At 44.8% G+C, this 67500-nt stretch overlaps 2 long non-coding RNA genes across 2 annotated transcripts; both read left to right on the top strand.

Moving 5' to 3' along the window:
* Positions 1-183: 183 nt before the first annotated feature.
* LOC120042393 lies at positions 184-14606 on the top strand. Its single transcript, XR_005476095.1, has 3 exons — positions 184-230; positions 11692-11808; positions 14558-14606. It is a non-coding gene; the product is annotated as an uncharacterized LOC120042393 (long non-coding RNA).
* Positions 14607-36799: 22193 nt separating this feature from the next.
* Positions 36800-38099, top strand: LOC120042390. Its single transcript, XR_005476092.1, has 3 exons — positions 36800-36928; positions 37488-37650; positions 37979-38099. It is a non-coding gene; the product is annotated as an uncharacterized LOC120042390 (long non-coding RNA).
* Positions 38100-67500: the final 29401 nt, after the last annotated feature.

Genomic DNA, 67500 nt, shown 5'->3' on the forward strand with positions numbered 1-67500 from the left:
CACTGTGTTAACCACAACCAACATGCTGGATCTCTGTTTAGTTGTCACTGTGTTAACCACAACCAACATGTTGGGTTTCTGTTTAGTTGTCACTGTGTTAACCACAACCAACATGCTGGATCTCTGTTTAGGGGTCAGTGCTCTAAAATGAGTCTCTCTGGGGAGAGAGAGGAGGGGGGACCTGCCTCTAAAATGAGTCTCTCTGGGGGACATGACACCAAAGCTAAGAGGTAAGATGACAATTTCATGAAGAATTTATTAAGTTTCTTTCCAAAATAAATATCTATCTTAAGATGAATGCACTTCCTGTAAATCTCTCTGGATAAGAGCATCTGCTAAATCAGGGGTTCTCAATCCTGGGTCTGTGGAGGTACTGCAGGGGTTCTCAATCCGGGGTCTGTGGAGGTACTGCAGGGGTTCTCAATCCGGGGTCTGTGGAGGTACTGCAGGGGTTCTCAATCTGGGGTCTGTGGAGGTACTGCAGGGGTTCCACGGCACCCTGACTGTACTCGTTGCAATGTGAGACATTTGATAGAATTTTCACATGACACGACCACTTTGCCTACTCTTAATTATTGCCTAATTTAAATGAATGCATATTTTTTAAATCAATTGTGATTGTTGTTACAAGCAGAATTTTGACAATATTACCGTTATATCAACACACTCTTCACACCCGTTTAACAACTCTAAATAGCTTTGGCATAGTAGCATCAAGTCCCTTGCCAATAATGTTGCCTACAACGTTGCAACAATGTTCATTTTCATCGAACACATATTACGCCCCAGATGCCTTCAATCTCCCAATTTATAGCCACGCCCAATTTAGGATTATTATTTAACAACGTGATGTTGCGCTCCAAAGGGACAACTTGAAATAACATGATGTAGATAATTAAATAATCAAAAGAAAAACGTGTTTATTATACACTCTTAGAAAAGAAGGTTCCTTATAGAACCAAAAAGGCTTCTATCACCTCCTTAATATATGGAACCACTAAAAGTTATATATATTTTTGGGTTCAGTGAAGAAGAACCTCTAGAGTTCTGATCAACAAAAGGTTAATGTTTTGAGGATGTGAACCCAGCAGCCATCCAGTGGTCAGAACAAGTCCACCCATTTTTTCCAGCGCCCGGCCCAGGATTTGAACCTGCCACCTTTCAGCCACAGCTCCAACTCCTTAGCCGCTCGGCGAAAACCTGAGTTAATCTTCAGAAATAAGCATGAGTTAATCTGCCAAAATGAAGACAAAATGCTATGCAGACATACATGGTATCGCTTGTTATACATAATTATTATACATAAATCATTGCCAAAAGCACAAGATATACTGTTGCATGTAGGTCTATATTATTAATGGATTGATTATATAGAAATATCAAAACATAATTTTTAACTACTACAAAGCAATTACATGTGGCGCAGGAACCACTGACTCGCTGCATTATTCTATAGTATTATCAAGACACCTGCTGTTAACTCTTAACTACTTAGGACAGCTCACGAGGTGTCCTAAATATCTGCCGACTAGGTGGGACTAGAGACTTCATGCATAGCTTTAATTTATACCCATAAGTGTAAAATGTCTTAATTCTCAGCACTCTTACGACCAATTTTCTACTCTGACACGCTTTGTGGATACGGTGCCAGATCTTAAAAAATTGTTGTAAAAAAACGTAGAATGTTTGTTTAACATAATAATAAAAAATGTATATTACTAATGTAACCCACTGTAAAGACTGGGTTTAGTTGATTGTGTTGCATTGCTCATGTCCGCGTTCTGGAACTTCCCGCGTCCCCGAACAGAACTGTCCGCGTCCCCGTACAGAACTGTCCGGGTCCCCGTACAGAGCTGCCTGTGTCCCCGGACAGAACTGTCCGCGTCCCCGTACAGAACTGTCCACGTCCCCGTACAGAACTGCCTGTGTCCCCGTACAGAACTGTCCGCGTCCCCGTACAGAACTGTCCGCGTCCCCGTACAGAACTGTCCGCGTCCCCGTACAGAACTGTCCGCGTCCCCGTACAGAACTGTCCGCGTCCCCGTACAGAACTGTCCGCGTCCACGTACAGAACTGTCCGCGTCCCCGTACAGAACTGTCCGCGTCCCCGTACAGAACTGTCCGCGTCCACGTACAGAACTGTCCGCGTCCCCGTACAGAACTGTCCGCGTCCCCGTACAGAACTGTCCGCGTCCACGTACAGAACTGTCCGCGTCCCCGTTCGGTGTGGCGCCAAGCATATTGTCCGGTTACGCGCAGAGTTGGCTGAGGTGATCTTGGGGAATAATGACGGAGTTCACTACAGTGTTGAGACGCTTTTTTCTTTTCGGTCAGGGCTTTTTTCTTTTCGGTCAGGGACAGTATGAGTGTAGACAGATGCTTTTCACTCTCTATCCTTGTTTCATTTTGTGGTTCACCGGATTCATCATCGAGACGAAAGACAGACGAATGACCTACTAGCTAGCCAAGCTAGTCAGTACAGCTCGGTAAACTAGCTAGCCACTATACCAGCAGCATCCCAGTTAACTTAGCTAACAATACATCATTCTCTCGTTGACGGATGCTGCTAGTCAGTACAGCTAGGTAAACTAGTGATAACGGTTGCGTCAATTCAATTGGTATCAGGACAAAATGTGATTCAGAATCACCGAATATACTTTAAATATTTTTATTTAACACAAGTGATAAATGGTAAATGCAATTTTCGTATATACGGGTTCACTGTATCACCACGCAGGGTAAAGCAGAGAACTGGCAGGATGTAAGTAAACAGCTGTTCTTATACGGTGATAGACGTAGTTCCAACCCGTCTGTTGGCCTATCACAGTAGAGGCTGAGCGTGGTTTAGCTCAGGCTGGTCCCAGCCTCTTGGCGCTCCTTGGTGTCCGGCGCTGTTGCTGTGTAGATTACGCTCCCACACCCTAGAGACTGGGGTCAGACAGTTCTGTAACATTGTCTGAGTCTGTTGCTGTGTAGATTACGCTCCCTCACCCTGGAGACTGAGGTCAGACAGTTCTGTAACATTGTCTGAGTCTGTTGCTGTGTAGATTACGCTCCCACACCCCAGAGACTGAGGTCAGACAGCTCTGTAACATTGTCTGAGTCTGTTGCTGTGTAGATTACGCTCCCTCACCCTGGAGACTGAGGTCAGACAGTTCTGTAACATTGTCTGAGTCTGTTGCTGTGTAGATTACGCTCCCACACCCCAGAGACTGAGGTCAGACAGTTCTGCAACATTGTCTGAGTCTGTTGCTGTGTAGATTACACTCCCACACCTAGAGACTGAGGTCAGAAAGTTCTGCAACATTGTCTGAGTCTGTTGCTGTGTAGATTACACTCCCACACCCTAGAGACTGAGGTCAGAAAGTTCTGCAACATTGTCTGAGTCTGTTGCTGTGTAGATTACACTCCCACACCCTAGAGACTGAGGTCAGAAAGTTCTGCAACATTGTCTGAGTCTGTTGCTGTGTAGATTACGCTCCCACACCCTAGAGACTGGGGTCAGACAGTTCTGTAACATTGTCTGAGTCTGTTGCTGTGTAGATTACGCTCCCTCACCCCAGAGACTGAGGTCAGACAGCTCTGCAACATTGTCTGAGTCTGTTGCTGTGTAGATTACACTCCCACACCCTAGAGACTGAGGTCAGACAGTTCTGCAACATTGTCTGAGTCTGTTGCTGTGTAGATTACACTCCCACACCCTAGAGACTGAGGTCAGACAGTTCTGCAACATTGTCTGAGTCTGAGTCTGTTGCTGTGTAGATTACACTCCCACACCCCAGAGACTGAGGTCAGACAGTTCTGCAACATTGTCTGAGTCTGTTGCTGTGTAGATTACGCTCCCACACCCTAGAGACTGAGGTCAGACAGCTATGTAACATTGTCTGAGTCTGTTGCTGTGTAGATTACGCTCCCTCACCCTGGAGACTGAGGTCAGACAGTTCTGCAACATTGTCTTAGTCTGTTGCTGTGTAGATTACGCTCCCTCACCCTGGAGACTGAGGTCAGACAGTTCTGCAACATTGTCTTAGTCTGTTGCTGTGTAGATTACGCTCCCTCACCCTGGAGACAGAGGTCAGACAGTTCTGTAACATTGTCTGAGTCTGTTGCTGTGTAGATTACGCTCCCTCACCCCAGAGACTGAGGTCAGACAGCTATGTAACATTGTCTGAGTCTGTTGCTGTGTAGATTACACTCCCACACCCCAGAGACTGAGGTCAGACAGCTATGCAACATTGTCTTAGTCTGTTGCTGTGTAGATTACACTCCCACACCCTAGAGACTGAGGTCAGACAGTTCTGCAACATTGTCTTAGTCTGTTGCTGTGTAGATTACACTCCCACACCCTAGAGACTGAGGTCAGACAGCTATGTAACATTGTCTGAGTCTGTTGCTGTGTAGATTACGCTCCCTCACCCCAGAGACTGAGGTCAGACAGCTATGTAACATTGTCTGAGTCTGTTGCTGTGTAGATTACGCTCCCACACCCTAGAGACTGAGGTCAGACAGCTATGTAACATTGTCTGAGTCTGTTGCTGTGTAGATTACGCTCCCACACCCTAGAGACTGAGGTCAGACAGTTCTGTAACATTGTCTGAGTCTGTTGCTGTGTAGATTACACTCCCACACCCTAGAGACTGAGGTCAGACAGTTCTGCAACATTGTCTGAGTCTGTTGCTGTGTAGATTACACTCCCACACCCTAGAGACTGAGGTCAGACAGTTCTGCAACATTGTCTGAGTCTGAGTCTGTTGCTGTGTAGATTACACTCCCACACCCTGGAGACTGAGGTCAGACAGTTCTGTAACATTGTCTGAGTCTGAGTCTGTTGCTGTGTAGATTACACTCCCACACCCCAGAGACTGAGGTCAGACAGTTCTGCAACATTGTCTGAGTCTGTTGCTGTGTAGATTACGCTCCCTCACCCCAGAGACTGAGGTCAGACAGTTCTGTAACATTGTCTGAGTCTGTTGCTGTGTAGATTACGCTCCCACACCCCAGAGACTGAGGTCAGACAGTTCTGCAACATTGTCTTAGTCTGTTGCTGTGTAGATTACGCTCCCTCACCCTGGAGACAGAGGTCAGACAGTTCTGTAACATTGTCTGAGTCTGTTGCTGTGTAGATTACGCTCCCTCACCCCAGAGACTGAGGTCAGACAGCTATGTAACATTGTCTGAGTCTGTTGCTGTGTAGATTACGCTCCCACACCCTAGAGACTGAGGTCAGACAGCTATGTAACATTGTCTGAGTCTGTTGCTGTGTAGATTACGCTCCCACACCCTAGAGACTGAGGTCAGACAGCTATGTAACATTGTCTGAGTCTGTTGCTGTGTAGATTACGCTCCCACACCCTAGAGACTGAGGTCAGACAGTTCTGCAACATTGTCTGAGTCTGTTGCTGTGTAGATTACGCTCCCACACCCTGGAGACTGAGGTCAGACAGTTCTGCAACATTGTCTGAGTCTGTTGCTGTGTAGATTACGCTCCCACACCCTAGAGACTGAGGTCAGACAGTTCTGCAACATTGTCTGAGTCTGTTGCTGTGTAGATTACACTCCCACACCCTAGAGACTGAGGTCAGACAGTTCTGTAACATTGTCTGAGTCTGTTGCTGTGTAGATTACGCTCCCACACCCCAGAGACTGAGGTCAGACAGTTCTGCAACATTGTCTGAGTCTGTTGCTGTGTAGATTACGCTCCCACACCCTAGAGACTGAGGTCAGACAGTTCTGCAACATTGTCTGAGTCTGTTGCTGTGTAGATTACGCTCCCACACCCTGGAGACTGAGGTCAGACAGTTCTGCAACATTGTCTGAGTCTGTTGCTGTGTAGATTACACTCCCACACCCTAGAGACTGAGGTCAGACAGTTCTGTAACATTGTCTGAGTCTGTTGCTGTGTAGATTACACTCCCACACCCTAGAGACTGAGGTCAGACAGTTCTGCAACATTGTCTGAGTCTGTTGCTGTGTAGATTACACTCCCACACCCTAGAGACTGAGGTCAGACAGTTCTGTAACATTGTCTGAGTCTGTTGCTGTGTAGATTACACTCCCACACCCCAGAGACTGAGGTCAGACAGTTCTGTAACATTGTCTGAGTCTGTTGCTGTGTAGATTACACTCCCACACCCTGGAGACTGAGGTCAGACAGTTCTGTAACATTGTCTGAGTCTGTTGCTGTGTAGATTACACTCCCACACCCTAGAGACTGAGGTCAGACAGTTCTGTAACATTGTTTGAGCAATTTGCACCTGCATAGAAAGTATACTGTTCTCGCTCAAGGTTAAGGTTAACCACAGATCTGGGGCAAAATGTTACTTCCAGCACACAGGAACCTAGACCAACAGTTGCTAATATTCAATTATAGCGCAATAAACACAGATCCTCACACTAGCTAGCTACTCTACCAGGGCCATCCTAGTTATCCTAGCTAGTCAGTACAGCTAGGTAAACTAGCTTGCTACTCTACCAGGGCCATCCTAGTTATCCTAGCTAGTCAGTACAGCTAGGTAATCTAGCTAGCTACTATACCAGCAGCATCCTAGTTATCCTAGCTAGACGGTACAGCTAGGCAAGCTAGCTAGCTACTATACCAGCAGCATCCTAGTTAACTTAGCTAACAATACATAATTCTCTCGTTGACGGATGCTGGCTACCTCTGTCCAATTCTCCTCTCTTTACTAGATGGACGGTAACTTTAGTGTTTAACCCCTCTGTGTCCAAGGACCAATCTTTTGAATATTATTTTCAGGGTGCCTCAATAGCAGGTATTGAACACCGGGTAAATAATCACTAGTCAGAGCCTCAACCTCAGTATACATTCATTATAAAAAACATCTTAATATCTGATATTGCGAGTAAACAACCTCGGAATAGAAAAGACAAGAGTGCGTCTTCCAGCCCACCAATAAATTACATAATTCAACCCTCCCGGTTAGTAAATGTACCTCAACATGCCCCCGGAGAAGGCAGAGTAACGACACCAGCCTTTTAGCGGGACTGACTACAACGCTCGCGTCGCTAAATTAATTTCGTTATTGTCACGATTGTCTTGCTGAGAGAGAGTGGACCAAGGCGCAGCGTGTGCAAAATACATTCTCTTTTATTTTAGAGAAAGGAAAAACACGCAACGAACACTTTAACAAACTGAAACAAAACAACAAACGATCGTGAAGCTATAGACGTAAGTGCACACACAAGCTACAAACGTACAACATAGACAATTACCCACATTAACCTAGTGCCTATGGCTGTCTTAAATATGGCTCCCAATCAGAGACAATTAATGACATCTGTCTCTGATTGAGAACCATTCAGGCAACCATAGACACAGCTAGACACCTACACTAAACACAAACCCATCTACTCTACTAAACCCCCTAAACCATACAACCACCCTAGACAATACAAAAACACATACATTCCCCATGTCACACCCTGACCTAACTAAAATAATAAAGGAAACAAAGAATACTAAGGCCAGGGCGTGACAGTACCCCCCCCCCCCAAAGGTGCGGACTCCGGCCGCAGAACCTGAAACAGAAGGGGAGGGTCCGGGGTGGCCCCCATCATGGCGGCGGCTCGGGACGAGGCCCCCACTCCACCATTGTCAATACCCGCTTTGGTGGCGCCTCTGGAGCGGCGACCCTTGTAGCAAGTCCCGGACTGAAGACCATCCCAGAGGGCGCCACCGGACGGATGGGTAGCTCCGGACTGAGGGGTAGCTCCGGACTGAGGGGTAGCTCCGGACTGAGGGGTAGCTCCGGACTGAGGGGTAGCTCCGGACTGAGGGGTAGCTCCGGACTGGAGGGCAGCTCATGACTGGAGGGCAGCTCATGACTGGAGGGCAGCTCATGACTGGAAGGCAGCTCATGACTGGAAGGCAGCTCCGGACTGAGGGACGGCAGCTCCGGACTGAGGGACGGCAGCTCCGGACTGAGGGACGGCACCTCCGGACTGAGGGACGGCAGCTCCGGACTGAGGGACGGCAGCTCCGGACTGAGGGACGGCAGCTCCGGACTGAGGGACGGCAGCTCCGGACTGAGTGACTGCAGCTCCGGACTGAGGGACTGCAGCTCCGGACTGAGAGACGGCAGCTCCGGACTGAGAGACGGCAGCTCATGGCTGGCTGACGGATCTGGCTGCTCATGGCTGGCTGACGGATCTGGCTGCTCATGGCTGGCTGACGGATCTGGCTGCTCATGGCTGGCTGACGGATCTGGCTGCTCATGGCTGGCTGACGGATCTGGCTGCTCCTGGCTGGCTGACGGATCTGGCTGCTCCTGGCTGGCTGGCGGCTCTGGCAGATCCTGGCTGGTTGGCGGCTCTGGCAGATCCTGGCTGGTTGGCGGCTCTGGCAGATCCTGGCTGGCTGACGGATCTGGCTGCTCATGGCTGGCTGACGGATCTGGCTGCTCATGGCTGGCTGACGGATCTGGCTGCTCATGGCTGGCTGACGGATCTGGCTGCTCCTGGCTGGCTGACGGATCTGGCAGATCCTGGCTGACTGGCGGCTCTGGCAGATCCTGGCTGACTGGCGGCTCTGGCAGATCCTGGCTGACTGGCGGCTCTGGCAGATCCTGGCTGACTGGCGGCTCTGGCAGATCCTGGCTGACTGGCGGCTCTGGCAGATCCTGGCTGACTGGCGGCTCTGGCAGATCCTGGCTGGTTGGCGGCTCTGGCAGATCCTGGCTGGTTGGCGGCTCTGGCAGATACTGGCTGGTTGGCAGCTCTGGAAGATCCTGGCTGGTTGGCGGCTCTGGAAGATCCTGGCTGGTTGGCGGCTCTGGAAGATCCTGGCTGGTTGGCGGCTCTGGCAGATCCTGGCTGACTGGCGGCTCTAGCGGCTCCTGACTGACGAACGGCTCTGACCAGACGGACGGCTCTAATGGCTCGGGATAGACGGATGGCTCAGATGGCGCTGGGCAGACGGATGGCTCAGATGGCGCTGGGCAGACGGATGGCTCAGATGGCGCTGGGCAGACGGATGGCTCAGATGGCGCTGGGCAGACGGATGGCTCAGATGGCGCTGGGCAGACGGATGGCTCAGATGGCGCTGGGCAGACGGATGGCTCAGATGGCGCTGGGCAGACGGATGGCTCAGATGGCGCTGGGCAGACGGCAGACTCTGGCCGGCTGAGGCGCACTGTAGGCCTGGTGCGTGGTACCGGAACCGGAGGTACCGGGCTAAGGATACGCACCTTCAGGCTAGTGCGGGTAGAAGGAACAGGGCATACTGGACCCTGGATACGCACATTAGGCCTAGTGCGTGGTGCCGGCACTGGTGGTACCGGGCTGGGGACACGCATCTCAGGGCTAGTGCGGGGAGCAGCAACAGGACGCACAGGACTCTGGGGACACACAGGAGGCTTGGTGCGTGGTGTAGACACTGGTGGTAATGGGCTGGAGACACGCACCACAGGGCTAGTGCATGGAGGAGGAACAGGGCTCTGGAGACGCACAGGAAGCCTGGTGCGTGGTGTAGGCACTGGTGGTACTGGGTTGGGGCGGGAGGTGGCGCCGGAAATACCGGACCGTGCAGGCGTACTGGCTCCCTTGAGCACTGAGCCTGCCCAACCCTACCTGGTTGTATGCTCCCCGTCGCCCGACCAGTGCGGGGAGGGGGAATAACCCGCACCGGGCTATGTAGGCGAACCGGGGACACCATGCGTAAGGCTGGTGCCATGTAAGCCGGCCGAGGAGACGCACTGGTGACCAAATGCGTTGGGCCGGCTTCATGACATCCGGCTCAATCCTCAATCTAGCCCTGCCAGTGCGGGGAGGTGGAATAACCCGCACCGGGCTATGAACACGTACAGGAGACACCATGCGCTCTACTGCGTAACACGGTGTCTGCCCGTACTCTCGCTCTCCACGGTAAGTACAGGGAGTATGCGCAGGTCTCCTAACGGACTTCGCCACACTCCCTTTCAGCCCCCCCCCCCAATAATTTTTTGGGGCTGACTCACAGGCTTCCTACCTCGTAGTCGTGCTGCCTCCATTCGCCGGTATCCCTCCTCGCACTGCGCCAGAGAATCCCAGGCGGGCTCCGGCATTCGCCCTGGGTCGATCGCCCACCTGTCGATCTCCTCCCACGTAGTGTAGCCCAGATCCTGCTCCCATTGCCATAACTCCTGTGTAGGTGGGTCCTGTTGCTGTTTCACACGCTGCTTGGTCCTTTGGTGGGTAATTCTGTCACGATCGTCTTGCTGAGAGAGAGTGGACCAAGGCGCAGCGTGTGCAAAATACATTCTCTTTTATTTTAGAGAAAGGAAAAACACGCAACGAACACTTTAACAAACTGAAACAAAATAACAAACGATCGTGAAGCTATAGACGTAAGTGCACACACAAGCTACAAACGTACAACATAGACAATTACCCACATTAACCTAGTGCCTATGGCTGTCTTAAATATGGCTCCCAATCAGAGACAATTAATGACATCTGTCTCTGATTGAGAACCATACAGGCAACCATAGACACAGCTAGACACCTACACTAAACACAAACCCATCTACTCTACTAAACCCCCTAAACCATACAACCACCCTAGACAATACAAAAACACATACATTCCCCATGTCACACCCTGACCTAACTAAAATAATAAAGGAAACAAAGAATACTAAGGCCAGGGCGTGACAGTTATTAAAAATGACACACTGCTCGCGCGCGCCAACGAGCGTCTAGAAGTCAGTTCTATTTGTGACGCAGTTCGCGCTTCATCTCCTCATTGGTTTATAGAAGCAGGTACCCACGTGCCATCTCCTCATTGGTTTATAGAAGCAGGTACCCACGTGCCATCTCCTCATTGGTTTTTAGAAACAGGTACCCACGTGCCATCTCCTCATTGGTTTATAGAAGCAGGTACCCACGTGCCATCTCCTCATTGTTTTATAGAAGCAGGTACCCACGTGCCATCTCCTCATTGGTTTATAGAAGCAGGTACCCACGTGCCATCTCCTCATTGGTTTATAGAAGCAGGTACCCACGTGCCATCTCCTCATTGGTTTATAGAAGCAGGTACCCACGTGCCATCTCCTCATTGGTTTATAGAAGCAGGTGCCCACGTGCCATCTCCTCATTGGTTTATAGAAGCAGGTACCCACGTGCCATCTCCTCATTGGTTTTTAGAAACAGGTACCCACGTGCCATCTCCTCATTGGTTTATAGAAGCAGGTACCCACGTGCCATCTCCTCATTGTTTTATAGAAGCAGGTACCCACGTGCCATCTCCTCATTGGTTTATAGAAGCAGGTACCCACGTGCCATCTCCTCATTGGTTTATAGAAGCAGGTACCCACGTGCCATCTCCTCATTGGTTTATAGAAGCAGGTACCCACGTGCCATCTCCTCATTGGTTTATAGAAGCAGGTGCCCACGTGCCATCTCCTCATTGGTTTATAGAAGCAGGTACCCACGTGCCATCTCCTCATTGGTTTATAGAAGCAGGTACCCACGTGCCATCTCCTCATTGGTTTATAGAAGCAGGTACCCACGTGCCATCTTCTCATTTAGCAAAAAAACAAACTTAACAATAACATAACTTCTTTAAACAATAAAAGCTAATTTACGAACATTTCTGAAAAGTGATATATAGCTTTTTGGAATGAAACTCTTCTTATGTTTCCCCATCAGAGCTCAGAGTAGATGAGAGATGTAATGTTTGTCTCTGTTGTGTTGAAGCCCAATCAAGCAGGAGAGACCAGCCTCCCCTGTACCCAGCTGTGTGTCCATGAAGAGTGACCTGTCTATGGAACTACCTATACTGTTTAGAGAGGGAGACTTTTCTACTGAACAAAGGTAAGAAGAACTCATGGGTCATGGTCAGTGAGTTAAACAACACTGTCTCTAGTCATTTCTCCTCTCCCATTTTCCCATTTCTTTTTGTTGTTTTCATAATCCATAGGCTAATCCTTATGTACATTTTCATAGTCCTAAAACAATATTAAACAAACACAACATGCCCTCCCTGTGTGTGTGTGTGTGTGTGTGTGTGTGTGTGTGTGTGTGTGTGTACATATTACCTCAATTATAGTCTCATTATTACCTCATCTACCTGGTACCCTGCACATTGACTCAGTACTGGTTCTCCTTATAGTCTCATTATTACTTCAACTACCTGGTACCCCTGCACATTGACTCAGTACTGGTACTCCTTATAGTCTCATTATAACCTCAACTACCTGGTACCCCTGCACATTGACTCAGTACTGGTACTCCTTATAGTCTCATTATTACCTCAACTACCTGGTACCCTGCACATTGACTCAGTACTGGTACTCCTTATAGTCTCATTATTACCTCAACTACCTGGTACCCTGCACATTGACTCAGTACTGGTGTTCCTTATAGTCTCATTATTACCTCAACTACCTGGTACCCATGCACATTGACTCAGTACTGGTACTCCTTATAGTCTCATTATTACCTCAACTACCTGGTACCCTGCACATTGACTCAGTACTGGTTCTCCTTATAGTCTCATTATTACCTCAACGACCTGGTACCCTGCACATTGACTCAGTACTGGTTCTCCTTATAGTCTCATTATTACCTCAACTACCTGGTACCCATGCACATTGACTCAGTACTGGTACTCCTTATAGTCTCATTATTACCTCAACTACCTGGTACCCTGCACATTGACTCAGTACTGGTACTCCTTATTGTCTCATTATTACCTCAACTACCTGGTACCCCTGCACATTGACTCAGTACTGGTACTCCTTATAGTCTCATTATTACCTCAACTACCTGGTACCCCTGCACATTGACTCAGTACTGGTACTCCTTATAGTCTCATTATTACCTCAACTACCTGGTCCCCCTGCACATTGACTCAGTACTGGTACTCCTTATAGTCTCATTATAACCACAACTCCCTGGTACCCCTGCACATTGACTCAGTACTGGTACTCCTTATAGTCTCATTATTACCTCAACTATCTGGTACCCTGCACATTGACTCAGTACTGGTACTCCTTATAGTCTCATTATTACCTCAACTACCTGGTACCCTGCACATTGACTCAGTACTGGTACTCCTTATAGTCTCATTATTACCTCAACTACCTGGTACCCCTGCACATTGACTCAGTACTGGTACTCCTTATAGTCTCATTATTACCTCAACTACCTGGTACCCTGCACATTGACTCAGTACTGGTACTCCTTATAGTCTCATTATTACCTGAACTACCTGGTACCCTGCACATTGACTCAGTACTGGTACTCCTTATAGTCTCATTATTACCTGAACTACCTGGTACCCTGCACATTGACTCAGTACTGGTACTCCTTATAGTCTCATTATTACCTCAACTACCTGGTACCCCTGCACATTGACTCAGTACTGGTACTCCTTATAGTCTCATTGTTACCTCAACTACCTGGTACCCCTGCACATTGACTCAGTACTGGTACTCCTTATAGTCTCATTGTTACCTCAACTACCTGGTACCCCTGCACATTGACTCATTACTGGTACTCCTTATAGTCTCATTATTACCTCAACTACCTGGTACCCTGCACATTGACTCAGTACTGGTACTCCTTATAGTCTCATTGTTACCTCAACTACCTGGTACCCTGCACATTGACTCAGTACTGGTACTCCTTATAGTCTCATTGTTACCTCAACTACCTGGTACCCTGCACATTGACTCAGTACTGGTACTCCTTATAGTCTCATTATTACCTGAACTACCTGGTACCCTGCACATTGTCTCAGTACTGGTACTCCTTATAGTCTCATTGCTCAGTCAGACCAGCAGAAACTGGATCAGCAGCACAACAAGGTATCACGTCCGGTGGACGATGGTTGTATCAATACTGATAGGATGGATAGAAGGGGAGCGCTGCTCTCAGATCAGTTTTCTCCATTCAAATCTTTCCTCAACATTATAATTATTTCACAATACTGACCATGGATCAGCACCAAGAAAAATATTATCACCTATGGCTGCAAATATTGCTGGGTCTTATTCTAATGCTTACCCAATAAAAATGCACTATATCCCAGATTTGACACATCATTGTGTTCATGTTAGGATACACATCATGAAATATACTGAGACAAATTACAGACAGTAGTCTACAAGTAGCAGAATATAACTCTATATATTGAACATGGAATATATTTCAAGATGATTGAAATAGTCCTAAAGCCTACTGTTTATAATTTTATGCTCATCTTGGTTTTCATATAAAGAAAATGTGTTTACGTCCCTTGTTTGAACCAAATGCAAAGACATCTGCAACTTTGTATTTGTAGTCAACTTTGTTCTGAATTTATCGGTGGTCACAGAGAGATGGATTAACCATGTGATTTTATGTTTAGCAGAGATCTTCTGACAAAGTCACGTGGAAACTCTGTGTTGTATTACGTTCACTACGGTCCCTCTGTGTGTGTGTGTGTGTGTGTGTGTGTGTGTGTGTGTGTGTGTGTGTGTGTGTGTGTGTGTGTGTGTGTGTGTGTGTGTGTGTGTGTGTGTGTGTGTGTGTGTGCACTCCCTGGATGAGGAGATGTAATCTCATGTTTTGTCCACAGAAACCAACAGGAGAGATCAGAGTCAGAGATTCTCAGTGGTCAGTCTTCCCAGAGTCATCAAACAGACCTGGCCTCCATATTCAGTGTATGTTGTCCTGTTATGTACATTTGTTTTTGTTTACCTCAAGTAAAGTTGATCTGTCAATCGTTTTTTATTATGTTAATGAGAAAGCATTTTGTCTCTTGCTTATTTACTTAATTTATTCCAGATGCTTGAAGAGAAAATTATGACATTTGTGAAGAACGAGCTGAAGATTTTCAAGAGGATTCTTAGTCCAGAACTCCCAGAAGGCTTTGAGAGTCAGAAGCAGGATAAGGAAGTGGTGGATGCTGAAGATGAGAAGCAGGAGAGCAGTGCCAGAGAGGGGGCTCTGAAGATCACACTGCACGTCCTGAGGAAAATGAACCAGAAGGAGCTTGCTGACACACTGGAGAAATGTAAGATCTGTCTGCCTCATGTTGAATGCTGTTTTATAACATTTAAAAGCTGTAGCTAAAGTACAGCTAAAGTAGCTGTGTAACTCAATGATATTGTAGCAACACATACAGAGAGAATAATATTTAAATAAATAAAAAATAATAATAAAATAATACATTTAGAGAGAGAGAGAACATTAATAATACCATCAATAATATCAATAATAATATAATCAGTCACACCAGTCTGTAATGCATTATGAAAATATTTACACATTTACATTAAGAGAATAAATTATTATAATGTAAAACTTTATAACAGTCCTACAATACTGTAGGCATTAAAACAGACGTAATATTAATATCCTCTGTGTTATTTCTAGATTCAGATGAGCTTGCTGTGATTTGCCAACGTGAACTCAAATCTAATCTAAAGAAGAAGTTTCAATGTGTATTTGAGGGGATCGCTAAACAAGGAAACCCAACACTTCTCAATAAGATCTACACAGAGCTCTACATCACAGAGGGTGGAACAGGAGAGGTCAATAATGAACATGAGCTGAGACAGATTGAGACAACAACCAGGAAACAAGCAAGACCAGAGACTCCAATCAAATGTAACGACATCTTCAAACCCTTAACTGGACAAGACAAACTTATCAGAACTGTGCTGACAAAGGGAGTCGCTGGCATTGGAAAAACAGTCTCTGTGCAGAAGTTCATTCTGGACTGGGCTGAAGGAAAAGCAAATCAGGATGTCCAATTTGTATTTTCATTCCCTTTTCGGGAGCTGAATTTGATGAAAGGAGACAAACACACTTTCATTGAACTTCTCAATCACTTCTCAATGGAAACCAAACAATCAGGATTCTCCATCTACAACAAGTACAAAGTTCTGTTCATCTTTGATGGTCTGGATGAGTGCCGACTGCCCCTAGACTTCCAGAAGAACAAGATCTGTTGTGACGTCACAGAGTCAACCTCAGTGGATGTTCTGCTGACAAATCTCATCAAGGGAAATCTGCTTCCCTCTGCTCTCCTCTGGATAACTACCCGACCTGCAGCAGCCAATAAGATCCCTTCAGGGTGTGTTGACCAGGTGACAGAGGTACGAGGGTTCAATGACCCACAGAAGGAGGAGTACTTCAGGAAGAGATTCAGTGATGAGGACCTGGCCAGCAGAATCATCTCACACATAAAGACATCAAGGAGCCTCCACATCATGTGCCACATTCCAGTCTTCTGTTGGATTTCTGCAACAGTCCTTGAACACATGTTGAAACATAAGAGAGAAGAGATGCCCAAGACTCTGACTGAGATGTACACACACCTTGTGGTGTTTCATACCAAACAGAAGAATGAAAAGTATCTTGGGAAAGAAGAGACAGGTCCACACTGGAATAAAGAGAGCATTCTGTCACTGGGAAAACTGGCTTTTCAACAGCTTGTGAATGGCAATCTGATTTTCTATGAAGAAGACCTGAAAGAGGCTGGCATTGATGTCAGTGAAGCCTCAGTGTACTCAGGATTGTGCACACAGCTCTTTAAAGAGGAATTTGGGCTGTACCAGGTCAAGGTGTACTGCTTTGTTCATCTGAGCATTCAGGAGTTTCTGGCTGCTGTATATGTGTTCCTCTCATTCATCAACAACAATGAGAATCTAATGGACAAACTGCAAACAAACGACGAGCCTGAAGTTACTTTCTACAAGAGTGCTGTGGATAAAGCCTTACAAAGTGAGACAGGAAACCTGGACCTTTTCCTCCGCTTCCTTCTGGGCCTCTCACTGGAGTCCAATCAGAAGCACTTACGAGGTCTGCTGACACAGACAAGAAGCAGCTCACAGAGCCATGAAGAAACAGTCAAGTACATCAAGGAGAAGATCAGGGAGAATCCCTCTCCAGAGAGGTGCATCAATCTGTTCCACTGTCTGAATGAACTGAATCACCATTCTCTAGTGGAGGAGATCCAAAGCTACCTGAGATCAGGAAGTCTCTCAAAACCCAACCTGTCACCTGCACAGTGGTCAGCTCTGGTCTTTGTGTTGCTGACTTCAGAAAAGGAGCTGGATGTGTTTGACCTGAAGAAATACTCCAGATCAGAGGAAGGTCTTCTGAGGCTGCTGCCAGTGGTCAAAGCCTCCAGAGATGTTCTGTGAGTAAATAAAATGACATATAAGAACTAATCATCAGGAAGCAATATTCAGTTTAGAGAAAAATATGTATTATAATATGTATATAATATTATATTGAATAACATATTGAATAAATGCATTGATGTTTACATTAGTATAACATTATGACCATACAATTCTAGGAGACGGAAGATGAATCTATATGTTGTTTGAGAGAATAAACCAAATCCATCTGCCATTGTCCTTCTACACTACTGGTGTTAAATCAACAGTGTGTTTGTGAAGTCATGATGATCTCTTTGTCAGGCTGTCAGGCTGTGGAGTCACAGAGGAAGGCTGTGCTTCTCTGGTCTCAGCTCTGAGGTCAAACCCCTCACACCTGAGAGAGCTGGACCTGAGTAACAATGACCTGAAGGATTCAGGAGTGAAGCTGCTCTCTGCTGGACTGGGGAATCCCCACTGTAAACTGGAGACTCTGAGGTCAGTATTCCTGTAGTTGGTCAACAAGTGATAACTGTTCACCAGATCCACATGTGTTTACCAGGCACACATAGTCCACACCATATGTGTTTGGACAGTGAAGCTTACAGTTTTATATTTGGTGCTCTGCTCCAGCATTTTGGATATGAGATATAATGTTTCGTATTAGGTGATAGTACAGAATGGTAACTTCTATTTGAGGATAATGGTGAGAGGTTAGCATGTTTTGTTGTAGCCTCTGTTATTGGTAGTGGTGAGAGGTTAGCATGTTTTGTTGTAGCCTCTGTTATTGGTAATGGTGAGAGGTTAGCATGTTATGTTGTAGTCTCTGTTATTGGTAATGGTGAGAGGTTAACATGTTTTGTTGTAGTCTCTGTTATTGGTAATGGTGAGAGGTTAGTATGTTTTGTTGTTGCCTCTGTTATTGGTAATGGTGAGAGGTTAGCATGTTTTGTTATAGTCTCTGGTATTGGTAATGGTGAGAGGTTAGTATGTTTTGTTGTAGTCTCTGTTATTGGTAATGGTGAGAGGTTAGCATGTTTTGTTGTAGTCTCTGGTATTGGTAATGGTGAGAGGTTAGCATGTTTTGTTGTAGCCTCTGTTATTGGTAATGGTGAGAGGTTAGTATGTTTTGTTGTAGCCTCTGTTATTGGTAATGGTGAGAGGTTAGCATGTTTTGTTGTAGAGTCTGTTATTGGTAACCAGGGAAACACAGGGATATATACACCAGGGAAACACAGGGATATATACACCAGGGAAACACAGGGATATATACACCAGGGATATATACACCAGGGAAACACAGGGATATATACACCAGGGAAACACGGGGATATATACACCAGGGAAACACAGGGACATATACACCAGGGAAACACAGGGATATATACACCAGGGAAACACAGGGATATATACACCAGGGAAACACAGGGATATATACACCAGGGAAACACAGGGATATATACACCAGGGAAACACAGGGATATATACACCAGGGAAACACAGGGATATATACACCAGGGAAACACAGGGATATATACACCAGGGAAACACAGGGATATATACACCAGGGAAACACAGGGATATATACACAAGGGAAACACGGGGATATATACACCAGGGATATATACACCAAGGAAACCAAGGGATATATACACCAGGGAAACACGGGGATATATACACCAGGGAAACACAGGGATATATACACCAGGGAAACACAGGGATATATACACCAGGGAAACCAAGGGATATATACACCAGGGAAACACGGGGATATACACCAGGGAAACACAGGATTATATACACCAGGGAAACACAGGGATATATACACCAGGGAAACACAGGGATAAATACACCAGGGAAACACAGGGATAAATACACCAGGGAAACACAGGGATATATACACCAGGGAAACACAGGGATATATACACCAGGGAAACACAGGGATATATACACCAGGGAAACACAGGGATATATACACCAGGGAAACACAGGGATATATACACCAGGGAATCACAGGGATATATACACCAGGGATATATACACCAGGGAATCACAGGGATATATACACCAGGGAAACACAGGGATATATACACCAGGGAATCACAGGGATATATACACCAGGGAAACACAGGGATATATACACCAGGGATATATACACCAGGGAATCACAGGGATATATACACCAGGGAAACACAGGGATATATACACCAGGGAATCACAGGGATATATACACCAGGGAAACACAGGGATAAATACACCAGGGAAACACAGGGATATATACACCAGGGAAACACAGGGATATATACACCAGGGAAACACAGGGATAAATACACCAGGGAAACACAGGGATATGTACACCAGGGAAACACAGGGATATATACACCAGGGAAACACAGGGATAAATACACCAGGGAAACACAGGGATATATACACCAGGGAAACACAGGGATATATACACCAGGGAAACACAGGGCTATATACACCAGGGAAACACAGGGGTATATACACCAGGGAAACACAGGGATATATACACCAGGGAAACACAGGGATATATACACCAGGGAAACACAGGGATATATACACCAGGGAAACACGGGGATATATACACCAGGGATATATACACCAGGGATATATGGAGAAAAATATACTGCCACTATTTTCACCACCAAAGAATATCAGTGTGATTTTAATATGATTTGACTCTTTGCAGGCTGTCAGGCTGTCTAGTCACAGAGGAAGGCTGTGCTTCTCTGGTCTCAGCTCTGAGGTCAAACCCCTCACACCTGAGAGAGCTGGACCTGAGCTACAATCACCCAGGAGACTCAGGAGTCAGACTGCTCTCTGTTGGACTGGAGGATCCACACTGCAGACTGGAGAAACTCAAGTATGTAGAGGGTTTATGTCAATGTTCATATCAGACATGTTTGACTTATCAGGCTAGTTAAGACAAACATTCTTACCACCACTTGGACAAAGTTATATGCTGACTGTGTGTGTCCAGTATGTGTGTGTCCTTTGTGTGTGTCCTTTGTGTGTGTGTGTGTCCAGTGTGTGTGTGTGTGTGTGTGTGTGTGTGTGTGTGTGTGTGTGTGTGTGTGTGTGTGTGTGTGTGTGTGTGTGTGTGTGTGAGTTCAGGTGTATCCCTCAATGACTGTCTGTTCTTCTGCTTACCGCTACAGTGTGGAACATGGTGGAGAGAACAGAATGAAACCTGGGCTTAGAAAATGTGAGTGTTGACTGCTGTGAAGAATATGACTAAGAATAAGTCTTAATTCAAGTTAAGTCAAAGTCAAAGACCACCATCATTACTTACTTGGTCATATTAAATATCAGCTGTAGTTCTACAGAAGCAGAAATCAGGGACACCAACGTTTACAAAGAGTTGCTTTGACAATGTGTGTGTGTGTGTGTGTGTGTGTGTGTGTGTGTGTGTGTGTGTGTGTGTGTGTGTGTGTGTGTGTGTGTGTGTGTGTGTGTGTGTGTGTGTGTGTGTGTGTGTGTGTGTGTGTGTGTGTGTGTAATTAATGAGAATAAGTGTGTTTTATATTACCATACAGTATAACATATGATCATTCAACAAGTCTCAAGTTACCTTAACTTCTCCTTTTGATACCTAGAAACATCTACATTAAATGAATTAGTGAAAAGTGAGTTAACATTCTAATGTGAATGATGATGATTTCTAATATTGTGTCTGGTTTCATCCATCAGATGTCTGTGATCTCACACTGGACCCAAACACAGTAAACAGACTCCTCTCTCTGTCTGAGGAGAACAGACAGGTGACAGGGAGGAGAGAGGAGCAGCCGTATCCTGATCACCCAGAGAGATTTGAGGACTGGGAACAGGTGCTGTGTAGAGAGGGTCTGACTGGGCGCTGTTACTGGGAGGTAGAGAGGAGTGGGGGAGAGGCTGTTATAGGAGTGACATATAAAGGAATCAGCAGGAGAGGAGGGGTTAATGACTGTTGTCTTGGATACAATGACAAGTCCTGGTGTCTGATCTGCTCTGACAACCGTTACACTGCCTGGCACAATAATAATCGGACTACCATAGACGTCCGCTCCTCCAGCTCCCACAGAGTAGGAGTGTATCTGGACTGGCCAGCCGGCACTCTGTCCTTCTATAGAGCCTCCTCTGACACACTGACCCACCTGATCACATTCACCTCCACATTCACTGAGCCCCTCTATCCAGGGTTTGGGCTTTATTATGACTCCTCAGTGTCCCTGAAATAATAACCTGACACACACACACACACACACACACACACACACACACACACACACACACACACACACACACACACACACACACACACACACACACACTGAACACACACACTGGACAAACACACACATACACTGGACACACACACTGGACACACACTGGACACACACACACACATACACTGGACACACACTGGACACACACAAACACACACACACTGGACACACACACACACACAGGACAAACACTGAACACAAACACACACTGGACAGACACACACACACACTGGACACACACACACACAGGACACACACTGAACACACACACACACTGGACACACACACACTGGACACACACACACGCTCACACACACTGGACACACACTCACACACACAATGGACACTCACACACACAATGGACACTCACACACACAATGGACACACACACACACACACACACACACACACACTGGACACACACACACATACACACTGGACACACACACACACACACACACACTGGACACACACACACACAGGACACACACTGAACACACACTCACACTAGACAGATACACATCCGGGACACACACACACACACACACACTGGACACACACACACACACACACACTTGAAACACACACACACACTGGACAAACACACACTCGACACACACACACTCAACAAACACACACTGGACACACAGGACACACACACACTGGACAAACAAACAAACACACACACACACAGACACTGGACAAACACACACTGGACAGACACACACACACTTGACAAAACACACACACACTCACACACACTGGACACACAGGACACACACACACACACACTGGACAAACAAACAAACACACACACACTCACAGATACTGGACACACACACACAGGACACAAACACACACAGGACACACACACACACAGGACACACACACACACAAGACACACACACACACAGGACACACACACACACAGGACACGCACACACAGGACACACACACACAGGACACACACACACACAGGACACGCACACAGGACACACACACACATGCGTGTCTTCCCATAATTGTGACAATAACACTGTTAAAATACCAATGTGATCATTTGCTGTCTTTTATGTTGAATAACAAATTGTATAATTATACATGGACATACGCTCCATAGTTGTACAAGTATACAAGGATATATTGTACTTTTCATAATAAAACATACTTGAAACAAGAAAAGCATGTTAATTGTGAAAACAGTTTGGTTATTGATGTTACGTTTCCTCTGTCAGGTTGACGTTAACCTGCGACTGGTTGAAACATGAAACTAATATGAAATGAAATACAAAACAATTAAATATGTGGAATAGAATTAAACAAATTGTACAACAGAGTGTTGTGATGCAGGGTCACTATAGCAACAGAGTTCTGTAATGCAGGGTCACTATAGCAACAGAGTGGTGTGATGCAGGGTCACTATAGCAACAGAGTGTTGTGATGCAGGGTCACTATAGCAAGAGAGTGTTGTGATGCAGGGTCACTATAGCAACATAGTGTTGTAATGCAGGGTCACTATAGCAACAGAGTGTTGTGATGCAGGGTCACTATAGCAACAGAGTGTTGTAATGCAGGGTCACTATAGCAACAGAGTGTTGTAATGCAGGGTCACTATAGCAACAGAGTGTTGTAATGCAGGGTCACTATAGCAAGAGAGTGTTGTGATGCAGGGTTACTATAGCAACAGAGTGTTGTAATGCAGGGTTACTATAGCAACATAGTGTTGTGATGCAGGGTCACTATAGCAAGAGAGTGTTGTGATGCAGGGTCACTATAGCAACAGAGTGTTGTGATGCAGGGTCACTGTAGCAACAGAGTGTTGTGATGCAGGGTCACTATAGCAACATAGTGTTGTGATGCAGGGTCACTATAGCAACAGAGTGTTGTGATGCAGGGTCACTATAGCAAGAGAGTGTTGTGATGCAGGGTCACTATAGCAACAGAGTGTTGTGATGCAGGGTCACTATAGCAACATAGTGTTGTGATGCAGGGTCACTATAGCAACAGAGTGTTGTAATGCAGGGTCAATATAGCAACAGAGTGTTGTGATGCAGGGTCACTATAGCAACAGAGTGTTGTAATGCAGGGTCACTATAGCAACAGAGTGTTGTAATGCAGGGTCACTATAGCAAGAGAGTGTTGTGATGCAGGGTCACTATAGCAACATAGTGTTGTAATGCAGGGTCACTATAGCAACAGAGTGTTGTGATGCAGGGTCACTATAGCAACAGAGTGTTGTAATGCAGGGTCACTATAGCAACAGAGTGTTGTAATGCAGGGTCACTATAGCAAGAGAGTGTTGTGATGCAGGGTTACTATAGCAACAGAGTGTTGTAATGCAGGGTTACTATAGCAACATAGTGTTGTGATGCAGGGTCACTATAGCAACAGAGTGTTGTGATGCAGGGTCACTATAGCAAGAGAGTGTTGTGATGCAGGGTCACTATAGCAACAGAGTGTTGTGATGCAGGGTCACTGTAGCAACAGAGTGTTGTGATGCAGGGTCACTATAGCAACAGAGTGTTGTAATGCAGGGTCACTATAGCAACAGAGTGTTGTGATGCAGGGTTACTAGAGCAACAGAGTGTTGTGATGCAGGGTCACTATAGCAACATAGTGTTGTGATGCAGGGTCACTATAGCAACAGAGTGTTGTGATGCAGGGTCACTATAGCAACATAGTGTTGTGATGCAGGGTCACTATAGCAACATAGTGTTGTGATGCAGGGTCACTATAGCAACAGAGTGTTGTGATGCAGGGTCACTATAGCAAGAGAGTGTTGTGATGCAGGGTCACTATAGCAAGAGAGTGTTGTGATGCAGGGTCACTATAGTAACAGAGTGTTGTGATGCAGGGTCACTATAGCAACAGAGTGTTGTGATGCAGGGTCACTGTAGCAAGTAATAATGCGGCCCGGTGGAATCTCTCCAGGACTATGATGTGATGTCATCAGAGAGGGAGATTCTACTCTCTCAGCTCTCTGCTCTCTCTCTCTCTCTCCACTCTCTCTCACTGCTCTCTGCTCTCTCTCTGCTCTCTCTCTCTCTCTCCACTCTCTCTCACTGCTCTCTGCTCTCTCACTGCTCTCTGCTCTCTCTCTCTCACTGCTCTCTGCTCTGCTCTCTCTCTCTCTCTGCTCTCTCTCTGCTCTTTCTCTCTCTGCTCTCTCTCTCTCTGCTCTCTCTCTCTCTGCTCTCTCTGCTCTCTCTCTCACTGCTCTCTGCTCTGCTCTCTCTCTGCTCTCTCACTGCTCTCTCTCTGCTCTGCTCTCTCTCTCTCTCTCTGCTCTCTCTCTCTCTGCTCTCTCCCTCTGCTCTGCTCTCTCTCTCTCTGCTCTCTCTCTGCTCTCTCTGCTCTCTCCCTCTGCTCTGCTCTCTCTCTCACTGCTCTCTCTCTGCTCTCACTCTATGCTCTCTCACTCTCTCTTTGCTTTCTCAGCCTGCTCTCTGCTCTCTCTGTTCTCTGCTCTATCTCTCCCTCTGCTCTCTGCCCTCTCTCTTCTCTCTCTCTCTTTCACTCTGCTCTCTTTGCTCTCTCTCTGCACTCTCTCTGCTCTCGGCCCTCTCTTCTCTCTCTCTCTCACTCTCTGCTCTCTCAGCCTGCTTTCTGCTCACTCTCTCTGCCCTCTCTGCTCTCTCTGTTCTCTCTCCCTCTCTGTTCTCTCTCCCTCTCTGCTCTCTCTCTTTCTGCTATTGTTCTCTGCTCTCTCTCTCTCTGCTCTTGTTCTCTGCTCTCTATTCGCTCTGTTCTCTGCTCTCTCACTCCCTCTGCTCTCTCTGTTATCTGCTCTCTCTCTTCTCTGCTCTCTCACTCCCTCTGGTCTCTCTGCTCTCTCTTCTCTCTGTTCTCTCTCTTCTCTCTCTCTGCTCTGCTCTCTCTGCTCTCTCTCTCTCTGTTCTCTGCTCTCTCTCTGCTCTCTCTCTCTGCTCTCTCTTTTCTCTGCTCTATCTCTCTGCTCTATCTCTCTGCTCTCTCTTTCTGCTCCCATTATCTGCTCTCTCTGCCCTCTCTGCTCTCTCTCTCTGCTCTCTCTTCTCTGTTATCTGCTCTCTCTGGCTCTGTCCTCTCTCTTCTCTCTCTCTCTCTCTCTCCCTCTGCTCTCTCTGCTCTGCTGCTCTCTCTTTTCTCTCTGTTCTCTGCTCTCTCTCTTCTCTCTCTCTGCTCTCTCTGCTCTGCTGCTCTGCTGCTCTCTCCCTGCTCTCTTCTCTCTCTCTCTCTCTCTCTCTCTCTCTCTTTATATCTTAACAGGGATGTAGTTTGGGTGCAGTTTGGACAATCACCACTTGATGGCAGTGTTAAACCAGAAGTGATGAAAACAACATCACTGCAGAGAGAGAGAGAGTCTAATATACTGATATACAGGGCATTCAGAAAGTATTCAGACCCCTTGACTTTTTACACATTTTGTCACGTTACAGCCTTATTATAATATGTATTAAATTGTTTTTTTCCCCCCTCATCAATCTACACACAATAACCCAGAATTACAAAGCAAAAACTGTTTATTTTATGTGTGCAAATGTATATTTAAAAAAAACTTAGATATCACATTTACATAAGTATTCAGACCCTTTACTCAGTACTTTGTTGAAGCACCTTTGGCAGCGATTACAACCTTGAGTCTTCTTGGGTTTGACGCTACAAGCCTGGCACACCTGTATTTGGGAAGTTTCTCCCATTCTTCTCTGCAGATCCTCTCAAGCTCTGTCAGATTGGATGGGGAGTGTTGCTGCACAGCTATTTTCAGGTCTCCAGAGATGTTCGATCAGGTTCAAGTCCGGGCTTAGGATCATTGTCCTGTTGTCCAGTCTGTGTATACTATACTGGGTGGGTAGAAAGTCAGAACAGATAGAGGATCTGGAGCCCTGAGGGGGAGAGAGAGAGAGAGAGAGAGAGAGAGGGATGGTAGAGAGTCAGAACAGAGAGAGAGAGAGCGAGAGATAGGGAGGGTAGAGAGTCAGAACAAAGGGAAAGAGAGAGAGAGGGATGGTAGAGAGTCAGAACAGATGGAAAGAGAGAAAGGGAGGGTAGAGAGTCAGAACAGAGAGAAAGAGAGCGAGAGATAGGGAGGGTAGAGAGTCAGAACAAAGGGAAAGAGAGAGAGAGGGATGGTAGAGAGTCAGAACAGATGGAAAGAGAGAAAGGGAGGGTAGAGAGTCAGAACAGAGGGAAAGAGAGAGAGAGATAGGGAGGGTAGAGAGTCAGAACAGAGGGAAAGAGAGAGAGGGAGGGTAGAGAGTTGGAACAGAGAGAAAGAGAGAGAGGAATGGTAGAGAGTCAGAACAGATGGAAAGAGAGAGAGGGAGGGTAGAGAGTCAGAACAGAGGGAAAGAGAGAGATAGGGAGGGGAGAGTCAGAACAGAGGTAAAGAGAGAGAGAGGGAGGGTAGAGAGTCAGAACAGAGGGAAAGAGAGCGAGAGGGAGGGTAGAGAGTCAGAACAGAGAGAGAGAGAGGGAGGGGGGGTAGAGAGTCAGAACAGAGGGAAAGAGAGACAGAGGGAGGGTAGAGAGTCAGAACAGAGGGAAAGAGAGAGAGGGAGGGTAGAGAGTCAGAACAGAGGGAAAGAGAGAGAGAGGGAGGGTAGAGAGTCAGAACAGAGGGAAAGAGAGAGAGAGGGAGGGTAGAGAGTCAGAACAGAGGGAAAGAGAGAGAGGGAGGGTAGAGAGTCAGAACAGAGGGAAAGAGAGAGAGAGAGGGAGGGTAGAGAGTCAGAACAGAGGGAAAGAGAGAGAGAGAGGGAGGGTAGAGAGTCAGAACAGAGGGAAAGAGAGCAAGAGGGAGGGTAGAGAGTCAGAACAGAGGGAAAGAGAGAGAGGGAGGGTAGAGAGTCAGAACAGAGGGAAAGAGAGCAAGAGGGATGGTAGAGAGTCAGAACAGAGGGAAAGAGAGAGATGGAGGGTAGAGAGTCAGAACAGAGGGAAAGAGAGAGTGGAGACAGAGGATGTGTGGAAGTTGCTTTATATTTGGTAATTGGGGGCCTTTGAGCCCTGATGGGCTGGGTGACATCAGTGACTCTCTGAGAGATATGAGTTGCTGTGGAGGGAGAGCAAGAGAGAGAGAGAGAGAGAGGGAGAGATTAGTCAGCAAAAATTATACAGGACGACGTTCGTCTTTAAATGTACTTCTTTTTTCTCTCTTTCCCCACTGTGGAAGATAAAGGACACACACACAAACACACACACACACACACACACACAGAGAGAGAGAGACACACACACACACACACACACACACACACACACAGAGACACAGACACACACACACACACACAAACACGAGGGGTAGGTAATCAGGAATTCCTCCCATGGTGTGTGCATTGATTTTTTCCCCTTCTCATTAACTAGCTGCTGACAGTGACCAGAGATGGCTAGATTGAGCTAGAGGTGTGTGTGTGTGTGTGTGTGTGTGTGTGTGTGTGTGTGTGTGTGTGTGTGTGTGTGTGTGTGTGTGTGTGTGTGTGTGTGTGTGTGTGTGTGTGTGTGTGCGTGCAAGCGTTTTTACGTGTGTGTTTTTGTGAGAGAGTTAACGGGACTTTCGATAAGAATGACACACACAACCCTGATTCCATTTTCTGCTTTGTTTTTCAATGAGGTCTTAGTGGAATAGAGACATGTGATTCATGAACCATTACTGCTGTTGGAAAACGACAGAAAGAGAGAAAGAAGGAAAGGAAGCAGTCCGTTCTGAACTGCTTCAAGGTCAGAAGTTGGTCATGATGTTTCTCTGAAACACAGAACACTAAAGTTGGTCATGATGTTTCTCTGAAACACAGAACACTAAAGTTGGTCATGATGTTTCTCTAAAACATCTAAGACTAAAGTTGGTCATGATGTTTCTCTGAAACACAGAACACTAAAGTTGGTCATGATGTTTCTCTAAAACAGTAGTGTTGGGTGGCACGGCAACAGGTCCAAAGTCAATCAGCTACTAACAGCTCCCACCTTAGACTCCCAAACAGAAAAGCTTGTTATTCTGTAGTTGACATAGCTAATAGAATGACCGATCTGGTGTGGATGTTTGCTCACCATGGAGATAGCAGTAGCTGGGTGAATCATTCACACTTGGACAGTCTGAGCTTCATTGACATAACAGCTGAAACCCCCCCGGCGTTGGATGTTCCGAGCCCCAATATACATAACAGTGGTTGGACGATCTACCTTGGTGTTGGAGCCCCATATACATAACAGTGGTTGGACGATCTACCAGGGTGTTGGAGCCCCATATACATAACAGTGGTTGGACGATCTACCTTGGTGTTGGAGCCCCATATACATAACAGTGGTTGGACGATCTACCTTGGTGTTGGAGCCCCATATACATAACAGTGGTTGGACGATCTACTTTGGTGTTGGAGCCCCATATACATAACAGTGGTTGGACGATCTACCTGGGTGTTGGAGCCCCATATACATAACAGTGGTTGGACGATCTATCTGGGTGTTGGAGCCCCATTATACATAACAGTGGTTGGACGATCTACTTTGGTGTTGGAGCCCCATATACATAACAGTGGTTGGACGATCTACCTGGGTGTTGGAGCCCCATATACATAACAGTGGTTGGACGATCTACCTGGGTGTTGGAGCCCCATTATACATAACAGTGGTTGGACGATCTACCTTGGTGTTGGAGCCCCATATACATAACAGTGGTTGGACGATCTACCTGGGTGTTGGAGCCCCATATACATAACAGTGGTTGGACGATCTACCTTGGTGTTGGAGCCCCATATACATAACAGTGGTTGGACGATCTACCTTGGTGTTGGAGCCCCATATACATAACAGTGGTTGGACGATCTACCTTGGTGTTGGAGCCCCATATACATAACAGTGGTTGGACGATCTACCTTGCTCTGGGTGTTGGAGCCTCATATACATAACAGTGGTTGGACGATCTACCTTGGTGTTGGAGCCCCATATACATAACAGTGGTTGGACGATCTACCTTGCTCTGGGTGTTGGAGCCCCATATACATAACAGTGGTTGGACGAGCTACCTTGGTGTTGGAGCCCCATATACATAACAGTGGTTGGACGATCTACCTTGGTGTTGGAGCCCCATATACATAACAGTGGTTGGACGATCTACCTTGGTGTTGGAGCCCCATATACATAACAGTGGTTGGACGATCTACCTTGCTCTGGGTGTTGGAGCCCCATATACATAACAGTGGTTGGACGATCTACCTTGGTGTTGGAGCCCCATATACATAACAGTGGTTGGACGATCTACCTTGGTGTTGGAGCCCCATATACATAACAGTGGTTGGACGATCTACCTTGGTGTTGGAGCCCCATATACATAACAGTGGTTGGACGATCTACCTTGGTGTTGGAGCCCCATATACATAACAGTGGTTGGACGATCTACCTTGGTGTTGGAGCCCCATATACATAACAGTGGTTGGACGATCTACCTTGGTGTTGGAGCCCCATATACATAACAGTGGTTGGACGATCTACCTTGCTCTGGGTGTTGGAGCCCCATATACATAACAGTGGTTGGACGATCTACCTTGCTCTGGGTGTTGGAGCCCCATGGAGATAACATTAGTTGGGTGAGTCATCTGTACTTGGAAAGTGTGAGTTTCATCTGCATAACAGCGGTTGGGAGACCCAGCTGCGGCCGGAGGTGTCAGCTCTGTTTGGATTGTATGAGCAATGTTAGATGAACAGCGGTTGGGAGACCCAGCTGCGGCCGGAGGTGTCAGCTCTGTTTGGATTGTATGAGCAATGTTAGATGAACAGCGGTTGGGCGACTCAGGAGTTATTGGACGATTCGAGGTTATGTGCATAACATCGGAATGGACAATTCAGCAGTGGTTGGACGAATCGGAAGCCCGTAGAAACAGCAGTGGTTGGATACACAACCCACAGCGAGACATTGAAACTAGGTCACCTCAGGTTGACACCTAAGCAGTGAAACAGGAAAGATACATATAGTCTACCTGATGACACATTGTGGTGAATATTCAAACGGCCTTGAAGCTTTTAGGAGGAGCCTCAGCTACATATATAAGATTAGTTACACAGACAGTGGAAAATTCAGTGTATATTTGCAGCTGAACCATGAACATGGTGTGAAGAACTTTACAAAACAACAAGAATTAGAAACAAAAGATAGAATGTCACATGACGTTTCTTCAACATACAATAACAGAGGCGAATGGTACTACCAGCATCCCAATATGGGCCTAAGAGTTGAGGAATATACACAGTTGAGGGAATCTACACCCTCTCCCTTGTGCAACATACAGCAGAGAAGGTGGCATGAAAGAGCCTCTAAAGACAGGCTGTATGACACAGAGGACCACAACACATATCAACACGACCTTCTGGTTCCACACAATGTACCTGTGTACCCTAGACACCCCCAACCCTTTGACTTAAGACGTAGGTCTGACAAAAACAGATTACAACAAGTTAGTCATGACATAGGACTGTCACCGAAGACCAAGGGTTACGATGGACCGCCAACTCGGTACAACAAACGGCTACAAAACGTTTGTCATGTTCCTACTACAGCAAAGGTGCAACGCCGTATACCTCTGGAATGGATCCCTGTGAAGGACAACCTGCCAAAACACAACGCAAGACTGGTGAGAGACAATGTCAGCAGCCGGCCCCAGCCCACCAGGGGCAGCAGTCGGTCCCACCCCCCAAGGGACAGCGTCGGGGCCCAGTCTCCCAGGGACCACAGCCGAGCTCACACCACCAGCGGCAGCAGAGACATGACCCATAGTTCTGTCAACCGTAGGCGAAGCAAAGAACCCAATACAGGCCTTAATGCTCAAAGGTTGTGTCCCCAAGTCTCCTGTAGCAGCGGCCGCAATGGTGGTCTTGGTAGCAGCGTCACATCAGCAAAGATTGGCAGATATGAAAACAGGTTTGCTTCACAAAGCCACAGCATGCCTAGATTACATAGACCGTCCACTGGCCCACATCAGAAACCTGTGACTGTGGACAATATTAAGAAGAGATCTGTCGACATGTCCTACAATCAGCCTGGTTCTCAGTCGAGCGTTAAAAGTGGTTGCAGAAAGAGGGCCTGGATGTTCAACAGGAGACCGAACAACAGTGAAGAAGTAGACAATAGCACATCAGCGGTTCTACACCATGTCACGGCTACCAATGAGGAGGCTAACCTACCTAGAGAACCCGGTGCAGATGATAGCGGAGATGATAGCGGAGATGAAAGCGATGACTCCAGCAGTGGAATCAGGGCTAAAGTACCTACAGAACCTGGTACAGATGATAACGGAGATGAAAGCAACACAAGTTCCTCCAGTGACTCTGTTCACACTAGCGATGATGACAAGGAGGACTGTCACAATTCTGTACCCAAACATGTCGCGGAAAGGGTATCCTCTCCAGTCAAACATAGTGTACCTATCAAACAAAAAAGTGCCAGAGTGGCTGGAGTCCAACAAGACCCTGATACTGAACCATGTGTATCTGCTGAGCCAGAGTATCAGTATACAGAGGATGCTGCCTGTTCTGGGACGGTATGCACTGTGCCTAATTCCCCCACCACAGATGACACAGAGCCTGTGTCGGCCCCAGCCGGGGCTACCTCTGCTGAGACGCAGACCCAGGAGCCAGACTCTGATGAGACTCAGGCCAATGATGTAGTGTCTGCTGAGACTGTGTCTGCAGAGACTCAGACCCCAGACTCTGATGAGACTCAGACCAAGGAGCTAGACTCTGATGAGACTCAGACCAAGGAGCTAGACTCTGATGAGACTCAGACCAAGGAGCCAGACTCTGATGAGACTCAGACCAAGGAGCCAGACTCTGATGAGACTCCGACCAAGGAGCTAGACTCTGATGAGACTCAGTCCAAGGAGCTAGACTCTGATGAGACTCAGACCAAGGAGCCAGACTCTGATGAGACTCAGACCAAGGAGCCAGACTCTGATGTGACTCAGACCAAGGAGCCAGACTGATGAGACTCAGACCAAGGAGGTAGTGTCTGCTGTACCCAAGCCCCAGTCTACAACTGAACCATCGTTCCAACAACCTATTGGTGAAACATGTGAAATGTCTCACAATGTGCCTGAATGTAGAGTTGACCATGCAATTGTATTAGCTGCGCCTGGGTATCAAGATAGGGCTGATGAAGTTGTCTCTGCGACAGAGCACGTAAACAGGGCCGGATGTGCTACCTCAAAGGAGCTTCAGACTGCCTTGGATAGCATGTTGGGTAACTTGTTTCCGCCTTGTGTTACAGGGGTACCGAGGTACCATCTGTAACAACTACTTGATTCTGCTGAACAGGCCCGTGCAATGTGCTTGCGGCTGTGTATTGTGCAGACTGTGTTACAGTGAACAAAGTGGTTGTCGCCTACACAATATATCGTCCACAAGGAGAGAGAGAGAGACAGAGAGAGAGTGAGAGAGAGAGAGAGAGAGAGAGAGAGAGAGAGAGAGAGAGAGAGAGAGAGAGAGATAAATAGAGAGAGAGATACCACTCTAAGCACCACACCCTTGCCAATTTTCCCTGCTCTGGAGAATGTAGGAGACTGGGATCTGGAACTCAACATAGATGATAAGTTCAAGACTGACAAGGAGGTCAACGTCCATGTGCAGCTGATTATGAATGAGGAGCAATCCTCTGGAGATGACACCCTGCGAAGAGGTATGTATATTTCCATGTATAGATATATCTGTCTATGTCTATGTTATACTACAATGACGAGCCCTGATCATGTAGCTGGACTGACAGTGTTCTCTTCCCGCGCAGCGTTCAACCATCTCATCACAGTGAATGACACCATGTCCTTCAGGTACTGGGTAAGCAAAGCAATGCCAGAAGAGGTGGCCTACAGATATGTCTGCATCCCTCATGTACCTGGGTTCTGGGATCACGTTGTGGTGGGAACCCGTCCCCTTCCCAGAACGGAGAAGCTGATCGGACCTGATGACTCCTTACCGAGATTGTTCAATGTGTCACTTGGGTCCTACAGGTTTCATTGGTGCTGTTTTGTCTTGAAGAAACAGATCATTTTGACTATGTGGTGCACTTTGTTGCCCAGGAGAGGGCAGTCTAAGGTCGTCACAGTTGTTGACAACAAACTGAGAAACCTCACCTCGAGCATAGAGTTTAGAAGAATGGTATTCCAACTTTGTAGGTGGTTTACAGCTCAGTACGTGTCACCACAAGACAGGCGGCTTAACCTTGTGTTAGATTGTAAACCCAGTGAAGGTGCTACTTTGGTCCATGTCATAGCTTTGTTGGCTTCCAGGATTGGGATGGAAACAGTAACACCTCACCTGGCCCAGCAACGGGTCAAAGATGATAGCAATTACTGTTTCAATGGCAGGAATGCCAACAGCATGTTCACATGCCCCTCAGACGGTAATTCAGGAGGTAATTACATCGATATTGTTGAGGAGTTTAGCTCCTACCACAACAGTGGCGATGATGTTATTGGTCTCACTCACATGTCCACAACCACAGAGTGTTACAGCTTCCTTTAAAGTAGAGCAATGATGTTTGTATAGTGTTACCTCAGTCTACAAGAGTCTACATGTGGGACCGTGTGGTGACATGATGCCTAAAGGTTATTTTAGGTCTTGTTTGACAATGGGCCCTGACTGATAAAAATGTATATGGTGATGTTCTCAATGTCACATGTTTACGATTTTATACCTTACTTTAATTGACCATATTACACCTGGGTAATGTGTATACCCTTTTGTATCAGCCAACCTTATATATCTATTGCCTTGAAATAAAATATGTCTTGCATATACATATATCTTGGTTGTGTTTATTTGAAAGATGACAGCGACACCACATTTTGAAAGACAATTGATGTGACAGTAATTGAGAATGAGCTGCCTATGATCGGGTGCACATCTATGTGGATTACTCAGTAGACACTGGTTCTGTGTTGCATTCCCAGCCTTAGTTCTACGCGGCCAGGGTCCGTTATCACCGCCAGAGGAATCAGAAGCTATTTCATTCAGCACAGGGATCTATCTGTGTACTGTCTATTTAGAACTTACAAAGGAAGGTGCTACTCGCCTCCCTATGTCAGTGAATCTGCTGGTCTTTCCATGTGATAGGGTAGTGGGGTATATGGTATCACTGTCGTCGTCGCTGTCCTCATCGTCGCTGTCGTCCTGGTAGTAGTGGTAATAACCACCACCTCGGTTTAGGTTGCTCAGGGTCTGCCTGTTGCTACACAGACAACATAAGGCTCTGAACAGCATCCAGACCATGCTGGAGGCTCGGCTCATAAGCTGCGCACTTTGTAAGTATACGGGAAAGCACGTTGGTATCGTGAACCAGACATCAAACGCTTGATAGTACAGACACCTTGGGCTATCGGATAGGACCGTGCAGGGAGATGACGAGAGCTACTACGAGCGGGTCCAGAGAGCATCTTTTCCGTTGCGAGAAGGAGCTTGCCGAAGCCGCTCTGGAAGACAGAGGGAGCTCCTACGTATTAGACATCTTCAGAAAACGTGAGCTTAGTCATCGTGAAAGGGCTCAGTGTGACAATGTCGACTACGAGCATTACGGGTTGATCCCTATCCATCGGGACGTCAACTCCTAGGCTTACGTAAGTAAGGGTTTGTAAGTAAGCATTTCAAGGTAATGCCTACACCTGTTGTGTTTGATGCAGTTGACAAATACAATTTGATTTCATTTCATTTTAACTATGCGTTTAATACACTTTATGTTGGTGTTTCTTTTATTTTGGCAGATACAGTACATGTACTGTATGTCTTTTTGATAGTTATTTTTGTAGAAACTATTGATCCTCTTTGGCTAAATTATGCTCTGTTGTATTTTAAACATTGAGAGCGGGCTCCTGTTGTTGGATTAAAAAATAATAATAATTGTAAAAAGTATTTATTTTGTATTTGTTTTGCCCCTTGGGCCCCCTACGGGCTTGGTCCCAGCTCCTGAATCACACATTTTACTAGTCACATTTATTTATTATGCAGTTTATATATTTTTATTAATCAATTAATTAAACAAGTGTCCCCTCTACCTCCTCTCCTCCCCATCTGACAAATAACAAAGTGTCCGCAGCAGCAGGCCTCTACACTCATTAAGAGTGGGCTCCTGAATCCCCCTGTGGTTGGCGGTTGCAGTAAAACATAAATATATACTACATACTGTATATTGTTTTATTTCTCCGGGGCCCAGGGGCAATAGCCCAGGTAAGCCAGCCCTTCCTATGTCAGAAAATAGCCAAGGCCTATTCACCTTATTCCTATGTGTTTCTGGATCAATCAATACAATTTCTGAATCCTTAAAATGTACATTTTGGTGTCTTGAAGTTTCCTATGACCTATAGGCCGAGGGAAATGCATTCATTTTGCAATGTATTAGCCTATTTCTTAGGTCTATAGAATATTTACTCCACAACTGAAATATCAACATCAGTCATGTCGATTGTATAGGATTCCAGCGCCTTGACAGATGCACACACACCACTGTGGTGACACGTCCCCTATATGACTATCTCTGTCCCCACGTTGTGATTGCCCCTCCCCCACTCCACTTTACCGCGCAGAGCCAGAGAGGGAAAATCACTTTCATCTGGAGAAGCTCGTCCGGTAACACGGGGCGGCCCATCTGCAGGTCCCCGCTGTTCCTAAAAGAAAGGTGAGCAATATCATATTTTCAACAATTGAAATGATATGGAAAGTTATTTTCATGCTGTAGTACAATTCCACCACCATAAATCGTTGTATTGGTTTATGAACTATGTTAGCCTAGTTAGCTTGTTTGTTGCTAGTGCTAATGTCCGCTCACTATCTAGCTAATGCACTAGTGAGCCAATTTTGTTGACATTTGGGCGGGTAGCTTGATTAGTTAACATAACTGTTGATAAAGAGACTGATATTTTATGGCTATTTCAGTCAATTCTATCAGTGTGGTTATAAGTAACATGCATAGACAGCTAAATGGGACACGTGATCCCCATAGATGAACTTGAGTAGGTAGCAGTTTGATAACATTAGATGGTGTTAGTTTAGCGAGCTAAAGTTGGCTGGCTGGAAACCAGGTGTTGTGCACCCCACCTTGCATCTCATAGCAGAGTGGAAGAGGGAAAGTCACAGATGGAATTTTTTACTGCTTCTAACGTGCTTGTTTTGTAGTCATCTAACAAACATACATTATGTCTCTTATAAATTGTAGGTTAAGCCATGAATGTTGATTGTCTGACAGCCTTGGTATAGTTAAGCAGTAAAGCACAAGGAAAGGCTGAGGACTGTTCTTACGTAAGAGGCAACGCGGAGTGCCTGCCTGGTTACAGCCCTTAACCTTGGTATATTGGCCATATACCACAAACCCCCGAGGTGCCTTATTTCTTAAATATACCACAGTTTCAGCCAATCAACATCCAGGACCCAAACTACCCAGTTTATAATGTCTGCTTTATTCCACAGATTAAGGATAGATTTGAGTTGGCCTGACGGAGAGATCTTCCAGGCGACTCCGGCCCATGGAGGATGCAGAGCATCACATCAGATCAAACATTGATAAACCAGTACTTTACCAGCGTTTTATCAATATCTTTAAAGGTAAGGTGAAGATTGAATATATTTCTGACAGTCCTAAATATGACAGCTATGAATTAGATGAATCAGATGTACATTTTAGAGGTTAGTGGGGAACAGTGAATTGGGATATATGGGCACAGTCACCCAGGAAAAAAGGTTTAAAGGAATAGTTTGCCGTGTTATGGTCATAGGATTCTTAAAGGTCCACTACAGTCACACGATGCTCCATCTGAAATCTCCTTCCACCTCAAAAGGCCCACCTTGAAAACCAATCATTGGTGTAGAAGACAAAGTAAGAGTGACAACTGAATCTAGCCTCTTGAAAGACAGAGCAGCGCATCCCCCTCCCTAAACCCCCTGCTGCACACCTGAACCTCATTTTGATTGGCAGTGATATGTGTGAGATCACTTTTAGACCGTGTGAGGTCATTTTATGAGAACAGTTGTTTTTGGAGAAGCTTGGCAAGTTGAATGGGGTGATCATGTGACCGGAGTGGACCTCCAGACAGTGATTATTCTCTGTAATAATTGACAAGCACAATGCAATATCTCCTAATGTTTGTATTTTGTGTCTGCTAAGGACGGGGAGTTTTTGCCACTGAATTCATATCCAAAGGAGACTTTGTTGTGGAGTACCGAGGTGAACTGCTTACACAACAGGAGGGCGAGGTCCGAGCTGATCAGTACAATGATTCTGCAAAGGTGTTTCTTTTCGATTTCCAATGGAAAGGAAGAACATGGTGGTAAGTAGGATTGATGAGAACAAAATAAACATATTTCTGCCTTTTGAGATCTAAAAAAAGCAACAACATTCAAATGGAGACAGACATTTAAATGGTTGGTGGCACAATATGCACTGTAGGCCTATCTCAGGCCCAGATACTAATTTGACCTTGTCCCTGACCTAAACAGTAAGGAACAATATTAGTCTTCAAACCAACTGGTTCGCTATCAGAGCATCTGCACTCCTTTTTTAAACAACAGTTAGGGACTTTTCTGCCCCTTTTCTGGAATAGAAACCCTGTGCTGCAATATCTTCATTAAACTGTGACATGTTATGTTTCTATGCAGCATTGATGCATCTGAAGAAGACTCCTCCCTTGGGAGACTCGTTAATGATGATCACTAAAGACTCAATCTCAAAATGAAGGCCATACAAGCAAACGATGAGCCACACTTGTACCTCTTCGCGACTCGAGATATTGCAGCTGGCGAAGAGTTGACTTATAGTTACGGTGATTCAGACTGGCCATGGAGAACACAGGTGAGGAACTTTTTAAGATGCTAGATGAAATTACCACCCATCTTGGAAGAGCCGGGAGGATGAGCAATTCACTACCCTGTCATGCAATATGTTGTGATGCAGACAGTGTCTCTTAACTACCAAGATGTAATTGATGTCTGATTGTTGTCTTGGTTCACTTAATTCAGGTCATCAAAACTGAATTGTCGTCCAGCCCAAAACCTGGTAAGAACTTTACTAAAGTCATAGATCAATATGAGTTTATTTTTTTCTATTATCACATTTACTATTTCACTTTCACAAATACACATTTATAGTCTAACATCAATTGCACTCGAATGCAGTGCACTTGTTACATACATCAAAAGTTAATATACAAATATACAATACATTCAAATATATGAAATAAAAACATTATCAATAAGAACTCAGTAGTTAGGCTCTTGTGGGCTCATTTAGTAGCCCAACTAATGAGGGATTTGCTCTTCTCCTGAAAAGTTCAGTCCTGCATCTGACCAGAATAGGATGTTCAAAACTAAACGCTACACCAGGCATTTCCTGTGTGCTTTCTTATACAGTAGGTCCCCAGATGTATACAATGCATTAGATCACGTTTTTTGATTTGAGGGGATTTTTCAGTGTTTTAAAAATGTTGATTATGTTTCAGCATCCAGGGGTTTGTCAGTTTCTACAAAAACAGTCTCTTAGTGCAGAGATGTCTGACTATTTTGCCTGTTGGTCACAGGCTGGGAGCAGAACAGGGGCTGTGGCAGAGCAGAGCACTTAGGGGTGAAGTCCCTTGCTCAAAGGCAAAACAGCAGTAGGTAGTACACAGGGATACACCGGTAACCCACCGGGCTTCAATATCCCCGTATACTACCTCCTGCCGTTGTGCCCATCAGCAAGGCACTTTACAACACACACATCACAGGCTGATAGCAGGACAGGGTCTCCAAAAAATTATTGTTCTACGTAATAATTGACTAGCACAATACAATAACTCCTAATGTTTGTATTTTTGTGTCTGCTAAGGACGACAAGTTGATTTACGGGGAGAGGTCGGGTAATGTAATTATGTGCCCGAGCACAAAACAACATATATGTAATTTTTGTCCTGTCTAAATCTGCCATGTCAGTCATCTTTAATTCCAACCAGAATAACCTCATGTTTTTTGGTCACCTGAAAGTACTAGTCCCGTGCGAATCAACATCAAGTTTTATTTGTCACATGCGCCGAATAAAACAGGTGCTTACTTACAAGCCCTTAACCAACAATGCAGTTCAAGAAATAGAGTTAAGAAAATATATACTAAATAAAATAAGTCAGCTTTTGCAGACACGTCTCCCCCCGCATCAGTATAGAAAGGGTCCCTAGCAAACTGCATCAGTATAGAAAGGGTCCCTAGCAAACTGCATCAGTATAGAAAGGGTCCCTAGCAAACTGCATCAGTATAGAAAGGGTCCCTAACAAACTGCATCAGTATAGAAAGGGTCCCTAACAAACTGCATCAGTATAGAAAGGGTCCCTAGCAAACTGCATCAGTATAGAAAGGGTCCCTAACAAACTGCATCAGTATAGAAAGGGTCCCTAACAAACTGCATCAGTATAGAAAGGGTCCCTAACAAACTGCATCAGTATAGAAAGGGTCCCTAACAAACTGCATCAGTATAGAAAGGGTCCCTAGCAAACTGCATCAGTATAGAAAGGGTCCCTAACAAACTGCATCAGTATAGAAAGGGTCCCTAGCAAACTGCATCAGTATAGAAAGGGTCCCTAACAAACTGCATCAGTATAGAAAGGGTCCCTAGCAAACTGCATCAGTATAGAAAGGGTCCCTAGCAAACTGCATCAGTATAGAAAGGGTCCCTAACAAACTGCATCAGTATAGAAAGGGTCCCTAGCAAACTGCATCAGTATAGAAAGGGTCCCTAACAAACTGCATCAGTATAGAAAGGGTCCCTAGCAAACTGCATCAGTATAGAAAGGGTCCCTAACAAACTGCATCAGTATAGAAAGGGTCCCTAACAAACTGCATCAGTATAGAAAGGGTCCCTAGCAAACTGCATCAGTATAGAAAGGGTCCCTAGCAAACTGCATCAGTATAGAAAGGGTCCCTAACAAACTGCATCAGTATAGAAAGGGTCCCTAACAAACTGCATCAGTATAGAAAGGGTCCCTAGCAAACTGCATCAGTATAGAAAGGGTCCCTAACAAACTGCATCAGTATAGAAAGGGTCCCTAGCAAACTGCATCAGTATAGAAAGGGTCCCTAGCAAACTGCATCAGTATAGAAAGGGTCCCTAACAAACTGCATCAGTATAGAAAGGGTCCCTAGCAAACTGCATCAGTATAGAAAGGGTCCCTAACAAACTGCATCAGTATAGAAAGGGTCCCTAGCAAACTGCATCAGTATAGAAAGGGTCCCTAACAAACTGCATCAGTATAGAAAGGGTCCCTAACAAACTGCATCAGTATAGAAAGGGTCCCTAGCAAACTGCATCAGTATAGAAAGGGTCCCTAGCAAACTGCATCAGTATAGAAAGGGTCCCTAGCAAACTGCATCAGTATAGAAAGGGTCCCTAACAAACTGCATCAGTATAGAAAGGGTCCCTAACAAACTGCATCAGTATAGAAAGGGTCCCTAACAAACTGCATCAGTATAGAAAGGGTCCCTAACAAACTGCATCAGTATAGAAAGGGTCCCTAGCAAACTGCATCAGTATAGAAAGGGTCCCTAACAAACTGCATCAGTATAGAAAGGGTCCCTAACAAACTGCATCAGTATAGAAAGGGTCCCTAACAAACTGCATCAGTATAGAAAGGGTCCCTAACAAACTGCATCAGTATAGAAAGGGCCCCTAACAAACTGCATCAGTATAGAAAGGGTCCCTAACAAACTGCATCAGTATAGAAAGGGCCCCTAACAAACTGCATCAGTATAGAAAGGGTCCCTAACAAACTGCATCAGTATAGAAAGGGTCCCTAGCAAACTGCATCAGTATAGAAAGGGACCCTAGCAAACTGCATCAGTATAGAAAGGGTCCCTAACAAACTGCATCAGTATAGAAAGGGTCCCTAACAAACTGCATCAGTATAGAAAGGGTCCCTAACAAACTGCATCAGTATAGAAAGGGTCCCTAGCAAACTGCATCAGTATAGAAAGGGTCCCTAACAAACTGCATCAGTATAGAAAGGGTCCCTAGCAAACTGCATCAGTATAGAAAGGGTCCCTAACAAACTGCATCACCTTTGTGGGGAGACTAAAATCATCAAATCTTGTTGCAAAGTTACAATGTGTATATCATTGACCGCTAGCCAGAAATAGCAATGTTTTTCTTTCTTCCTCGTTATGCAGACATAAGCACACCTGGCACCATCGAGGTGCAGCTGTTTACTTTCTACACGGGTTGTTATTTTTCAGTTTCCTCCTAAGAACAGATTGTAGTGGTAAAATAAAAAGGGATACATTTTTTTGGTGCCATTTAGGTGAAATTGATCTCCAAGCTTCACTCCAGTCAAAACGGCCTTTGCGAGTGTTTGATTCCATTCATTTGCTATGTGCTCCAGCTTATTTGTATTTAAAACAACTTTTTAAACTTTTATTTAACTCGTCAAGTCAGTTAAGAACAAATTCTTATTTTCAATGACGGCCTAGGAACAGTGGGTTAATTGCCTTGTTCAGGGGCAGAATGACAGATTTTTACCTTGTCAGCTCGGGGATTCAATCTTGCAACCTTTCGGTTACTAGTCCAACACTCTAACCACTAGGCTACCTGCCGTCCCTACACTCTAACCACTAGGCTACCTGCCGTCCCTACACTCTAACCACTAGGCTACCTGCCGTCCCTACACTCTAACCACTAGGCTACCTGCCTCCCCAGCTTAGCCAACGTTTGCTTGCCATTTTTCTTCCTTGACCTTTTCCATTGTCCAGCCTAGCCTTCTATAGTTACCCACTGTATTGTCCAGCCAGCCTTCTATAGTTACCCACTGTATTGTCCAGCCAGCCTTCTATAGTTACCCACTGTATTGTCCAGCCAGCCTTCTATAGTTACCCACTGTATTGTCCAGCCCAGCCTTCTATAGTTACCCACTGTATTGTCCAGCCCAGCCTTCTATAGTTACCTACTGTATTGTCCAGCCCAGCCTTCTATAGTTACCCACTGTATTGTCCAGCCAGCCTTCTATAGTTACCCACTGTATTGTCCAGCCAGCCTTCTATAGTTACCCACTGTATTGTCCAGCCAGCCTTCTATAGTTACCCACTGTATTGTCCAGCCTAGCCTTCTATAGTTACCCACTGTATTGTCCAGCCTAGCCTTCTATAGTTACCTACTGTATTGTCCAGCCCAGCCTTCTATAGTTACCCACTGTATTGTCCAGCCAGCCTTCTATAGTTACCCACTGTATTGTCCAGCCTAGCCTTCTATAGTTACCCACTGTATTGTCCAGTCAGCCTTCTATAGTTACCCACTGTATTGTCCAGCCAGCCTTCTATAGTTACCCACTGTATTGTCCAGCCAGCCTTCTATAGTTACCCACTGTATTGTCCAGCCAGCCTTCTATAGTTACCCACTGTATTGTCCAGCCAGCCTTCTATAGTTACCCACTGTATTGTCCAGCCAGCCTTCTATAGTTACCCACTGTATTGTCCAGCCAGCCTTCTATAGTTACCCACTGTATTGTCCAGCCAGCCTTCTATAGTTACCCACTGTATTGTCCAGCCCAGCCTTCTATAGTTACCCACTGTATTGTCCAGCCCAGCCTTCTATAGTTACCCACTGTATTGTCCAGCCCAGCCTTCTATAGTTACCCACTGTATTGTCCAGCCAGCCTTCTATAGTTACCCACTGTATTGTCCAGTCAGCCTTCTATAGTTACCCACTGTATTGTCCAGCCCAGCCTTCTATAGTTACCCACTGTATTGTCCAGCCCAGCCTTCTATAGTTACCCACTGTATTGTCCAGCCAGCCTTCTATAGTTACCCACTGTATTGTCCAGCCAGCCTTCTATAGTTACCCACTGTATTGCCCAGCCTTCTATAGTTACCCACTGTATTGTCCAGCCCAGCCTTCTATAGTTACCCACTGTATTGTCCAGCCTTCTATAGTTACCCACTGCATTGTCCAGCCAGCCTTCTATAGTTACCCACTGTATTGTCCAGCCCAGCCTTCTATAGTTACCCACTGTATTGTCCAGCCCAGCCTTCTATAGTTACCCACTGTATTGTCCAGCCCAGCCTTCTATAGTTACCCACTGTATTGTCCAGCCAGCCTTCTATAGTTACCCACTGTATTGTCCAGTCAGCCTTCTATAGTTACCCACTGTATTGTCCAGCCCAGCCTTCTATAGTTACCCACTGTATTGTCCAGCCCAGCCTTCTATAGTTACCCACTGTATTGTCCAGCCAGCCTTCTATAGTTACCCACTGTATTGTCCAGCCAGCCTTCTATAGTTACCCACTGTATTGTCCAGCCAGCCTTCTATAGTTACCCACTGTATTGTCCAGCCCAGCCTTCTATAGTTACCCACTGTATTGTCCAGCCAGCCTTCTATAGTTACCCACTGTATTGTCCAGCCAGCCTTCTATAGTTACCCACTGTATTGTCCAGCCCAGCCTTCTATAGTTACCCACTGTATTGTCCAGCCAGCCTTCTATAGTTACCCACTGTAGGGAAAAGGTTTTGGGGGGCTCATATCAGAGAAGAGAAAAGCAGTCAATCATGTCAATAACTGTTTTATCCCTCCTCTGTAGTCCCAAATTAAGTCCAAGTGATTGATGCCACTCAATAAACAAACCTCAGCTACAAACTCCTCATCAAGCATTTACACTAGTATGTGTTGGGTTTGTTGTGGCGGCAATTGCAGAGAAATGCAATTATCTCCTCCCTAAACTCTCATACTCTCTTGAGAGCATTAGGCCTACCCTTACTCAGCTACCTAACATCATTATGTAAAAGTAGATCATGATGCTCAGCAGACTACGAAACGAGCCATGTTGAAGGATAAATGTTGATCGGAACAAGTTTATGATAGTCAAAGCTGAGTCCATTGTTTTTTAAGTCACAGCTGAGTTTAGCCAAAGCATGTTCAGGCAGTGTGGTCTATCCGCGTTGAAAGAGCCAATAGGCGGGCAGACAGACCCTTGTACCCCTGTTAGCAGCTCTGATTGGCAGTAACTGGTATGTTACTGATATTGATTGACAGCACTTAATGGGCAGGGCTATAAGAAAAGAGATTCTCCCATTGGATAATATTGAGCAAGGGCTCATTTTGTTACTAAATATCAGATTTATTTCTGCTGGGATAAAAAAAATAATAATAATTAAGCAAAATGATCTTTCAAAAAATGTATAAAACAACATCTCATGGCACATTAGGGACTGTGAAATGGCAGACACAGTCTGTGACACTAACACACACAATCTACACCCACATTATTCTTTAGTTGTATTGTTTGTGTAAGTCATTGTATTCTAATGCTATTTCTAACCCTAAACCCCCTAGAAACAGCCTTATTCCTTGTCGGGACCTGCAAATGTCCCCAGTTGGTCGAATGTTTGTCAGTTTGCTATTCTTGCGTGGAATTCTGGTCCCCACAAGTATAGTTAAACATGTCCACTCTCACACTCGAACACACACAATCTACACACACATTATTCTTTAGGAATATTGTTGTATTTAATATTTGTGTGAATGTTTGTGGCTATTAGTGTGTCCGTGCTTGGTTACTTGTCTTGTTTTATGGTAATTTTTGTTGGATTGTACCTCAACTTTAAAGGAGCTAATAGTTTAAGTATTTCTGTGCCGCGTAGGTTTATTTTGTTTGCCTTGTTTGACTGATTTCAGCTCATTGACGCGTTGCAGAATGACAACTCCCAACCCTTTCAGAACAGCATGGACACGGATGGATCAGATTCCAACTTGAAAGAAGATGCGGAGACCGTGTCTGTGTCTTCCAGCCCCAAACCCACGGTAAGAGAACTTGAAAGAAGATGCGGAGACCGTGTCTGTGTCTTCCAGCCCCAAACCCACGGTAAGAGAACTTGAAAGAAGATGCGGAGACCGTGTCTGTGTCTTCCAGCCCCAAACCCACGGTAAGAGAACTTGAAAGAAGATGCGGAGACCGTGTCTGTGTCTTCCAGTCCCAAACCCACGGTAAGAGAACTTGAAAGAAGATGCGGAGACCGTGTCTGTGTCTTCCAGTCCCAAACCCACGGTAAGAGAACTTGAAAGAAGATGCGGAGACCGTGTCTGTGTCTTCCAGTCCCAAACCCACGATAAGAGAACTTGAATGATGGCCACAGTCGATCGTTGATCCCCCTTTAAATGGTCTATCAGCCTAACTCCCCAGTTATTATAGCCCCTAGCGTATTCACCTAGATCAGGGCTATTCAACTATATTCTTACAGTTGGCAGATTTGAAAAAGGTTATTTACTGGGGACCAGACATTGTTTACATGCGATTGCTTTTCCTAAGACCGGTATGAACCACTTCTTTGGCCGACTTATAACACAGTTGACCTGCATTACATTCTTCATACATCGCTTTGTTTTTGATTTTTATTTACACATAGGAAACCTTTTATGCATGGCATATGTCAGCTGACCAGCATCACATTCCATTCTGTATTTATTTAATTTCATTCTTTCCTGTCTTACACAATTTATTTTGAATATAAAAAACACACAAGTGTTTCCCTTCGAATGGAAGAAATTGCACTTTGGGAGAGAGCAGAAAAGTGCAACCCGCCGGTCTGAAGATTCACATTTGACAGGAAGAAACAGTGTTTGTTTTCATGTGAGAGAAGCTGGATTTACACGTGTCTGTTTAGGAATTATTCTGCAATAATATGCTCAGTCCAAAACGTTGCACAGCCCACAGACTGAAGTGCCTGCCTCAGATAAGATGTTTGCACGTCTCCGAACTCTAGGTAGAGGGAACCCTTGTCATGTGACATTGGCACCTTAGCATTCGCAGAGAAGTCTCCCCGTCGCATCGGTATAGAAAGGATCCCTAACAAACTGCATCACCTTTGTGGGGAGACTAAACTCATCAAATCATGTTGCAAAGCTATCTTTCAGCTTAACTGAAAACCCTGACATTACTGGTGTCATCTGGACTCGGGATGGCTTTATTAGGCTGGACAAATGACATTTTTAACAACGCTTTTTTTTCCTGGTAAAAATGAGTTCATTGCATCCGTCGTGGAGCCCAGTTTCATAATATTACCATATGTCCCAGTTGCTTGCTTTAGTTTTGAAGTAATCGTGAAAAAACAGGCCTTATTTTAGGGCATTTTTCACCCTGCCATCTCCTATTAGTTCTACTGAGCACCGTGGCACCAACTCGCGTTCCGAACGTTCTATTCCCAGCCCATTGTTCTGCATCACAATGCCATCTCCTATTAGTTCTACTGAGCACCGTGGCACCAACTGGCTTTCCGAACGTTCTATTCCCAGCTCATTGTTCTGCATCACAATGCCTGCATTGCTATTGTTGGCAATGAGACCTGCCCACGTTGGTAGTTAAAATGTCAACAAGAAATGACTCATGGAACTCTGAGGTCGTCCCATTGTTTCCTATGGGGAAATATAGGTATGTCTGTCTATTTTGCTAAATATCTCGTAATGTGTATATTTAGATTTTTTCTCTCTCAAATTGGACACCATTGGACACCTCTTTCTAATTATGTAAGGCTGGGCAGCGTACTCCGTTGTCATCAAACGCAAGCCCCGAAAATACCTTTTGCCCTTGGAACGCTGAGCTCCCCCCATTGTTTTCCTATGGAGAGGCATGCTGGTGTCGTGTCTTTACTGTCATTAAATTGAAGACTTATAGTTTTTATCAAAGATTCTCTGTAATTAGTTATTACGCGATCAACTAAATAATAAAATAACTAATTTTATTATTATAATTTTTTTATAAATACTTTTCTCCCCAATTTTCATGGTATCCAATTGCTAGTAATTACTATCTTGTCTCATCCCTACAACTCCCGTACGGGCTCGGGAGAGACGAAGGTCGAAAGCCATGCGTCCTCCGAAGCACAACCCAACCAAGCCGCACTGCTTCTTAACACAGCGCGCCTCCAACCCGGAAGCCAGCCGCACCAATGTGTCGGAGGAAACACCGTGCACCTGACTACCTTGGCTAGCGCGCACTGCGCCCGGCCCGCCACAGGAGTCGCTGGAGCGCGATGAGACAAGGATATCCCTACCGGCCAAACCCTCCCTAACCCGGACGACGCTAGGCCAATTGTGCGTCGCCCCACGGACCTCCTGGTCGCGACAGAGCAAACAATACAACTAACAATACAACTAAAGAATAATGTGGGTGTAGATTGTGTGTGTTAGTGTCACAGACTGTGTCTGTGTGCCATTTCACAGTCCCTAATGTGCCATGAGATGTTGTTTTATACATTTTTTGAAAGATCATTTTGCTTAAATTATATATAAAAAAAAAAATCCCAGCAGAAATAAATCTGATATTTAGTAACAAAATGAGCCCTTGCTCAATATTATCCAATGGGAGAATCTCTTTTCTTATAGCCCTGCCCATTAAGTGCTGTCAATCAATATCAGTAACATACCAGTTACTGCCAATCGAAGCTGCTAACGGGGGTACAAGGGTCTGTCTGCTCGCCTATTGGCTCTTCGCCGCAGATAGACCACACTGCCTGAACATGCTTTGGCTAAACTCAGCTGTGACTTAAAAAACAATGGACTCCGCTTTGACTATCATAAACTTTATCCGATCAACATTTATCCTTCAACATGGCTCGTTTCGTAGTCTGCTGAGCATCATGATCTACTTCTACATAATGATGTTAGGTAGCTAAGTAAGGGTAGGCCTAATGCTCTCAAGAGAGTATGAGAGTTTAGGGAGGAGATAATTGCATTTCTCTGCAATTGCCGCCACAACAAACCCAACACATACTGGTGTAAATGCTTGATGAGGAGTTTAGCTGAGGTTTGTTTATTGAGTGGCATCAATCACTTGGACTTAATTTGGGACTACAGAGGGATAAAACAGTTATTGACATGATTGACTGCTTTTCTTTTTTCCTCTGATATGAGCCCCCCCAAAACCTTTTCCCTACAGTGGGTAACTATAGAAGGCTAGGCTGGACAATGGAAAAGGTCAAGGAAGAAAAATGGCAAGCAAACTTTGGCTAAGCTGGGGAGGCAGGTAGCCTAGTGGTTAGAGCGTTGGACTAGTAACCGAAAGGTTGCTAGATCAAATCCCCGAGCTGACAAGGTAAAAATCTGTCATTCTGCCCCTGAACAAGGCAATTAACCCACTGTTCCAAGGCCGTCATTGAAAATAAGAATTTGTTCTTAACTGACTTGACAAGTTAAATAAAAGTTTAAAAAGTTGTTTTAAATACAAATAAGCTGGAGCACTAGCGCCAGCCCATAGCAAATGAATGGAATCAAACACTCGCAAAGCCCGTTTTGACTGGAGTGAAGCTTGGAGATCAATTTCACCTAAATGGCACCAAAAAAATGGATCCCTTTTTATTTTACCACTACAATCTGTTCTTAGGACGAAACTGAAAAATAACAACCCGTGTAGAAAGTAAACAGCTGCACCTCGATGGTGCCAGGTGTGCTTATGTCTGCATAACGAGGAAGGAAGAAAAACATTGCTATTTCTGGCTAGCGGTCAATGATATACACATTGTAACTTTGCAACAAGATTTGATGATTTTAGTCTCCCCACAAAGGTGATGCAGTTTGCTAGGGACCCTTTCTATACTGATGCGGGGCGAGACGTGTCTGCAAAAGCTGACTTATTTTATTTAGAAAATATTTTCTTAACTCTATTTCTTGAACTGCATTGTTGGTTAAGGGCTTGTAAGTAAGCACCTGTTGTATTCGGCGCATGTGACAAATAAAACTTGATGTTGATTCGCACGGGACTAGTACTTTCAGGAGACCAAAAAACATGAGGTTATTCTGGTTGGAATTAAAAATGACTGACATGGCAGATTTAGACAGGACAAAAATTACATATATGTTGTTTTGTGCTCGGGCACATAATTACATTACCCGACCTCCCCCCGTAAATCAACTTGTCGTCCTTAGCAGACACAAAAATACAAACATTAGGAGTTATTGTATTGTGCTAGTCAATTATTACATAGAACAATCATTTTTTGGAGACCCTGTCCTGCTATCAGCCTGTGATGTGTGTGTTGTAAAGTGCCTTGCTGATGGGCACAACGGCAGTAGGTAGTATACGGTGATATTGAAGCCCGGTGGGTTACCGGCTTCAATATCCCTGTGTACTACCTACTGCTGTTTTGCCTTTGAGCAAGGGACTTCACCCCTAAGTGCTCTGCTCTGCCACAGCCCCTGTTCTGCTCCCAGCCTGTGACCAACAGGCAGAACAGTCAGACATCTATGCACTAAGAGACTGTTTTTGTAGAAACTGACAAACCCCTGGATGCTGAAACATAATCAACATTTTTAAAACACTGAAAAATCCCCTCAAATCAAAAAACGTGATCTAATGCATTGTATACATCTGGGGACCTACTGTATAAGAAAGCCCACAGGAAATGCCTGGTGTAGCGTTTAGTTTTGAACATCCTATTCTGGTCAGATGCAGGACTGAACTTTTCAGGAGAAGAGCAAATCCCTCATGAGTTGGGCTACTAAATGAGCCCACAAGAGCCTAACTACTGAGTTCTTATTGATAATGTTTTTATTTCATATATTTGAATGTATTGTATAATTAGTTAACTCTTGATGTATGTAACAAGTGCACTGCATTCCAGTGCAATTGATGTTAGACTATAAATGTGTATTTGTGAAAGTGAAATAGTAAATGTGATAATAGAAGAAAAATAAACTCATATTGATCTATGACTTTAGTAAAGTTCTTACCATAGGTTTTGGGCTGGACGACAATTCAGTTTTGATGACCTGAATTAAGTGAACCAAGACAACAATTAGACATCAATTACATCTTGGTAGTTAAGAGACGCTGTCTGCATTACATCATATTGCATGACAGGGTAGTGAATTGCTCATCCTCCCGGCTCTTCCAAGATGGGTGGTAATTTCATCTAGCATCTTAAAGAAAAAAAGTTCCTCACCTGTGTTCTCCATGGCCAGTCTGAATCACCGTAACTATAAGTCAACTCTTCGCCAGCTGCAATATCTCAAGTCGCGAAGAGGCACAAGTGTGGCTCATCGTTTGCTTGTATGGCCTTCATTTTGAGATTGAGTCTTTTGTGATCATCATTAACGAGTCTCCCAAGGGAGGAGTCTTCTTCAGATGCATCAATGCTGCATAGAAACATAACATGTCACAGTTTAATGAAGATATTGCAGCACAGGGTTTCTATTTCAGAAAAGGGGCAGAAAAGTCCCTAACGCGTTGTTTAAAAAAAGGAGTGCAGATGCTCTGATAGCGAACCAGTTGGTTTGAAGACTAATATTGTTCCTTACTGTTTAGGTCAGGGACAAGGTCAAATTAGTATCTGGGCCTGAGATAGGCCTACAGTGCATATTGTGCCACCAACCATTTAAATGTCTGTCTCCATTTTAATGTTGTTGCTTTTTTTTAGATCTCAAAAGGCATTAATATGTTTATTTTGTTCTCATCAATCCTACTTACCACCATGTTCTTCCTTTCCATTGGAAATCGAAAAGAAACACCTTTGCAGAATCATTGTACTGATCAGCTCGGACCTCGCCCTCCTGTTGTGTAAGCAGTTCACCTCGGTACTCCACAACAAAGTCTCCTTTGGATATGAATTCAGTGGCAAAAACTCCCCGTCCTTAGCAGACACAAAATACAAACATTAGGAGATATTGCATTGTGCTTGTCAATTATTACAGAGAATAATCACTGTCTGGAGGTCCACTCCGGTCACATGATCACCCCATTCAACTTGCCAAGCTTCTCCAAAAACAACTGTTCTCATAAAATGACCTCACACTGTCTAAAAGTGATCTCACACATATCACTGCCAATCAAAATGAGGTTCAGGTGTGCAGCAGGGGGTTTAGGGAGGGGGATGCGCTGCTCTGTCTTTCAAGAGGCTAGATTCAGTTGTCACTCTTACTTTGTCTTCTAAACCAATGATTCGTTTTCAAGGTGGGCCTTTTCAGGTGGAAGGAGATTTCAGATGGAGCATCGTGTGACTGTAGTGGACCTTTAAGAATCCTATGACCATAATACAAAGACATGGCAAGCTATTCCTTTAAACCTTTTTTCCTGGGTGACTGTGCCCATATATCCCAATTCACTGTTTCCCACTAACCTCTAAAATGTACATCTGATTCATCTAATTCATAGCTGTCATATTTAGGACTGTCAGAAATATATTCAATCTTCACCTTACCTTTAAAGATATTGATAAAACGCTGGTAAAGTACTGGTTTATCAATGTTTGATCTGATGTGATGCTGTGCATCCTCGATGGGCCGGAGTCGCCTGGAAGACCTCTCCGTCAGGCCAACTCAAATCTATCCTTAATCTGTGGAATAAAGCAGACATTATAAACTGGGTAGTTTGGGTCCTGGATGTTGATTGGCTGAAACTGTGTTATATTTAAGAAATAAGGCACCTCGGGGGTTTGTGGTATATGGCCAATATACCAAGGTTAAGGGCTGTAACCAGGCAGGCACTCCGCGTTGCCTCTTACGTAAGAACAGTCCTCAACCTTTCCTTGTGCTTTACTGCTTAACTATACCAAGGCTGTCAGACAATCAACATTCATGGCTTAACCTACAATTTATAAGAGACATAATGTATGTTTGTTAGATGACTACAAAACAAGCACGTTAGAAGCAGTAAAACATTCCATATGTGACTTTCCCTCTTCCACTCTGCTATGAGATGCAAGGTGGGGTGCACAACCCCTGGTTTCCAGCCAGCCAACTTTAGCTCGCTAAACTAACACCATCTAATGTTATCAAACTGCTACCTACTCAAGTTCATCTATGGGGATCACGTGTCCCATTTAGCTGTCTATGCATGTTACTTATAACCACACTGATAGAATTGACTGAAATAGCCATAAAATATCAGTCTCTTTATCCACAGTTATGTTAACTAATCAAGCTACCCGCCCAAATGTCAACAAAATTGGCTCACTAGTGCATTAGCTAGATAGTGAGCGAACATTAGCACTAGCAACAAACAAGCTAACTAGGCTAACATAGTTCATAAACCAATACAACGATTTATGGTGGTGGAATTGTACTACAGCATGAAAATAACTTTCCATATCATTTCAATTCTTGAAAATATGATATTGCTCACCTTTCTTTTAGGAACAGCGGGGACCTGCAGATGGGCCGCCCCGTGTTACCGGACGAGCTTCTCCAGATGAAAGTGATTTTCCCTCTCTGGCTCTGCGCGGTAAAGTGGAGTGGGGGAGGGGAATCACAACGTGGGGACAGAGATAGTCATATAGGGGACGTGTCACCACAGTGGTGTGTGTGCATCTGTCAAGGCGCTGGAATCCTATACAATCAACATGACTGATGTTGATATTTCAGTTGTGTAGCAAATATTCCTAAAATAGACCTAAGAAATAGGCTAATACATTGCAAAATGAATGCATTTCCCTAGGCCTATAGGTCATAGGAAACTTCAGGACACCAAAATGTACATTTTAAGGATTCAGAAATTGTATTGATTGATCCAGAAACACATAGGAATAAGGTCAATAGGCCTTGGCTATTTTCTGACATAGGAAGGGCTGGCTTACCTGGGCTATTGCCCCTGGGCCCCGGAGAAATAAAAAAATATACAGTATGTAGTATATATTTATTTTTTACTGCAACCGCCAACCACAGGGGCATTCAGGAGCCCACTCTCAATGAGTGTAGAGGCCTGCTGCTGCGGACACTTTGTTATTTGTCAGATGGGGAGGAGAGGAGGTAGGGGGGACACTTGTTTAATTAATTGATTAATAAAAATATATAAACTGCATAATAAATAAATGTGACTAGTAAAATGTGTGATTCAGGAGCTGGGACCAAGCCCGTAGGGGGCCCAAGGGGCAAAACAAATACAAAATAAATACTTTTTACAATTATTATTATTTTTTTAATCCAACCACAGGAGCCCGCTCTCAATGTTTAAAATACAACAGAGCATAATGTAGCCAAAGAGGATCAATAGTTTCTACAAAAATAACTATCAAAAAAGACATACAGTACATGTACTGTATCTGCCAAAATAAAAGAAACACCAACATAAAGTGTATTAAACGCATAGTTAAAATGAAATTGTATTTGTCAACTGCATCAAACACAACAGGTGTAGGCATTACCTTGAAATGCTTACTTCCAAACCCTTACTTACGTAAGCCTAGGAGTTGACGTCCCGATGGATAGGGATCAACCCGTAACGCTCGTAGTCGACATTGTCACACTGAACCCTTTCACGATGACTAAGCTCACGTTTTCTGAAGATGTCTAATACGTAGGAGCTCCCTCTGTCTTCCAGAGCGGCTTCGGCAAGCTCCTTCTCTCAAGGGAAAAGATGCTCTCTGGACCCGCTCGTAGTAGCTCTCGTCATCTCCCTGCACGGTCCTATCGGATAGCCCAAGGTGTCTGTACTATCAAGCGTTTGATGTCTGGTTCACGATACCAACGTGCTTTCCCGTATACTTACAAAGTGCGCAGCTTATGAGCCGAGCCTCCAGCATGGTCTGGATGCTGTTCAGAGCCTTATGTTGTCTGTGTAGCAACAGGCTGAGACAGGCTAACAACCCTGAGCAACCTAAACCGAGGTGGTGGTTATTACCACTACTACCAGGACGACAGCGACGATGAGGACAGCGACGACGACAGTGATACCATATACCCCACTACCCTATCACATGGAAAGACCAGCAGATTCACTGACATAGGGAGGCGAGTAGCACCTTCCTTTGTAAGTTCTAAATAGACAGTACACAGATAGATCCCTGTGCTGAATGAACTAGCTTCTGATTCCTCTGGCGGTGATAACGGACCCTGGCCGCGTAGAACTAAGGCAGGGAATGCAACACAGAACCAGTGTCTACTGAGTAATCCACATAGATGTGCACCCGATCATAGGCAGTTCATTCTCAATTACTGTCACATCAATTGTCTTTCAAAATGTGGTGTCGCTGTCATCTTTCAAATAAACACAACCAAGATATATGTATATGCAAGACATATTTTATTTCAAGGCAATAGATATATAAGGTGGGCTGATACAAAAGGGTAGACACATTACCCAGGTGTAATATGGTCAATTAAAGTAAGTTATAAAATCGTAAACATGTGACATTGAGAACATCACCATATTAATTTTTATCAGTCAGGGCCCATTGTCAAACAAGACCTAAAATAACCTTTAGGCATCATGTCACCACACGGTCCCACATGGAGACTCTTGTAGGCTGAGGTAACACTATACAAACATCATTGCTCTACTTTAAAGGAAGCTGTAACACTCTGTGGTTGTGGACATGTGAGTGAGACCAATAACATCATCGCCACTGTTGTGGTAGGAGCTAAACTCCTCAACAATATCGATGTAATTACCTCCTGAATTACCATCTGAGGGGCATGTGAACATGCTGTTGGCATTCCTGCCATTGAAACAGTAATTACTATCATCTTTGGCCCGTTGCTGGGCCAGGTGAGGTGTTACTGTTTCCATCCCAATCCTGGAGGCCAACAAAGCTATGACATGGACCAAAGTAGCACCTTCACTGGGTTTACAATCTAACACAAGGTTAAGCCGCCTGTCTTGTGGTGACACGTACTGAGCTGTAAACCACCTACAAAGATAGAATACCATTCTTCTAAACTCTATGCTCGAGGTGAGGTTTCTCAGTGTGTTGTCAACAACTGTGACGACCTTAGACTGCCCTCTCCTGGGCAACGAAGTGCACCACATAGTCAAAATGATCTGTTTCTTCAAGACAAAACAGCACCAATGAAACCTGTAGGACCCAAGTGACACATTGAACAATCTCGGTAAGGAGTCATCAGGTCCGATCAGCTTCTCCGTTCTGGGAAGGGGACGGGTTCCCACCACAACGTGATCCCAGAACCCAGGTACATGAGGGATACAGACATATCTGTAGGCCACCTCTTCTGGCATTGCTTTGCTTACCCAGTACCTGAAGGACATGGTGTCATTCACTGTGATGAGATGGTTGAACGCTGCGCGGGAAGAGAACACTGTCAGTCCAGCTACATGATCAGGGCTCGTCATTGTAGTATAACATAGACATAGACAGATATATCTATACATGGAAATATACATACCTCTTCACAGGGTGTCAACTCCAGAGGATTGCTCCTCATTCATAATCAGCTGCACATGGACGTTGACCTCCTTGTCAGTCTTGAACTTATCATCTATGTTGAGTTCCAGATCCCAGTCTCCTACATTCTCCAGAGCAGGGAAAATTGCAAGGGTGTGGTGCTTAGAGTGGTATCTCTCTCTCTATTTATCTCTCTCCTCTATCCCCCCCCCCCCTCTCTCTCTCTCTCTATCTCTCTCTCTCTCTCCTCTATCTCCCCCCCTCTCTCTCTCTCTCTCTCTCTCACTCTCTCTCTATTTATTTCTCTCTGTCTCTCTCTCTCTCTCTCTCTCCTCTATCTCCCCCCCTTTCTCTCTCTCTCTCTCTCTCTCCTCTATCCCCCCCCCCTCTCTCTCTGTCTCTCTCTCTCTCCTCTATCCCCCCCCCCCTCTCTCACTCTCTCTCTCTCTCTCTCTCTGTCTCTCTCTCTCCTTGTGGACGATATATTGTGTAGGCGACAACCACTTTGTTCACTGTAACACAGTCTGCACAATACACAGCCCCAAGCACATTGCACGGGCCTGTTCAGCTGAATCAAGTAGTTGTTACAGATGAACGCTCTGTTGAACTTCTTTTTACACGTGGCGCATATAATCAACTGTTTCATCACAGGGATTATCATCGCAATGGACGACACGGTAGCCCCGTCGCTGTACAGGTTATATCGGCTGGGACCAGGCACGGATTCTTCATAGGTGACAGCTGCTTCGGATTGTGGTGGTGTGGGGAACAATGTCCTTTGCGACTGTAAAGATGTCACTGGCTTGGGTTTGCACACGTTGAACCCTCGTATATCAACAGTCTGCTGTGGAGTTTCAGGCACTTGAGATGCTGGTTGTTGGGGATGTAGGACCCGGGCCTCCTGCTGCGGCACTTGATGAAACGTTTCCAGATGCACCTCAACCTGCTGGGCCTCTAGAGGCTGTGCCGGCTGTTGTTGTTGAAAGACATATTCACCACAGACCCTCTCAAGAGCAGCCATGGAGTTCTCTGGGTACCCGAGAGGGGCCATGTCACCAATACAGGCGTTGAAGGTGTTGAGTTCCACATCTGTAAGCTGGGTTACCTCATTACAGATGGCGCTTGAAGGTGGTATCATAGTGGGAAGGGGATCGGTTGTAGCAGAAAATATTGAACCTGGACAAGAGTCAAAGTTCCACTGTGGCTGAAATGCGGCTCGGATGCTTGGGACACTGCAATCTCTTGAAAGGCGTTTGCATATTCCACATCGGTTAGCATATCATCCGGAACTCTCTCCCCGTAACACAAGGCGGAAACAAGTCACCCCTCTACCCAAAGGCAATAGATTACTATTCAGTAATAACACAAGGCAGAAACAAGTCACCCCTCTACCCAAAGGCAATAGATTACTATTCAGTAATAACACAAGGCAGAAACAAGTCACCCCTCTACCCAAAGGCAATAGATTACTATTCAGTAATAACACAAGGCAGAAACAAGTCACCCCTCTACCCAAAGGCAATACATTACTATTCAGTAATAACACAAGGCGGAAACAAGTCACCCCTCTACCCAAAGGCAATAGATTACTATTCAGTAATAACACAAGGCGGAAACAAGTCACCCCTCTACCCAAAGGCAATACATTACTATTCAGTAATAACACAAGGCGGAAACAAGTCACCCCTCTACCCAAAGGCAATACATTACTATTCAGTAATAACACAAGGCAGAAACAAGTCACCCCTCTACCCAAAGGCAATAGATTACTATTCACTAATAACACAAGGCAGAAACAAGTCACCCCTCTACCCAAAGGCAATAGATTACTATTCAGTAATAACACAAGGCAGAAACAAGTCACCCCTCTACCCAAAGGCAATACATTACTATTCAGTAATAACACAAGGCAGAAACAAGTCACCCCTCTACCCAAAGGCAATAGATTACTATTCAGTAATAACACAAGGCAGAAACAAGTCACCCCTCTACCCAAAGGCAATAGATTACTATTCAGTAATAACACAAGGCAGAAACAAGTCACCCCTCTACCCAAAGGCAATAGATTACTATTCAGTAATAACACAAGGCGGAAACAAGTCACCCCTCTACCCAAAGACAATAGATTACTATTCAGTAATAACACAAGGCAGAAACAAGTCACCCCTCTACCCAAAGGCAATAGATTACTATTCAGTAATAACACAAGGCAGAAACAAGTCACCCCTCTACCCAAAGGCAATACATTACTATTCAGTAATAACACAAGGCAGAAACAAGTCACCCCTCTACCCAAAGGCAATACATTACTATTCAGTAATAACACAAGGCGGAAACAAGTCACCCCTCTACCCAAAGGCAATAGATTACTATTCAGTAATAACACAAGGCAGAAACAAGTCACCCCTCTACCCAAAGACAATACATTACTATTCAGTAATAACACAAGGCAGAAACAAGTCACCCCTCTCCCCAAAGGCAATAGATTACTATTCAGTAATAACACAAGGCAGAAACAAGTCACCCCTCTACCCAAAGGCAATACATTACTATTCAGTAATAACACAAGGCAGAAACAAGTCACCCCTCTACCCAAAGGCAATAGATTACTATTCAGTAATAACACAAGGCAGAAACAAGTCACCCCTCTACCCAAAGGCAATAGATTACTATTCAGTAATAACACAAGGCAGAAACAAGTCACCCCTCTACCCAAAGGCAATACATTACTATTCAGTAATAACACAATGCAGAAACAAGTCACCCCTCTACCCAAAGGCAATAGATTACTATTCAGTAATAACACAAGGCAGAAACAAGTCACCCCTCTACCCAAAGGCAATACATTACTATTCAGTAATAACACAAGGCAGAAACAAGTCACCCCTCTACCCAAAGGCAATAGATTACTATTCAGTAATAACACAAGGCAGAAACAAGTCACCCCTCTACCCAAAGGCAATACATTACTATTCAGTAATAACACAAGGCGGAAACAAGTCACCCCTCTACCCAAAGGCAATAGATTACTATTCAGTAATAACACAAGGCAGAAACAAGTCACCCCTCTACCCAAAGGCAATACATTACTATTCAGTAATAACACAAGGCAGAAACAAGTCACCCCTCTACCCAAAGGCAATAGATTACTATTCAGTAATAACACAAGGCGGAAACAAGTCACCCCTCTACCCAAAGGCAATACATTACTATTCAGTAATAACACAAGGCAGAAACAAGTCACCCCTCTACCCAAAGGCAATACATTACTATTCAGTAATAACACAAGGCAGAAACAAGTCACCCCTCTACCCAAAGGCAATAGATTACTATTCAGTAATAACACAATGTGTGTAATAGTTACACTTACGTGACACATGTCATGCTATCCAGGGCAGCAGCAACCTCCTCTGATGTATCACACCCAGACATGGCTGTGATGCTATCCACGGCAGCAGTAACCTCCTCTGATGTATCACACCCAGACATGGCTGTGATGCTATCCACGGCAGTCTGAAGCTCCTTTGAGGTAGCACATCCGGCCCTGTTTACGTGCTCTGTCGCAGAGACAACTTCATCAGCCCTATCTTGATACCCAGGCGCAGCTAATACAATTGCATGGTCAACTCTACATTCAGGCACATTGTGAGACATTTCACATGTTTCACCAATAGGTTGTTGGAACGATGGTTCAGTTGTAGACTGGGGCTTGGGTACAGCAGACACTACCTCCTTGGTCTGAGTCTCATCAGAGTCTGGCTCCTTGGTCTGAGTCTCATCAGAGTCTGGCTCCTTGGTCTGAGTCTCATCAGTCTGGCTCCTTGGTCTGAGTCTCATCAGAGTCTGCCTCCTTGGTCTGAGTCTCATCAGAGTCTGGCTCCTTGGTCTGAGTCTCATCAGAGTCTGGCTCCTTGGTCTGAGTCTCATCAGAGTCTGGCTCCATGGTCTGAGTCTCATCAGAGTCTGGCTCCTTGGTCTGAGTCTCATCAGAGTCTGGCTCCTTGGTCTGAGTCTCATCAGAGTCTGGCTCCTTGGTCTGAGTCTCATCAGAGTCTGGCTCCTTGGTCTGAGTCTCATCAGAGTCTGGCTCCATGGTCTGAGTCTCATCAGAGTCTGGCTCCTTGGTCTGAGTCTCATCAGAGTCTGGCTCCTTGGTCTGAGTCTCATCAGAGTCTGGCTCCTTGGTCTGAGTCTCATCAGAGTCTGGCTCCTCGGTCTGTCTCTCAGCAGATTCTGGGGTCTGAGTCTCTGCAGACACAGTCTCAGCAGACACTACATCATTGGCCTGAGTCCCACCAGAGTCTGGGGTCTGAGTCTCTGCAGACACAGTCTCAGCAGACACTACATCATTGGCCTGAGTCTCATCAGAGTCTGGGGTCTGAGTCTCTGCAGACACAGTCTCAGCAGACACTACATCATGGGCCTGAGTCTCATCAGAGTCTGGGGTCTGAGTCTCTGCAGACACAGTCTCAGCAGACACTACATCATTGGCCTGAGTCTCATCAGAGTCTGGGGTCTGAGTCTCTGCAGACACAGTCTCAGCAGACACTACATCATGGGCCTGAGTCTCATCAGAGTCTGGGGTCTGAGTCTCTGCAGACACAGTCTCAGCAGACAGCAGACACTACATCATTGGTCTGAGTCTCATCAGAGTCTGGCTCCTGGGTCTGAGTCTCTGCAGACACAGTCTCATCAGACACTACATCATTGGCCTGAGTCTCATCAGAGTCTGGGGTCTGAGTCTCTGCAGACACAGTCTCATCAGACACTACATCATTGGCCTGAGTCTCATCAGAGTCTGGCTCCTGGGTCTGCGTCTCAGCAGAGGTAGCCCCGGCTGGGGCCGACACAGGCCCTGTGTCATCTGTGGTGGGGGAATTAGGCACAGTGCATACCGTCCCAGAACAGGCAGCATCCTCTGTATACTGGTACTCTGGCTCAGCAGATACACATGGTTCAGTATCAGGGTCTTGTTGGACTCCAGCCACTCTGGTACTTTTTTGTTTGATAGGTACACTATGTTTGACTGTAGAGGATACCCTTTCCGCGACATGTTTGGGTACAGAATTGTGACAGTCCTCCTTGTCATCATCTCTAGTGTGAACAGAGTCACTGGAGGAACTTGTGTTGCTTTCATCTCCGCTATCATCTGTACCAGGTTCTGTAGGTACTTTAGCCCCGATTCCACTGCTGGAGTCATCGCTTTCATCTCCGCTATCATCTCCGCTATCATCTCCGCTATCATCTGCACCGGGTTCTGTAGGTACTTTAGCCCCGATTCCACTGCTGGAGTCATCGCTTTCATCTCCGCTATCATCTCCGCTATCATCTCCGCTATCATCTGCACCGGGTTCTGTAGGTACTTTAGCCCTGATTCCACTGCTGGAGTCATCGCTTTCATCTCCGTTATCATCTCCGCTATCATCTGCACCGGGTTCTGTAGGTACTTTAGCCCCGATTCCACTGCTGGAGTCATCGCTTTCATCTCCGTTATCATCTCCGCTATCATCTGCACCGGGTTCTGTAGGTACTTTAGCCCCGATTCCACTGCTGGAGTCATCGCTTTCATCTCCGTTATCATCTCCGCTATCATCTGTACCGGGTTCTGTAGGTACTTTAGCCCCGATTCCACTGCTGGAGTCATCGCTTTCATCTCCGCTATCATCTCCGCTATCATCTGCACCGGGTTCTCTAGGTAGGTTAGCCTCCTCATTGGTAGCTGTGACATGGTGTAGAACCGCTGATGTGCTATTGTCTACTTCTTCACTGTTGTTTGGTCTCCTGTTGAACATCCAGGCCCTCTTTCTGCAACCACTTTTAACGCTCGACTGAGAACCAGGCTGATTGTAGGACATGTCGACCGATCTCTTCTTAATATTGTCCACAGTCACAGGTTTCTGATGTGGGCCAGTGGACGGTCTATGTGATCTAGGCATGCTGCGGCTTTGTGAAGCAAACCTGTTTTCATATCTGCCAATCTTTGCTGATGTGACGCTGCTACCAAGACCACCATTGCGGCCGCTGCTACAGGAGACTTCGGGACACAACCTTTGAGCATTAAGGCCTGTATTGGGTTCTTTGCTTCTCCTACGGTTGACAGAACTATGGGTCATGTCTCTGCTGCCGCTGGTGGTGTGAGCTCGGCTGTGGTCCCTGGGAGACTGGGCCCTGACGCTGTCCCTTGGGGGGTGGGACCGACTGCTGCCCCTGGTGGGCTGGGGCCGGCTGCTGACATTGTCTCTCACCAGTCTTGCGTTGTGTTTTGGCAGGTTGTCCTTCACAGGGATCCATTCCAGAGGTATACTGCGTTTCACCTTTGCTGTGGTAGGAGCATGACAAACGTTTTGTGGCCGTTTGTTGTACTGAGTTGGCGGTCCATCGTAACCCTTGGTCTTCGGTGACAGTCCTATGTCATGACTAACTTGTTGTAACCTGTTTTTGTCAGACCTACATCTTAAGTCAAAGGGTTGGGGGTGTCTAGGGTACACAGGTACATTGTGTGGAACCAGAAGGTCGTGTTGATATGTGTTGTGGTCCTCTGTGTCATACAGCCTGTCATTAGAGGCTCTTTCATGCCACCTTCTCTGCTGTATGTTGCACAAGGGAGAGGGTGTAGATTCCCTCAACTGTGTATATTCCTCAACTCTTAGGCCCATATTGTGATGCTGGTAGTACCATTCGCCTCTGTTATTATATGTTGAATAAACGTCATGTGACATTCTATCTTTTGTTTCTAATTCTTGTTGTTTTGTAAAGTACTTCACACTGGCACTGGACCATGTCCATGGTTCAGCTACAAATATACACTGAATTTTCCACTGTCTGTGTAACTAATCTTATATATGTAGCTGAGGCTCCTCCTAAAAGCTTCAAGGCCGTTTGAAGTAATCACCACAATGTGTCATCAGGTAGACTATATGTATCTTTCCTGTTTCACTGCTTAGGTGTCAACCTGAGGTGACCTAGTTTCAATGTCTCACTGTGGGTTGTGTATCCAACCACTGCTGTTTCTACGGGCTTCCGATACGTCCAACCACTGCTGAATTGTCCATTCCGATGTTATGCACATAACCTCGAATCGTCCAATAACTCCTGAGTCGCCCAACCGCTGTTCATCTAACATTGCTCATACAATCCAAACAGAGCTGACACCTCCGGCCGCAGCTGGGTCTTCCCAACCGCTGTTATGCAGATGAAACTCACACTTTCCAAGTACAGATGACTCACCCAACTAATGTTATCTCCATGGGGCTCCAACACCCAGAGCAAGGTAGATCGTCCAACCACTGTTATGTATATGGGGCTCCAACACCAAGGTAGATCGTCCAACCACTGTTATGTATATGGGGCTCCAACACCAAGGTAGATCGTCCAACCACTGTTATGTATATGGGGCTCCAACACCAAGGTAGATCGTCCAACCACTGTTATGTATATGGGGCTCCAACACCAAGGTAGATCGTCCAACCACTGTTATGTATATGGGGCTCGGAACATCCAACGCCGGGGGGGTTTCAGCTGTTATGTCAATGAAGCTCAGACTGTCCAAGTGTGAATGATTCACCCAGCTACTGCTATCTCCATGGTGAGCAAACATCCACACCAGATAGGTCATTCTATTAGCTATGTCAACTACAGAATAACAAGCTTTTCTGTTTGGGAGTCTAAGGTGGGAGCTGTTAGTAACTGATTGACTTTGGACCTGTTGCCGTGCCACCCAAACACGATCTGGTGTAAACAAGGTTGACATAGCAACTACACGTTGGCTCTGCTAGACCTCTGCTTATGACCAACTTTAGTGTTCTGTGTTTTAGAGAAACATCATGACCAACTTTAGTCTTTACTGTTTTAGAGAAACATCATGACCAACTTTAGTGTTCTGTGTTTCAGAGAAACATCATGACCAACTTTAGTGTTCTGTGTTTCAGAGAAACATCATGACCAACTTTAGTGTTCTGTGTTTCAGAGAAACATCATGACCAACTTTAGTGTTCTGTGTTTCAGAGAAACATCATGACCAACTTTAGTATTTACTGTTTTAGAGAAACATCATGACCAACTTTAGTATTTACTGTTTTAGAGAAACATCATGACCAACTTTAGTCTTTACTGTTTTAGAGAAACATCATGACCAACTTTAGTCTTTACTGTTTTAGAGAAACATCATGACCAACTTTAGTCTTTACTGTTTTAGAGAAACATCATGACCAACTTTAGTCTTTACTGTTTTAGAGAAACATCATGACCAACTTTAGTGTTCTGTGTTTTAGAGAAACATCATGACCAACTTTAGTGTTCTGTGTTTTAGAGAAACATCATGACCAACTTTAGTATTTACTGTTTTAGAGAAACATCATGACCAACTTTAGTCTTTACTGTTTTAGAGAAACATCATGACCAACTTTAGTGTTCTGTGTTTTAGAGAAACATCATGACCAACTTTAGCATTTACTGTTTTAGAGAAACATCATGACCAACTTTAGTGTTCTGTGTTTTAGAGAAGCATCATGACCAACTTTAGTCTTTACTGTTTTAGAGAAACATCATGACCAACTTTAGTCGTCTGTGTTTTAGAGAAACATCATGACCAACTTTAGTGTTCTGTGTTTCAGAGAAACATCATGACCAACTTTAGTCTTTACTGTTTTAGAGAAACATCATGACCAACTTTAGTGTTCTGTGTTTTAGAGAAACATCATGACCAACTTTAGTGTTCTGTGTTTCAGAGAAACATCATGACCAACTTTAGTGTTCTGTGTTTTAGAGAAACATCATGACCAACTTTAGTCTTTTGTGTTTCAGAGAAACATCATGACCAACTTTAGTGTTCTGTGTTTTAGAGAAACATCATGACCAACTTTAGTCTTTTGTGTTTCAGAGAAACATCATGACCAACTTTAGTGTTCTGTGTTTTAGAGAAACATCATGACCAACTTTAGTCTTTACTGTTTTAGAGAAACATCATGACCAACTTTAGTGTTCTGTGTTTCAGAGAAACATCATGACCAACTTTAGTGTTCTGTGTTTTAGAGAAACATCATGACCAACTTTAGTCTTGTGTTTCAGAGAAACATCATGACCAACTTTAGTGTTCTGTGTTTTAGAGAAACATCATGACCAACTTTAGTCTTTACTGTTTTAGAGAAACATCATGACCAACTTTAGTGTTCTGTGTTTCAGAGAAACATCATGACCAACTTTAGTCTTTACTGTTTTAGAGAAACATCATGACCAACTTTAGTCTTTACTGTTTTAGAGAAACATCATGACCAACTTTAGTGTTCTGTGTTTCAGAGAAACATCATGACCAACTTTAGTGTTCTGTGTTTCAGAGAAACATCATGACCAACTTTAGTGTTCTGTGTTTCAGAGAAACATCATGACCAACTTTAGTGTTCTGTGTTTCAGAGAAACATCATGACCAACTTTAGTATTTACTGTTTTAGAGAAACATCATGACCAACTTTAGTATTTACTGTTTTAGAGAAACATCATGACCAACTTTAGTCTTTACTGTTTTAGAGAAACATCATGACCAACTTTAGTCTTTACTGTTTTAGAGAAACATCATGACCAACTTTAGTCTTTACTGTTTTAGAGAAACATCATGACCAACTTTAGTCTTTACTGTTTTAGAGAAACATCATGACCAACTTTAGTGTTCTGTGTTTCAGAGAAACATCATGACCAACTTTAGTCTTTACTGTTTTAGAGAAACATCATGACCAACTTTAGTGTTCTGTGTTTTAGAGAAACATCATGACCAACTTTAGTGTTCTGTGTTTTAGAGAAACATCATGACCAACTTTAGTATTTACTGTTTTAGAGAAACATCATGACCAACTTTAGTCTTTACTGTTTTAGAGAAACATCATGACCAACTTTAGTGTTCTGTGTTTTAGAGAAACATCATGACCAACTTTAGCATTTACTGTTTTAGAGAAACATCATGACCAACTTTAGTGTTCTGTGTTTTAGAGAAGCATCATGACCAACTTTAGTCTTTACTGTTTTAGAGAAACATCATGACCAACTTTAGTATTCTGTGTTTTAGAGAAACATCATGACCAACTTTAGTGTTCTGTGTTTCAGAGAAACATCATGACCAACTTTAGTCTTTACTGTTTTAGAGAAACATCATGACCAACTTTAGTGTTCTGTGTTTTAGAGAAACATCATGACCAACTTTAGTGTTCTGTGTTTCAGAGAAACATCATGACCAACTTTAGTGTTCTGTGTTTTAGAGAAACATCATGACCAACTTTAGTCTTGTGTTTCAGAGAAACATCATGACCAACTTTAGTGTTCTGTGTTTTAGAGAAACATCATGACCAACTTTAGTCTTTTGTGTTTCAGAGAAACATCATGACCAACTTTAGTGTTCTGTGTTTTAGAGAAACATCATGACCAACTTTAGTCTTTACTGTTTTAGAGAAACATCATGACCAACTTTAGTGTTCTGTGTTTCAGAGAAACATCATGACCAACTTTAGTGTTCTGTGTTTTAGAGAAACATCATGACCAACTTTAGTCTTTTGTGTTTCAGAGAAACATCATGACCAACTTTAGTGTTCTGTGTTTTAGAGAAACATCATGACCAACTTTAGTCTTTACTGTTTTAGAGAAACATCATGACCAACTTTAGTGTTCTGTGTTTCAGAGAAACATCATGACCAACTTTAGTCTTTACTGTTTTAGAGAAACATCATGACCAACTTTAGTGTTCTGTGTTTCAGAGAAACATCATGACCAACTTTAGTGTTCTGTGTTTTAGAGAAACATCATGACCAACTTTAGTCTTTACTGTTTTAGAGAAACATCATGACCAACTTTAGTGTTCTGTGTTTTAGAGAAACATCATGACCAACTTTAGTCTTTACTGTTTTAGAGAAACATCATGACCAACTTTAGTGTTCTGTGTTTCAGAGAAACATCATGACCAACTTTAGTGTTCTGTGTTTTAGAGAAACATCATGACCAACTTTAGTCTTGTGTTTCAGAGAAACATCATGACCAACTTTAGTGTTCTGTGTTTTAGAGAAACATCATGACCAACTTTAGTCTTTACTGTTTTAGAAAAACATCATGACCAACTTTAGTGTTCTGTGTTTCAGAGAAACATCATGACCAACTTTAGTGTTCTGTGTTTTAGAGAAACATCATGACCAACTTTAGTGTTCTGTGTTTCAGAGAAACATCATGACCAACTTTAGTGTTCTGTGTTTTAGAGAAACATCATGACCAACTTTAGTCTTTACTGTTTTAGAGAAACATCATGACCAACTTTAGTGTTCTGTGTTTCAGAGAAACATCATGACCAACTTTAGTGTTCTGTGTTTCAGAGAAACATCATGACCAACTTTAGTGTTCTGTTTCAGAGAAACATCATGACCAACTTTAGTCTTTACTGTTTTAGAGAAACATCATGACCAACTTTAGTGTTCTGTGTTTTAGAGAAACATCATGACCAACTTTAGTGTTCTGTGTTTTAGAGAAACATCATGACCAACTTTAGTCTTTACTGTTTTAGAGAAACATCATGACCAACTTTAGTCTTTACTGTTTTCCCTCTGTTCAACTCTACCCTCCCTCTCTCTCTCTTTCCCTCTGTTCTGACTCTCTCCCTCCCTCTCTCTCTCTTTCCCTCTGTTCTGACTTTCTCCCCTCCCTCTCGCTCTCTTCCCCTCTGTTCTGACCCTCTACCATCCCTCTCTCTCTTTCCCTCTGTTCTGACTCTCCCCCCTCTCTCTCTCTCTTTCCCTCTGTTCTGACTCTCTACCCTCCTTCTCTCTCTCTTTCCCTCTGTTCTGACTCTCTACCCTCCCTCTCTCTTTCCCTCTGTTCTGACTCTCTACCCTCCTTCTCTCTCTCTTTCCCTCTGTTCTGACTCTCTACCCTCCCTCTCTCTTACCTCTGTTCTGACTCTCTACCCTCCCTATCTCTCTTTCCCTCTGTTCTGACTCTCTACCCTCCTTCTCTCTCTCGCTTTCCCTCTGTTCTGACTCTCTACCCTCCCTCTCTCTCTCTTTCCCTCTGTTCTGACTCTCTACCCTCCCTCTCTCTCTCTTTC

This window comes from Salvelinus namaycush, unplaced genomic scaffold (assembly GCF_016432855.1).
Source record: "Salvelinus namaycush isolate Seneca unplaced genomic scaffold, SaNama_1.0 Scaffold67, whole genome shotgun sequence".
NCBI lineage: Eukaryota > Metazoa > Chordata > Actinopteri > Salmoniformes > Salmonidae > Salvelinus > Salvelinus namaycush.